Source organism: Poecile atricapillus, chromosome Z, assembly GCF_030490865.1.
Source record: "Poecile atricapillus isolate bPoeAtr1 chromosome Z, bPoeAtr1.hap1, whole genome shotgun sequence".
NCBI lineage: Eukaryota > Metazoa > Chordata > Aves > Passeriformes > Paridae > Poecile > Poecile atricapillus.
In genome coordinates, this window is record NC_081289.1 from 45,649,506 (window position 1) to 45,721,594 (window position 72,089).

Here is a 72,089-nt window from a genome sequence, read left to right on the forward strand (position 1 = left end):
GGCCTGTTGTTTTCATTTCAGTGAAAAGCTCATTTAATTTAGTTAAATACTCATTTCACTCCAGAACAGAGACACCACAGCAAAACCTACTCAGGAAGGAGATGGTATTAGGGTTTTTTCCATAATCAGGCTTCATTTTCTGAAGTCTTCACCTCTTAATAGATGTAAAATTAATTAGATCACTTTATTAACCTTCACAGAAAGAGCTGGCTACTCTTTCCATGAAGAAACCATATGTTCATGGTTCTAAAACCCCTTTAGAAGTTATAGGTCCCACATCAAAATAGAAGCAACTATTAGACAAATCTCTGTGGAAAATGGCATGGGAAAAGGCAATAAACACATACATACAGTTTTTCCATTTACCTGATGCTATTTAGAATGTCTGGTGTTATCCATCTCTGTTCCTGAAACATTTAATCTGTGAAATTAAAACAGTCATAGAACCCACCTTCATAAATATTTTGCATAAACATTAATAAATGACCTGAGCAACATCCTGTGATAACTGCTGTTCAACTAACAGTCTAAAGGAACAAATGCAGAGCAATATAAATCCCACCATGTTTAAGAAAAATTGAAAGATCAATTCTTTTCACATCCTTTCATCTAAAAATGGTGGAAGAGATCCAAAACTACACTGAATGGTCCCAAGATGTCTGGCACAAATCACTATACAGAGCACTTTGTCCTCTAAATGCCCACGAGCAAGTTTGTCACAAAAACAATTCCTTTGCAGCACTTTATTTATGACTGGACTGTGAAGAGTTGAGACCATTTCTCCAGTCAAGGGTGTTCAAGTTTTTCACTTCATCTTTTGACACCCTTTCTCCCTTCCCCAGGAGCAGTCATCCGTGAGAGTGTCTTTACCTTGAAAAAATATCTGTTGCCCATGGGGAGGGTGGGTCCTTCTGCCTGAGTTGAACCTTGCAGGGCTCCAAAGGGTCTTTCCTAGCTTTGCATAGGTCCTCTGAAGGTTGGCTGGAGAACTATCCCACCTATAAGAAAAGGACTTAAAAAATGAAAACATACAACCTACAGCAATTATTTCACCACCAGAAATTATCTATCAGTCACTCAGTCATACATGGGTTTTTACTACTGGTAAAAAGGGGGTTTTATGTTTTAAGTACTCCTGCAGCATATAAATATTATTGTGATTCAAGTGTATTAGAGAAACAATTAGAGCACACAGCATACTTATCAGCTTGGAATGAGTGTACTGGTCCCAGATAAAATACAAACTCATTAAAAGCATAACTGTGCGTCCACAGAAGTCCAACAAAGTTTCAAATCAGATTTCAGAGTTCAGAAGAACATGAGGCTGTATTTAACCATAACGGATAGCTTACTATAAAGCATCACCATGCCTTAAACTTGATATATCACTGTTAAGTTAAAAAGTATCAAGTTCTTTCAACAAAGGAATTCTTGAAGCTTTTAATCTTACGGATTTTGCAGTGCTGCATTTCCCCTTGCTGTGGTAGCTCCAGCAACCACAACTTCTCGCTATCCACACCCTGCAATCCCACCCTGGTTCCCAGCTGTGCTGTGCTGAGTTGCTGAGCAGCATTCACCAGGTGTCTGGCCAGCAACAGGCCAAACAGAGCAGGCAATTTGCAGGTTTTCTCCCAGGGATGGTTTCCTTACTTACCAGCAATAGGAACTATATTTAAGTAACCTAATAACAAAAGGTCTGCTTATCTGAGAAAACGTTATTAACATTGAAGAGTAGAGTAAACCTTTGTTCTCATGGAACAGAGATACCCAGGCAGAATGATTGAATAGCCTTTATTGCCTTGGAAAACCTGCAGAAAGATTCTGTGTTAATGAAACCCACATAAGGAATTCACCACCTTATGTGAATTACCTATATAATAGGCAATACCTATGTATTCACCACCTTACACTTTCAAAGAGAAGCCTAGCAGCAGGGGTTTTTTCCTGAGCTCTTTTTGTCCATTTGTAGATGAATGGGAAAATAAGAAAAATCACAAATAAAAAACAAGGCTGCTATTCCATACAACAGCTGACTGTGCTGCCAATCCCACATGCCAGATGCTAAGCTGCCATGACCAAATCTGGTGCTGACATAAATACTGTCCATACTTGTAAATTAAAATTATTTTTGGATGCAAGACACATGCACTTTTTCTTTTAATCTAGAACGATTAGGCATACAAGTTTAAATACATACATTACTGTTAATCAAAATATTGTTCTAGATTTTCAAACATTCTTAATTATTTTGTGTAACAGGGATAAGGACAAAATTTGCTTTTTCTCTATTTTTTTTTCTTTCCTTTTTGCAATGCTCTTAAAAAATCTTACCGAACTTTCTGTACTATGTGATGTGCTTAGGTGGATGTCAGGATAAATTGTAAAGTTTATTTCCCTGAGAACCTTGAGTTCTGCCAAGTTAAATCTTCAGGCTGAGTGGGGTGTCCATCAGGAGCAGGTGGTGGCTCATATAGAGACAGGCTTAGCTGAATAAAAGCTTAGTTTCCAGTAAGATTCCCATTAGATTAGAAACAGGTAAACCGGAGGAAAGGACAGAAGACAGAGGAAAAAGTAAATTTCTGGATGCAGCAAAAGTGAGGGAAATACAGCAGAGATCTCTGTAACTCCAGACAGATGCTGCAGGCTACCTGTACGCCTCATTTTATACAAGTCTCATAGAAAATCACTGTCAAAAAGCTGCCATCCACTGCCAATATTTACACTGAAATCAACAATTTTACCCAATGTTACTAGGCAGCGTTGAGTGGTTCAGAGGTTTTCCTCTCAGGAGACAGCTTGTCAGTTATGTCTGCCTGAGAAAGAGGCTCAGAGTTTCCTCACCATGGACAAGCTGAAGTGGACACGGGAAAGGGTTGCTCAGAGAGGCTGGAACTAGGTAAGACCCTGAGAAACCTGATCTGACTTCACAGTTGAATCCACTTTTACCAAATGGTCTCCAACAGTCCCTTCCCATCTAAAACTCTTCTATGATTACCTGATTTTTTGATAAAACTTGGGGTTTATTGGAGTTTCTGATTGATATTAGTTGATCACACAGTGTCAACCAGAAATAAGCTTGCCTGTGTTTACCTTCGTTCATAACTTTTCTCTGTGCAGTGAACTCATTGACTACTATTTTTTCCATTACCATTTTTCTCTCATACTCACCTCTTCCCTACTGTCACAGAAGGATCTCCCTTCCCCCAGATATTCTGTCCTTGAGATGAAGCCTTAGGAAAACAAAACAAAACGAAACAAAACAAAAAAAAAAAAAAAAGAGCTAGACTCCCAGTTTAGATGTCAGGTTCAAGACCAAAGGACAGTTTTTTCCCCTTGCTCCATCCTAGACTATGTAATTTCCAGTGCCATATACTTAAAGGTATATAGTGTATTAATGTGCAAAACATAATTATTCAAAGATTTACAAACTGACTACTTCCTCACAAATTCCTGCAAAATGAGGTGCTAGGGGAAAATTCTTCATGAATGTTAACACAGGCAGTACTGGTTGTTAATTTTTCCTTTTATCCCTAGACATACATCAGAACATTTCAGAAATATCTGAATGCCTGACACCTGCTAATCAAGCACCAACTGAGGCAGAGAGCTAGTGTGGGATATTCTTGCTCCAACTGTGAAATATTTACAAGGCTATAAGCAACCAAAACCTGAAACCTACAATGGGAATTGTAGTTATCAGGTTATCAGTTATCAGGTTATCAATTATCTCAACAAAATAAGGCTTTACCAGCCCTTCCAAAATTAATCCCTTGGTCATTACTTTAAAATTGACATTACAAACTAACAAACTAGAGCATAAACTTACATGACAATCTGCCCTCTAACTTCAAGTATCTATTAGCCATGTACTATCAGTCCAAATTAAACCTAAAATCAAGTCTGGCTGAAATAAAATTTTGTTATATCTTCATCTAAATAAAAGCTCTGAATAGAAATGGCATGTCTCAAAAGCAGTGGCTTGGCTCAAGTGATGTTAGCTGTTACATGAATTTTGCCAAATATACCAAACTTTTTTTTTTTTGTCTAACATATGAACTTCTATTTACTTCAAAAACAACTGAACTATTTCTCCACAGTTATTGCAGGGCTCAGAAATATGTGAGAGAAGAAGATGACTGCTGGATCTCACCACCAGAGGTGAATAGGCAAGGTTGGAAAACAGGATGAGTACTGGCTACATGCTTCCAGTTTCCCAGCCAAAAGATCTGTAGTAATACAAAGATTAAATGATCCTGCAGCTACTAAGGGTACTAATTAAAAAAAGGAATAAAGAGCATAGATGACCTGATACCTCAGTAAAACTATTCATGCATACTGTTTGAGAACACGCTTTGATGTTTGGCTGGGTATAAGCCATGAGTAACATCACAAAACCCATAAACAACAAAAAATAAAAGAAACTGTGTGGGTACAAACTGTTCAAGTTGAAATAGGTAGCAATGGCCAAAGATGAAGAAAACAAAATTGCTCTAATATAAAAAACCCTGACTCTCAAAATTTAATTCTACGAGTTAAGAAAATTAACCTTTGCACTTCAACAGCCAAAAAAACAAACAAAAAAACCCAAAACAAACAAAAAACAAACAAACAAACAAAACAACAGAAAAGGAACTAGTATTTAAAACAGATTCAGATTCTTACTTGGATCTTAATCTTACCATTGTCTCCACTCACACTGACCTTTGCAAGATCCTACTGGACACTAGCATGAATACAGAAATAAGTTCTAGGAAATCCAGAGAGAATGGATTTATGTGAGGCCAAGAATAACCACAGAAGGTGCACAAATTATTCTTTCCTTGCAGCTTCTTCCAATGTGTATGATCATTATTATTGTATTGATGTCAAAAAACAGGGAGCTATATTTAAACTCCAAAAAAGGTACTTGGAGTTCAAAATGCTAATCATATTTACATAGAAAGGGAAGAAAACCTCATAATAACATACATATTAATTTTATTGACTTATTTGTGTTCATTAAAAGCAGATGTTCTCTGTAGCCAAAAAAAACCTTACCAGAAGAGAAAAGCAGACACGGTTAAAGCATGGCAGTTATTTTGCCCCACCATGTGTTGTTTTTCAAGCTTCTAGCAGTCAGATGGCTGATGGAAAATAAGCAATCATTTGTGAGGGCACAGGGAGTTATCAAATAATAAAGGCTTTGTCTGATAAAAACTGATTGGTTCTTGTGGCAAAAGAGCAAAATTCCTTCCAAAGGTTAGAATGGAATTTTTTTCCACTGCTTGGCATGTAGGCTTCCCATTTAAAATATTTTATTTACTAATGCAAACAAAACTTTGGGCTTTTTTATATATCCTTGAACACAGTAGTTCATATGATAATAAACTTACAGAAAATCAGCTGAAGGCAGATTTGACATTCTGACATCTGCTTTATAAATCTCTTCCTTCTGGTTACTTGCTGACAAAAATGATAGAGATGAGTATGCCCTGGGGAAAAAAAAAAAAAAAATGTAATTTGGATGCCATGATCTTAGCCTCAGATTTTGTATTTTAAATTTCTGCTAGATCTGAAAAGTCTTATTAACAAAATATATAGCCCAAGAGAGGAAAAAGTAAGATCAGTTCAGGGAACTGATAAGGGGATGAATTTACCTGTATAAATAATAAATGGAGGGATGTCCTTTCTCTCCTACATATTTAAAGCTTTGTGAACTGAGCAGGTCAGAAGACTCTAAAGTGTCATTTACCAGAATTACCCAATTTTAACTTCTGCAGTACCTACCAACATGACTGTTCAGTCTCTTATCAATTAAGTCAGCTCTAAATGAGGCTATAAGTGGTTATTAAGTGAAGGTACCTGCTGAAATCCATTATACCATAGGTACATGAGCATTAACAAAGCTGACTGCAGTCCTCCACTCTTAAAGGCAATATTGGCAAAGCCAATGTACAGTATTCCCACTTTTCCTTCTTCAGGGACTGGGCACGGTAATCCCATCTCGGCTGTTTTCTTTCTAACATGGTTTCTCAAGGAAATGAGGCTTGTGCAGACAGACTGTCTGTCGCTGTAGCTGTCTGTCTCCCCAGGGACTTCAAGTTTCAGCCAAACTTACAGAGGAACAGAAGTCTCAGACATAACGTTAGACCAACAAGCTTCATAAAAAAAATCACTGGGTAAAGGAGAAGTAACAAGCAAATGCTCTGATTGTGGGAAGAACCAAGCAAGTGAATGTGAGCTTTTACCTTTACTGGAGATTCCTTCTGGACAGGATACCCAGCAGATGCTCTATTCATATGGAAATCTTCAATAGCACTTTGTAATCAAGTGCAAATGCAAAGATTAAAAAAAAAAGTTTTCTTGTTTCAGGATTTGAAATAAATAATTGCTTTTTCAGAACACTGAAATGTAAACAGGGAGACAGAGAGGGTAAGTCTTTACCATATGCTCTCTCATGCTCCCAAACATTTCTGCTTTACTTAATGTTACTGGAGGTGGTGACTGAAGCAATGGATTGTGGAAGCTTCTTATTCCAGCATAATAGTTTTTTTCTACCAATAAGAAGATTCTTCTCTCCTTTGTTTGTTGGGTAATCATTTTTCAAAATACTTTTTTCCTCCACTTTAAAATCAGTCTCAAGTTCTAGACCTGTCAATTTTTTTCAGATACATTTGAAGTTCAAAGTATAAGCTGTCTTGAAATATTTTCTGATTATTCTGAATATATTACTTTTTATCAGTTCTCCATTTTTCAAAACCCAGATACTCAGATGCTATCAGCCACCACCCAGGTGTTTTGGAAATGAATCCCTATTAGAAAAAACTACAACCTCCACTGAGTACATGGACAAGAATACATAGTATGTTCCTGAATTTACTATTAATGTATTCATTTATATACAGGCATTAACTGCTATTTTGAAACTGGTATATGATCAAAGCCATAATTAGGTCTCATAGCTTTTGTCAGATCATATGCCTCAAAAGAGCCAAATTAAAAAAAAAACAAAAAAACATGTTTTTTTAAATTAGTTTCCCTTCTTACAAATATCAGGGTTTAAAGAGGACTCTCAGGCATCCCTTACTATGAACTCAGCCTAAAAGAGATACTGATTCTGACTTCTACCTCTGCACAAGACTGAAACAGCAGGACAGGGAATTCCAATTTCTGAAAACACAAGTTTGCTTCAGAGCAAACTGCTTTGAACAACACTGCAATCCTTTCTGTCCTGAAACTGAAAAAAAAGCAAGGTTTTCTGCAAAATCTGAAGTGGATCAGAAGCATGCTCCAATGAGGGGTCACCCCAGCATTCCCAAAGTCACTGCAAACAAGAAGGCACTACACGGTCATTATGGAGATAATTATGCAGTTGCTGCAGTGGACTGTGTTGGTTTATGGTTGTAACAAAAAGAATAAGTAGCATAATAAACATGAGTCTGCATACAAACAAAATTCTACCCTTGTAGTCACCTTTGCTGCTTTCAAGATGCATGGTTATGAATAATGGGCAATGTGTCCTTTTATTTCCAGATGATATATTGCCTAAAGAAACAAGCACAGAAGCTGCCTTCATATCCAGGATCTTAGTGACAGTTCTGAGCAGATTTTTCCTTATATCCTTTTTTTCACAAAAGTAACAAATATTAATGGATGGTTGTGCTCATCCCTGTTATTATTGAAGCAAAGTCAGAGCAGTTTTAGCTTGGATTACTATGGATCATAACAGCCTTTTCAAAGTAAGCACTGTTCACCAAAGTAATATACAATTTTATTTCTTTCCTACTTAGCTCGCCTATGTTATTTGTCAGCCACTTGCTAAAAGCTGGTGGTAAAATCTCTGAATTAAATCGGACACAGGCTGGGCAAAAGGCATCATAATTGTTAGGAGATTTGGTTTCTTATTTTATAAAATGTAAAAATAAAAGATTGGTTCTGCATCTAAAAAGTATTTGTGTTGACTTGCAGCAATAACTCATTGTCATAAAGAGTTACAGATCTGAAACTCCCTTTTGAAGGGATTTGTGTCAGAAACTTGCCTGTCCTTTTCAGACATGTAGCTACACCCCCACACACCCCCTGAGCAAATTCACAGCTGCACTAGATGTGGTGTCTTGGTGTCAGCCTGGAGAATCCTGTGGTACTGTGAGCTGAGGTTCCACACTTTGATCTCAGAATGGAGGCCAACAGCTCACACCTCGGGGAGAAGGAGATGCAGAGGAAGGCTGCACTGATCTTCTAGATGGGCTTTTTAATTGCTTTTGTTTTGTCTTCTTTTTTTTCTATGCAATGCACCACCTCCTGTGCTTTCTCCTACTCTGTAAGCTCAGGCACACACACCTGACAGATCATGTCTAACAGTGACCATTCATGACCATATTCAGCATGTGGGGTCTTGGAATGAGACAGAAAATGTGCAGAAAAGCACCATGAAAAGTATGAGGGGGAGCAGGACGTAGGAGCCAATTAAATGAGTCACACACTCAATATAAGATACTTCAAGAACCTTCTCAATCTCCTACCAGTGCTGCATATCCACAAAATGGATTTGAACTCTAACTCCTGATACATACAGCCACTCTAGTGCTGTATCCATGAACAATTAAAGCCGAGAGTGAGATTGTCCATCTACCTTTACCTCATGACTATAAATATTGCAAATACTTTATATATTGCTGTGGGGTAGTATCCATGTTTCATTAGAAAATCCACTTGCATATTCTCTCTTTAGATAATATTTTACAGTTACTGTAGAACGTCACTACACTCCATTATAATGCAAAATGAAGCTGGTGTTCTGAAAAGATTTCCTGCTTTATTTTGGATATGTGAGAGAGACATAGTGTTCCAAGAAATAAGTAATGCCTGAGGGCATGCAAAATCACCTTTTAAAGTCCATTACCCAGGCTTATTTGCATGAAGAACTGCATTTTAAAGGTTAAGTTACCTGTTATCATAGAAAAGCTACTATACTGCTTTAAAATAGACTGCTCAAGGCCATGACAAATTATTTTCCCAAATGTCCTTACTTTTAAAGGCTCAATTCAGTGAACCAATAACTTACTGTTAATTTGTAACATTTTCTCAAGTTCTGCCTACGGAATAGAAAATTAAAATAAATTATCCTCCAGTGCTTAACAATGCCTTCCTTGCATATAAATATGTTCTGAAGATTTGAATACTGCTTAAAAAGGTCTTTGGGTGTTTTTGAGGTCTGCAAATTCAAAGACTCACAGACCCCAAAAATCCATAAGGCACACAAAGCCACTGACACCTCCATTTTTCCAAGCTTTGATTTCAAGAGCAGATTTTTCTCAAAATGAGAAGTCATCTCAGAATGTTCATTTATTTTTCATTCAATGTATGAAACACACTTTTGAATGGAGAACATCTCAGTTTAGGCTCTTTCAGTGTTTTAGAAATTATCCAGGACATAAATTGCATGTTCAGTCAGTAAGTTGATGGTGCCAACACAGAGCAAGTAAAATAAATCAGTTTGATAAACAGAGATATTTAAGATGTATCTGATGATATTTTCCCTGTCTTTGGTCTTATGAAACCCTTGAGAAAACAAAGACATCAGGGAAGACTGCAATTAACAGCAAACCTGCCAAACTGAGGGACTGATATTTTGAGTACTAAAGAGGCATTTGAACGTAGAAAGGGCCAGAAGTCAGGGGTATATTAACAAATAAAAGTAGTATAAAGAATTTATTCTGAAATATACACACTCTTAATGAGAAGCTCAAGTTAACAGTAACCATTCTTACTCCCTTTTCAACAGTACTTACCAGCTGATGGCATTTTTGAGGATAGAATGAGAAAAGATGGCAGTGGTGGATAGGTGATGTCTTCAAACATCCCCTCTAGATCTGCAGAGCTATGAAAGGGAAAACAGGGAGTAACAGAATATGCGTGAGTGACAGGAAGAAAAGTCAGTTCTGAATACCTAAGTATGGAAAACAAGGAACCACCTGTCCAGGTATGGAGTGAGTACAATCTTCTCACATCACCACACTGGGTGTGGGTCTAAAGACCCATTTTCTTTGTCCTCAGTCTAATAAATAGCATTCATTCCATGTGGGAGTAAAAAAGGAGGGGAAGGGAAGGGAAGGGAAGGGAAGGGAAGGGAAGGGAAGGGAAGGGAAGGGAAGGGAAGGGAAGGGAAGGGAAGGGAAGGGAAGGGAAGGGAAGGGAAGGGAAGGGAAGGGAAGGGAAGGGAAGGGAAGGGAAGGGAAGGGAAGGGAAGGGAAGGGAAGGGAAGGGAAGGGAAGGGAAGGGAAGGGAAGGGAAGGGAAGGGAAGGGAAGGGAAGGGGAGAAAAGAAGTCTGATTCCTTGGAGACTGAGCAGTCTGGTGAGTTGTGTCCTGGTAGAAGAGTTGTTCTCAGGGTGCAGCTTCAAACTGGTTGGAAAGCAGAGCCAAAAGGAATCATGGAATGATTAAGCTTGGAAAAGACCTCAAAAATCATTGAGTCCAAGCTTTGACCCAACACCACCATAACAATGAAGTTATAGCACTGAGTGCCATCTTCAGTTGTTTCTTGAACACTTCTAATGCTGGTGACTCCACTACCTTCCTGGCTGATGTTTAATCACCCTTTCAGAGAAGAAATTATTCCTTATGTCCAACCTGAACCTCCCCTGGTGCAACCTGAGGCCATGTTCTCTCATCCTGTCACTAGCTGCCTGGTAGAAGAGATGGGCCCCCACCTGGCTACAATCTCCTTCCAGGTGGTTATAGAGAGTGATAAGGTCTGCCCTGAGCCTCCTTTCTCCCATGCTAAACAAACCAGTTCCCTCAGCCACTGTCATAGAGTTTACTCTCTAGACCCTTCACCAGCCTCATTGCCCTTCTCTGGACTCACTCCAGCACCTCAGTGTCTTTCTTGAAGTCTTCTTCTAAAACTGGACACAGGATTTGAGGTGTGGCCTCACCAACACCAAGTTTAGAGGTGCAATCATTGCCCTGGTCCTGCTGGCCACATTATTTCTGTTGCAAGCCAGGATGCTGTTGGCCTTCTTGGCCACCTGGGCGCACACTGGCTCATGTTCAGCCACTGTCACCAGCACCCCCAGGTCCTTTTTCACTGGGCCACTTTCCAGTCACTCCGCCCCAGGATGTAGCATTACAGGGGGTTGTGACCCAAGTCAGGAAATCTTCCTCCAAACACTCCAGGAATTCCCTAGACTGCCTCCTCTCCACTGTGTTGAGTTTCCACCAGACATAAGGCAGGTTAGTCTCCCAGAAGAACAAGGGCTAATGATTGTGAAGTGTCAGCCAGCTGCTTAGAAAATAATTAATTCACCTCATCCTGCATGGTCTATGACAGACACCAGGATGTTTTCCTTCTTAGCCCACCCCCTGATCCTTACCCATAGGAACTCAACCTTATCATTTTTGGTGGCTTCACCTTGGCTGGATGCCAGGTACCCACCACGCCACTCTAGCACTCCCCCTTCCCAACTAACAGGGTGAGAAAATAAGATGGAAAATTATTCATAGGCTGATGAAAGGCAATTTACTAAAACAAAAGCGAAAGTTTGCATGCACATGAACAAATAGAAAAAACAGTAATTTTATTCTTTACTTCCCACCAGCAAGTGATGTCAGGCCACTGCCCAGGAAGCAGGGTTGCAGCACATGTACTAATTGCTCAGGAAAGCAAACACTGTAAATAATGAAAGTCCCCCACTTCCTCCTCCTTCTATTAGCTTTTACATCTGAGCTGACACCATATGGTATGGAATATCCCTTCAGTTGAGTCAGCTGGCCTAGTTGTGTCCCCTCTCTGGATCCTACCCCCCCCCCCAGCCTACTCATGGGGGGAAATGCTGAGAGACAGGGCTGATGCTGTGTTGTGTTACCAACACCTTTCTAGCTACCAAAGCAAAGACCATCACTGTGAGGGCTGCTGTGAGAGAAATGAACTCCATCTCAGCCAGGCCTGTCTGCCACAGCTATCCCCACCAGACCTGCTTTTTGTTCTCTTCATCTCCTGAGGCATTGCAGGATTCCCAGAGTCACACAGACAGGGCAGAGGACATGTTCTGCTTCAGGGCATGCCAAAAGTTTTAGAGCCTTGACAGGACCAAGCATGTGTGCTTGTGTCTCACAGTGAAGTCCAGAGAGGATCCAAGGCCCACATGTTCACCACTAAGCTAGGCCCACTAGCTGTTGTCAAACTGGTGTAGACTTTACTGAAGATATTTGTGCCAGCTGGGAGAAGAGGACTCCCCTCAGGTACTCATAAATCTGCTTTTAAGTCCTTGTGCAACTTGCTCCCTGTCTTCTTCTGGGGACTCAGAGTTCATGCAGAGTGACTGCAGGTCACATCTTAACCCTAACCCTAACCCTAACCCCCAGACTGGACTTGCACTGAAAGAGAATTAATTCAGGATGGAGAGAGGGGAATCACAAAAAATGGAATATGACTCTCTGACCCTTATTACTGTGTGATATATAATGGCTATAATGTATGTAACCAGGACTTAAACTGAAGGCTGGAAATTCTTATTCCTGCATGAGCACTATGGCAGAAAAATCATGTCCTTGCCAGATGCAGAGTGTAAGAGGACAGGAGGAGGATGAGAATATCCCTTTCTTCCAGTACTCTGCCTCCTAGTTAATCTCTAGCACAGTAGTTACATTGCTTGTTCGTGAAGGTATTGTAAACTCCCTGTAGCCAAATGGCTTTTGGAAAAGTATTTTAGTGACCAATTTCATTATATAACTGTAATAAATTTGTGGTTTTAATTAAAAAAAACTCAATATTGAAGATACTAGAGGCATTTCTGTACTTGTGGGGCTTTCAAGATCACATAGTAAATATTGTTATTAAAAGACCTTATCAACCCCATCAGTCTGTCTGGCACTGCAGAGGATGTGAAAACAAGCACTGAAAAGCTTCCACTCTAATAGATAGTTTGGTGCAGGGGCAGGGAAACACAGGCAGGATCCTGATGGTTTCAGAAGGAGCAGACAGCTACCAGCAATTTGCTGCAATAAGAATCTCTGTTGGTGATGCCAGAAACCTTACATTTGTACAGATTATCAAAGGAGAGGTATTGCATCCTAATTAATATACTGTCAGCTTCACACAGCTTGTGTCCATGTACGACCAACAAAGATTTTGGAGAGATACTGTTTTCACATAAGTGCTGTTTGGGAAAGATAAATACTAATTGTTCTCATCCAAATTAGATTTTAAAAAGTAATCTTCCTTCTAATTTAGTATGCAACAAGTGACAAAAGCACCTTTATGTTGTGAAATAGCACAAAGAATTAGATTGCATCATGCCACGTTCAAATTTGTCAGCATTCAGTGGGAACAAAGAATTGCTAGGCTTTCAACCAGCTGTTTCGAGACTTACAAGAATCCTGTGGTTCTGAACTCCTTTCAGACTGTTCGATACATCCCTTGATCATGATTTCTCTGCAAAGTCTGCTTATTGGCAGATGGCCTCTCTCTGTAAGCTAAGCAACTCATGAAAGTTTTTTTTTTTTATGAGTTTTTTCATGCCCATCAATTTTTTGAGCTTCTGGGCCCTGAGATCTCCAATATAAAAAGCAGATCCCAGTCAGCATTAGCAAGAAAAATAAAACTGGAAATCAAAATTCTAATTGCATTAAGTATTGGACTTCACTTTCATCTGGATCCTGCCTTCCCCAAAGCAATTATTACTATGTCCAGATCTCATGGCTGGAATCTAAATAACAGCTACAAGCAGTACTTTCACCTTGCTCTTACTTATCCTCCACACTTACTGAGGTCTAAACAAGCTGCAATAAAAACCCTTAGCATTTTAAAACCAGTTTACTTTAATAAAAGTGTGCACAAAATTCATGAATGGACAGCTACTGCATATGCTAACAGAGAAGGAATTTTAATTCCATAACTTAAGTCTTTAGGAAGAATTCAGGCTCAACATTTTCAGTATTGAAAGCAGGGGAAAGACTATAAAAGTGATTACACTTTTCCTCAGACTGTATTGGTAATGTGATCAACTTATATTTCACCCAGTATTTTGTAGTATTAAGGTCATCAGGAAAGTTTAATGGTTTAGTCTAAATGAAGACAACAAGCTTCTTTAAACAAATGAATATTCCAATGCAGAGTCTGAAACAAATCAGTGTTCAATCGATAACCTCAAGATTAAAATTACTTCAGTGCTGTATAGCCTAACTGCATAGAAATTCAGCACAAAATAAGAATGATGAATAAAAAGCTGGATTTTTATGATAAGGTAGCTAAAAAAATCTTTTAAGTCAATAGCAGTAACACCTATATCTCACCTTTGGTATATATTGGATTAGATCTTTAACATATACCTAGTATCATACTAAAGAAGTTTAGTTTTCCTGTAGGGTGAGTTCTACAATAAGGAGCCTTTTAGCATTATATGTAGCCACGAACCCTAACATTAAAAACTGCTTTGCTATGTGCCCTTAAAAGAAAAGTGTGATTTGCAGCAGCTTTAATATACAAGCCCATTTGCTGAGAACTGTTCTATAAACTGTATGTCTGGACGACAATAAATCCATGATGTCTGTTATTTGCTAAAGTAGCCTGTGTTCAATTTCAGTCTCTAAATGTAGGATACTCTAAATTATGATGAAAATGTCGTGAGAAACTTGGCCGGGGGAGGTTAAAATAAGTGTGAATAAGAAGTAAATGTGTACTTTGGCTTTCAGCTGCAGCTTTGCCTCTTCATGATCTGGTCACACTTCTCAATTTGATTTGTAGCAGTTCTCCCACAGATTCCATGGTCAAGAGAATCCCTGTGCACGGCAATTAATTTTAGATAACGCCTTTTATCATTTGATAGACTGCCCTGCTCTGAGTAAAGCCTAGTTCACCACGGATCTTCCGTGGGGTTTGACCATTTAATTAACCAGAGGACAATTTCTAGAACTAACACAATGCCTTTTACATTTATCCGCGCCTCACGAACACCCCGCGGTTCCATCTCCGCACACGGGGAGTTTTGATGCATCTTTAACGAGGAGCCGGCTGCGCCCTCCTCCCACAAAAGGGGCTTCCCCGGGCTCTGTGCCCCCCTCCCCGGGCGTCGAGGAGGTGCATGCGGGCTGGGTTGGGCGCAGGGCAGGGCAGAGCCCGCCCGCCCTGCCGGCGGAGCGCTCCCGCTGCCGGCGGGGCTGAGGCGGGCGCGCTGCGGGGCCCGAGCGGGCGGGGCGGTGGCGGCCCCCGGCGGCGAGGGGCGGAGCGGGGGCAGCGGCCGCGCTCCTCCCCCGGGACACCGACGGCTCCGTCCCGCTGCCGCGGATGCGCCCGGGAGGGCATCGGGGCAGGCGGCGTGGGGACGGGTCGGGTCGGGTGTTGCGGGGCGGCGGAGACTGGGAGGGCGTAGGCAGGAGGGGATAAAAACCCCACTGTGTCGATACTGTGACTGGAGTCTCCTGCCTTCCCTGCTCACCCGGCGCCGGTGCCGAGCTCCGGGCCTCAGCCCCGTTCCCGGGAGCAGCGGGTCAGCGCTGCCTGCGTCCGCGGGGGAGCGCAGCGGAGCCGCTGCCGTCCCGCAACTTCCCCCGGAGCCGAACGGAGCGCAGCATGCGGGGCAGGGGCTGGAGGCGGCGGCGGGGCCGGCATCGCGCTCCCCGGACATGAAGCGGCCATCGGAAGCTCCAGGTAACGCTGCCCGGAGGGGTGGCGGAGCAGACTCCCTCCGGTAGCCGGGGTAGGACGGGGGGTAGCGTCCGGAGGGGCGGGAGTCAGGGCTGAGGGGCCGCCGGAGGCGAGCGCAGCCCGGCAGCGGGCCGAGGAGACCTGGTCCCGGCCTCAGCCGCGGAACGGCGGCAGTGGCCGCGCCTGCCCGGGAAAGTCGGTCAGAGACCCTCTCGGAATGCTTGTGGGTGCCCCCGGCCCGATGCCGGGTTAGCCTGCTCGGTCTCCGGGCTCTAGGAAACTTTGCCCTCCGCCGACTCCCAGTAGGAGTCTGGAGCTGCAGCAGGCAGTCCCCGCCGTGAGACTAGCGGGAGACCCCCCCCAAATCGTATGCACGGGGGTTTCTGTGAAGTTTAGCCCTCAGATAAATTCTTGGAGGCGGTGAGGATCTTCGCTGGGCAACTAAACTTTGGTAAGATCTGACATTGCTTGGGGACTGATTACTGATGCTGTAATAGGCGCTGCCACTTAACATTGCATTTTTTCTTAATTATTTGCTGATCTCCTTAGCAACTGAAGTAATTTGCAAGGTTGAAGCTTGGTTGCAGCTTGATTTACAAAGTAACGTGGCAAAAGGGATGAATTTGTTGTTTCACTGATGCATATTTCCCTTTTACTCTCTCAGAGGGATAAGAGCTGCAGAGATGTTGACTTCATGTAGCTGGTACTGCTATAAAGAGACTGTTGATTAGTCCGACTGAGGCTCTGCTGTACGTCACCCAGTTGCTCTACTGTGTTTCGGTTTTCTTTAAGACAAGCGAGTTACCGTATTTTAAGAAAAAATCTCTCTTCAAGGAAATTCAATGTTTAGTGAGGGATTAGCGAGAGATGATAGTTTTATCTGGCTAAGGTTACTAGGACAAATTAATCTCTAATTCAGCATGATTGAGGTCTGGCCAGATGCTGGCTAGAGAGAACACTCCATTTGCCTTGCTGATCTCAGGATCAGCTTGCTGCAAATATGATGTAAAGCCATTTTTTCATCACTGTTAGGTCCTGCACCAAGCACAGTTTAGCCCAGTTCAGGGATTAGGCTAGTGTATCAAGACATCTCCCAGATGTAGCTCACCAACGTTGCTGTTCAATCCATCATGTCACTAAATCTCATGGATTACGATGTTTGGGTAATCTGTGTCTGTTGAGTCAGAGATGCTGAGCACAGCTGTCAGGAAGATTTGATGCAGAGTGCCTTTTCCACTCAGGAGTGATAAAAGCAGAGTAGAGTCTGGAGACTGAGGCGAGGTGGCTGCTGTGTGAATATTTTCTCTGACAGTATCACACACACACACAAGGAATGCACATTTATGCAGACCTTCCTTAAAAATGTAACTTTTAAAAATACTAATTGCATAGGATGCCATTAGTCTATATGTAATTAATGGGTGTATCATGTCCTTGAACAGGATTCATAAAGTTGGGACTAAAAGCATGAATAATTATACTTGTATAATATTGTTGCTATAATTTAATAAAACCCCATTCTAAAAATCACTTTTGCTTCTGAGTTCATGAGGAACCTTTGTCAAAGGTCATTACAGAAAACAAAACAGGGCTGTGAGAAAACAGAACACCTGAGCCGTCACTTTATTATTTCATGTATTGTTATATTGGACTAGTACAGCCCTAATTCATCTGGTATGTAGACTGGTGTAAGGCGAGAGAACCTGTGTGGACATTGAAGACAATGAGAGGTGCAGAGATGTATTAGTGTCTTGTGGGCTGCTGAGACTGGGGTGAGACTCAAGAGAAGGCTGTGACTACAGGAGATGTGATGCAAGGGAAGGAGGTAAGGGATGTAGAAATGGTGTGAACCTTCTGCATGATGAACAGAGGTCTTGAATGTTTTCCAATGCTTGATCTCTCCAGGGGCTCAACACTATTCCTGCAGTAGTACAGCAGGCAGCAGGGTTGTGTGCAAATACTTGCATTTTTACTGTGCAGAAAGTACCAGCTAAATGTGGGAGTATTTGTATCACCAACATACACGAAAATACTTTACAGTAGGAATAACATCTAGTAATCCAATTTTATTAACAGTGAAAAGACTAATAGTAGTGTTTGCAAAATCATTCAGGTGAATTGTGATCTCCAGTCCAGTTTTTTGGTTAAATTAAGAGATGTGCTACACAAAGATTTTTTAGCAAAGTCTCAAATGAGCTGGGAGAGGTAGTTTGGTGTACAGGTTCTGTTGGAGAAACAGCAGTAAGCCTGAAGGTACTTAGAGATGATGAGAAAACTAGTGTAGATATTATTAATGTCACATCAGTAGGAGAGAGAACCCAGAGAAAGAAGAAAGGCATGTTTAGGACATTAGTTGATCTTCATGTGATAACTGATGGTGAGACTGTATGTTGCTTGGCAGTCCACTTTTCCATCAGCAGGTCTAGGTGCTTGTTGCTTTTAAAAACAAAACATCAAACAAAGAACCCCCTCAGAAATAAACAAAAAAGCACCACACACATACACATAAAAAAGTTCAAAACCATGAACAAAATTATAAGCTTCTCTAGAATGTGACTGATTGTTGTCAATTTTGCTGTTTCTGACCACAGAGGATTTTCCCTGTAATCATAGGATATGTCCCGCCTTTCTTCTTGAACAGTTAAGAAGCATGTGTACCATTACTGTTCAGATGAATCATCTCAGGGAGTAATGTGTTTTTGGCACTGAACTTAAAGTATTGCAGTTCAACATCACAAAGAAATTATTTCTTTGAACAGAATTCAAGAACAAAACTCCCAACCATGCCCTTCACTTTACTATAAATAAGAAAAGGTATCTACCCAGCTCATTAAGAAATAATGGTGAAGTACTTGGCCAAAGTTGGTTGGCACATGTTAGCTGATAGTATTCAATAACAATATCTCTCTTGAGAAAATATGCAATATTGAAATTTGTGAAATCAAGAAAAGACCTGAAGTAGTGTCACTGGGATGAAACAAAATGCTGAGTTTTTAAATATAGGGCTAATTGTAGGTTTTGTTCTTCTTGCCACTTAACACGTTACAGCCCAGAAATGTTTATGCAGACATTTTGAGTAAGTTCAAATGATCATATACCCTATAAATATTTATGTTGAACGTGCTTGGCTTTGCAGAACATCCTGGGTAATTTGTGCAGAAGATATGGGGAACACAGGTTGAAGAGCAAGTTGCAGCTCAACAGTCCTACTCTCCAAAAGAGCAAAGAACCTGTTGGGAATGTAGGCACTACACTGTGAGTCGGGTGTGGAAAGGAAGGCTTCTGCTCATCAGAGTACTCTCTGAATACTCTTGTATGTCCTGTGGTATGTTTAGGATGTTTATAATTTGGATTTTCCCTGCCAGACAAGGCAAGTTATCTGAAACAGTTTTCATTTTGCAGCTCCAGTCAGCTTTGAAAATGGACAATCCAGTTTTCAGCCCATGTGAACTGTTTTTGCTGCTTAGAACTAAAGGGTATTATGCTGATCTAAACCATTGACTAATTTGTGTCTGCCCATGGTATTTGATTGCAGACTAGCTTGGAGTTTCTGATGAGATAATTGTAGGCACGGAAAGAAGCAAACATGCAAGGTTATCTAGTATTAATTTTGGTAACTCTTACAAGCCTGAGCATTGATCTAGTATGTCCCATTTGGAGTATCTCCAGGATAACAGTTACATTCAACGTGGGAGATGAGTTCTTTAAGTGCCCTTCACTTGTTACAAGTGCAATTATATTAAAAATTAGGCTGCATAGCTTGCAGAATCAGGCATTCACATGTTAGTGGGAAAGGCAACCTTTGCAGCAACTGTTCATCTCCTGTTTTGTGGATGCTTTATAATCCAGTCTTCAGGCGTGTGGTTTTATGGTAATGTGGTTTTCAGATGCCTTGCTTCATGCAGTAGACTAACTAAATGAGCAATTGCTAAATACCTTTTTCATCTGCCAGTGTTTTTTCATTGTGCCTTATGTCTGTATGCCATACAAATTCACACTGTGGTACAGATTGATTTTTGGTGGTAGTTTCTCTAATGCTTCATAGGTTTCACCCTCTAGAAGAACTTCTATCTATTAATTGTTGCTATAGACTACCTAACTAGCAAAAACAACTAAGTAAGGAGCTTAGGACTGGTTAAAAAAATACTCCTCTGGATTCCTAGCTTTTCATTGAAAACCCCATGCGGTTAGAGGCTTCAGGAGACTTTAAAAGCCTGGAAGAATTTATGAATCCTGATTTAAACTTTAATTCAAACCAATCCATTTATTTTTACAATATTTCTATAGCTAAAATCATGTTAGTATATCCCTTGTATAAACAAGGGATCCCTGTGAAATCATAACTGTCATGGATGGAGTCATGGCATTTTGACTCTCATCTCAGTACTTCCTTAGATCAGTCCGTCCCAAATTTAACATGCAGAGGTTCCTTATTTTAAAAGTGCCAAGCTGGTGACTGTAATATGTTCATTATTTTTTAATAGTCACCAGTTCAAATAATTTGCCTGATCTCACAGGAATTTTGTGACAAAGGCAAGGACAGCTGCAGTTCTCAGGGATAAGGATTTATCAAGCTCTTGATGTAATCACCCATTCTTTTCCCTGTTCTTCCTCAGAACCTGTGCACAGTGTCAAGAAAGGTTTTGGGGGGTAAATTTAGAAATCATGTAACCAAGGACTGTATATAAAATCTAAAATGGAAATAAAAATGTAATTCTGACACTTTGCTTTTGAGCATTTGACTTGGCAGTCTTGCAATTCTCTTAATGTTTTTATATTTTTTTAGTGAAAACAAGGACGATATATATAAGTTCTTTTGAAAGGTGAAATGTCCTATTTTCCCTTTCTGCCTTCATATTTTTTCTTCTAATGGATCATTAGAAGGTTCAGCTCTTCAGTTTTATAGCACATCTTCTACCACTTGACTTAAGAGTAGATTTGTCAGCAGAAGACAGCAGCCTGTCAGATTGGCAGAAGGCTACAGAAGCGGGGAAATAAAGACCTGAGGAGGAGTGAAAATTTCTGGTTTTGGCATATATTAATTAATTGCATCAGTAATCTTAGGTCCTTAAGTAGCAGATGTAAATTCTCTGGAGAGGAGTGCTCCAAAGTTTACCTCCTGAAGCTCTTGTCTTCTGCATAGTCCTTTCCTTTACACCATCCTCATCTGCTTTTCCAGTCTTGTGTGCCTTAACTGACTTCTGCATCCTCAGACTACCTCCTGCTCAGTTTCTTCAGTAACAGTGATGATACTCCATTAGCATCCACCTCCCCTGATTTTTCACTTCCTTCCCTACATGTCTCTTACCTTTCTCTCTCTTTCCTTCTTTCACTATCCCTCTGCCCTGCTGCCCTCCACCATGTAGGTCTTGATTTTAAGTTTTTTGCCCTCAAGTCTCATCTTTTCTTCATCCATCTTGCATCATCAGAGAATACAATTTCTTCTTTTATTCTTCTCCTTTCTGTCTGAGGCTACTTCTTTCTCCTCATCCCACTGTCCAAAGGCTCCTGGCCATAGCCACTATCAGCAGCATGGAGCAGACATTGCAGGGTTTGTCCTGCTCAGATACTGCTCCAACAGGTGGCTGAAATTGGAGAAATGAGTTTGAGGATAATAATGTGGGGGCTGAATACCACATCTGAACTCTGAAGGGGTCATGCAGATGAACTCACCTGTGAATTTACTGACAAACTCTAAATAGGTACCAGGGAGAGCAAGAATGAACAGAAATGTTTATTCCTCTGCAACGTATGCGTACATTTTCCCATAAGATGATAAAAAGTGTATCCCTTAGCACAGAGTCCCCACTGTGCCAAATCTTACGTCCCTGTTTCAAACAGTACTGACTCTAAAATAGTCTCAGAAAATAGTATGGTTGGGGTTTTTCTGTCTACATAGGAACAAAATATTTTTTTTCTTTACTAAGTTTTGAGAAACAGCTGACTCATCCTTACTGAATGTTCCCGAAACTTATGCCTGAGGTAAGCAATAGGCATAAATTTATTCCTCATTACTTATATTGGCAAAGGTGGAAGAAGCAGAATACAAAATATTGTTATTGAACAACCTTAATAACTTTCAAAATAGGCTTTTGCTACTTGAACCATAAGTTACTGAATTAAAAAAAAAAAAAGAAATTGGTATGACATTTAAAGCTAGGCAGGCTGAGAAAATTCTTTGCTTGAAAACGTGTGACATTTTCTGATTGTAAAGAAAAGCATGTTGTAACTGCTTCCCACTAGACAAGAAACAACATTTTAGAATGAGGCTTTTTCTTTCTTCTACTGGGAATTCTATCTGTGTTGGTTTGGAAACAGGTAGGGGATGCCATTGCCAAGTCATACTCCACGGAGGAACATTTCTAATTTTTTTTTAATGATCAGAAATTGCATTAGTTTGTCCAAGACTCAAGAATAGTTGCATTATTTTTAAAGATAAAAAATACTGTATCTACAGTATATATATTGACACATGAATGCAGAATTTCATGTTTACATAAAATCAATGTTAAGTTTACCTCACCTTAGGACTAGATTTTACCATTAATTGAATGAAACCGTAAGGATTAATTCCCTGTTTTTCAAAAGGCATAGGATATGATGCAGAGTACAAATGGTAAATGTTAACGTGCTGTACCTCTGTATCCCTCTTTTGACAGCAACGAGTGCAAAGGTAACTGCACAAGTAATCTGTGGCAAGGAGCACTGGGAGACAGCTGAAAGACAGTGACAATGTCTTTAAACTGGTGGACACTTCTTACTCGACTTGGAGTTTTTAAAGTGAACTGCAAAGGACTCGCATGCCTCTTGGTCTTCACCGTGAGTGTTTGTGGCAGTGCCCCGGGGATGTGTCCAGCAGCCTGCATCTGTGCCAGTGATATCGTGAGCTGCACAAATAAGAACCTCACTCGAGTGCCAGGAAATCTTTATAAATCTATGAAAAGGCTGGATCTGAGTTATAACAGAATCGGGATTTTGGAGCCTGAATGGGTCCCAGTGCTGTCTGAGAAACTGAACACTTTAATAGTCAATCATAATAGCATTAGCAGCATTAGTGCTGGAAGCTTTTCCACAACTCCAAATCTGATGTATCTAGACTTGTCATCCAACAGCCTGAAAACATTGAGCAGCCCTGTGTTTCAGGAGCTAAAGGCACTGGAGGTTCTCCTGCTGTACAACAATCAAATAAACCAGATCGAGTCTTTAGCCTTTGGAGGATTGTACAAATTACAGAAACTGTACCTAAGCTACAACTTGGTCTCGCATTTCCCACTGGACTTATATGTTGGAAAACATAAACTGACAGACCTTGTGTTGCTGGACATTTCCTTTAATCACATCCAGACAATGCCTGTTCAGCGCCTGAGTTCAGTGCCAGCCAGACAACTGAGTGGAATTTATCTTCATGGCAACCCATTCTATTGTGACTGTGTCCTGTACTCCATGCTAATCTTCTGGTATCAAAGGCATTTCAGCTCAGTGGTGGACTTCAAAAATGAGTACAGCTGTTTGTTGCAGTCAGACCCAAGAGGTCATAATCAACTGCCTTTGCTGCATGACAACATTATGAATTGCTCTGAAAGTACTGTCAACAGCTCTTTCCAAGCCTTTGGGTTTATTCACGATGCCCAGGTTGGTGACAGGCTGATTGTACACTGTGACAGCAGAATCGGCGATATGGGCACACAGTTTGTTTGGGTTAGTCCAGACAATAGATTGCTGGAGCCAGACAGGGAGACTGATAACTTCAAGGTGTTCCCTAATGGCAGCCTGGAGATAACAGATGCCCAGCTAGAGAACTCAGGGCTGTATTCCTGCATTGCAATAAATAAGAAAAGACTATTAAATGAAACCATAGAGGTCAGAATAAACGTTAGCAATTTCACAGTGAACAGGTCCCACGCTCATGAAGCATTTAATACAGCTTTTACCACCCTTGCTGCCTGTGTGGCCAGTATTATTTTAGTGCTGCTGTATCTCTATCTGACCCCCTGCCCATGTCAATGTAAGGCAAAAAAGAAGAAGAGGAAGCTGAACCAAAGTAGTGCCCACCCATCCATACTGAATTCCACACTGCCGCAAGAGCTGCCAGCTGATGAGAAGAAAGCTAGCACTGGTAAACGGGTGGTTTTCCTGGAACCCGTGCACGAACCAAAACAGAGTCAGAATGGGAAAGTAAAACTGTTTCCTAATGACAGTGTCAATACAGAGAGTATCTTAAAAACTACTCGAACAAAATCCGACTCTGACTCTGTCAACTCTGTGTTCTCAGATACACCTTTCATGCCGCCAGCTTAGTTTGCTGCCTGTGTTTGTATCGTGCAGTTCCATTTCTTAATACCTCCTTTGCCTGTAGCAATCCATCAGGACAAACAAATAAAAGAGATAAAATGTTTTAAAAAAAGGTATGTTTTGTCAGTCCTTGATCTGCGTCTCCTCTCTGTAGAGGCCGTGCAACAGTAATACCTCATTTGGGAAAAGCGAACGGCTTGTCATTATTGTGAATAAATTTAATGCAAGCTTGGTTTTACTCTGGCCCATACACAGCAATTTATTGTGCTTGTTTAGAGACACTTTCAGTCCATAGAGCTGACTCTGCAGAGGCAGGGCTGACCCCTATGCAACACTCAGTCATGCTGATAACTCAGCTTTTCTGAAGTGTGCACAAAAACAACTTATAGCTAAGGAGAAAAATGTCCAGACTTTCTGCAATTCCTTTCACAGGCTCATCCAGTCTTTACATAAAATCACAATGGGAAAAAAGTCATGATTTTTCTTGGACTGCTTGGCACAAAAGGGTTAAATTTGCCACCAAAATGCCTAGCAGCACTGGCTAAATTTTTGTGGCCTTCAACTGATAATGTATTTGCTTGAAAACATTAAATGAGGGGCATTGTAATGATTTTATTCAAAATATAGTCACAAGATTGCATGTTTAAATATGGTTGCATTTGTTCATAAATGTTTCATGTAATGAAACAGGTAAAAGTTAACATGCTACTTTTGCTGTTGCCTCAGTCAAAAAATGGAAGTTGTCAGATATATGAGGACTTACACAAGTCAGCAGTAACTAATTAAGCTGATAACTGGATTGGTTATAACCATTTGTCTTTACCTCCCCTGCTCACTGTATGCTTGGCATCATGTGTGGTAAACAAATATGCCACCACCACCAGGGCTCCTTCTTAATTTTAGGGGTGAGAGACTTCTCTTCAAAGATAATTGTGAAATTGGGAAAATATTTTAATTTTTTTTTTCAGTGGCACGTGGTTTCTGTAGCCTTAGTAAATTTGCTTCCTAAATCTTTTTTCCTAAAAGAGGAAATGCAGTATTTGGACAAACTCATGAGAATATAAAAGATTTTAGACACTATAAATTCAGAAAACACAGATTTTACCTAGACTTGGCCCTTGTCATGTATGTACTGCTTTCTTTCTTGAATGTATCATAAAGTTTATGGGTGGTAAAACTGATCTGGACTGGTTATGCAATATAGGTTGCATGAAGTGTGTGTTGTAACGAGCATTCTGTTCTATTAGCTTTTTCGTTTTCTGTTAAATGTGCCTTCTTTTTCTTTTTTATGCTTGCTTACCTTGGGCCTGGGCTGGACTTTTCCAGTCTTCCTCACATTGATAAGTAGCAACTTCAAAGGAGTTTCTCAAGTAATTACAACTTACCAAATACAAGTAAATGGAGCATGTCTGTCTCATTCTATTTTGGGGGAATGTACTGAAAGGATAAAGGATAAACTCAATCAGAATCAAAGGGCTACATGGTATGGCAACTTTATTTTCGAGAAGCTTACGGTAACAGCCACTTGCCATTTTTTGTGATTTATTTTGAGAGGCGTGTCAACATGCTAAAGCTGTTGATTCTGGCTGAGCCAGAGCTATTGATTTGCTATGGAGAAATCCTGATGTAGCTAATTGTTTGAAGACAAGCTATCTGACAAACAGATTAACTCAGAAAGCAGTGTATCTGTATTGTGTACAAAGTATGTGGAATTATAAAAAAGCTGGAGATATTAACTCAGATATTCAGGAAAGTGGAAATTATTTTTCTAGGGAGAGGGTAATAAATACTGAGGAGAGGAATATGACCAGAATTTTGGGTCTATTATTTGTACATTTATCTGTGTAAATTTAAAAATAGCTTCAACTGTCAAGCAGGTTAGTGTCCTTTCATAAAGCTGTTTCCCTCTTTTATCTGTGTATACACAGTAACTCAAAATCTATATTTTTACATAAAAATTATGATGGAAAAACAGTGATTGTCTTTGCTAGAATCAGGTTGAGTCATCTGCCATTGTGGCAAAGGTTTGACATTGTCTCCTTCTCAAAGGTTTTTAATTTTTTTAAAGATTTTAGTAAGTTGCATGATCTCCTGCTATTTCACAGGTATGGTTGGTGATTGAGTGGATGATGTCCTCTGTGTTGTGCAAGAAGATGACAGGTGACCCAGGGCCAAAGGGCTGAAATGGTGGTGAGGCAGAGCGGGAAGCAGAGTGACAAATATTCTGCAGACAGTTGTACAGATCAGTTACAGCTGTGGGCAGATGTTACTCTCTGTTGTCATACATCAGGTTGATTGACCCAGTTTTCAGTGTTTACACAAGAGCGCGGATGGGCAGTTCCAAATTGGGCAGAAAAAGAAAACAGGCGGCTGTCAGTGTGTGTGGGAGGCATACACACTTCTCCTTATCAGCTACAGCTGAGCAGGTGCACGCCACTGCTCCTTCCAGCACAGGGCAGTGGGAGTATGGCATATCGAACTCACTGAGCGTCTAGAACCTGTATGGTAGTCCGAAACAAAAAAAGGGAGAGAGCCCTCCTTCCTTTCCCCCGCAGGGCTGCTGCCCTGCAGCAAAAGCATGGGGATTTGTGGGATCAGAGTAATCCTGACAGATGACTGGAGAAGCTGAGCATTGATCTAAACAGCAGATACTCACTGTGACTGTTAACTGGCTGTATTTTACTGATTCCTTCCAAGTGCTCACAGTTGAAACCATGAGTATGAGCAAGGTGGTAAAAACAAAGCTTTTGAAAGATTTGCCTTTTTTGCTGCTTCTTTACATTATCATAGCCTCATGCATTCAGTAGGTTTAATGAAGTATGATGAAGATTTTTTTTAATAATTAATGAATATTTATCTATAGCACCAACACCATAATCCACAGCCCCAGTCCTCTCTTGTCTTGGAAGGCTGTGGAAAGCCACTGCAGCTATCATTTCCTCTCCTTCCACAGCAATGTGAGCCCCGTCGGGGCTGTGGGCAGGGAGCCGGTGCTGCCATCCAGCTCCATGGCCTTGCAGCACCCTGGTTGTCCATGGGCAGAAGGGGCTGCTCAGATGCCACCCTTGCAGCTCTGCTGTGCTCTACTCTCCTAGAAAGGTATTGTTGACAGTCCTGTCATACAACCATGTCTTCCCCATTAGTCTGTCTTGGATTTCCCATTGATGTTTCCAGCAACTACAAAGAAGCTGAATGATATTTTTAATGCAGAGAGAGTGCAGCTCTGTGAGGTGTTGAATGCTCTGGCACCAGTCCAGGCACACTCTTAAAATGGGTTTTCAGTGAGGCAGAGGTACCAAGCTACTGGCAAGAAGCCTGTGACTGGGCCATGGTGTCACTTGCTGCCTCTACAAGACGCCTGGAGTGAGATATTCCCCACCATGCTCTCCTGACCTCAAGGTGCTTTTTGTCTTTCCAGTGCCTGATACCATGCCACACAAGGTCATAGGCAGAGCTCTAAGCTTTAGTTTAACACTGTCTTTTTTCGTGGGGGCTCCTTTGAATATATGTCCTCCACCCCTTTATTTGTGGTAAGCAGCTTTTCTCCTACTTGAGGGTCTATCAAATTCGTGCCAGCTGTCTCATGGATCAAAAATAAGGGTAAGGTCTGAAGGCAGCTTTGGGAAATTATGTCCCTGCCTCTGTCTGTTTCCAGTACCACACATGCCTGCAGGCATCAGCTTCTGTGGAGTGTGTTGGAAACAAGTCATGTAAAACCAGCATGAAACCTCTCAGGTCAGTCTGGAGTGCAACAACAGCAGCTGCACAACCACTTTGTCCCCATGTTCTTTATCTGTAGTGGCAGGAGACAGGTAAAGCTGCTAGCTGGTCATCTCTTCTGACCTTGGTAAGATTCAGTGTCTGACTCAGATCACCTGACTAACAATGAACACGAAAAATATCTGACTACTACTACTACCACCTCTCAAATACACAGAGCAGCTGCCATCCATGCTGGAAGCTGAGGGTGCTTTCCTGACAGCAGCCTTTAATCTGCAGTTAGTTATGTTAGAAATGCAGTGTGCTTTTAGCTCAGTAATATACCTCCTGCTTGCTAGGCAAGTGGTGCTCCAGGTTAGTAATGTGTCTGTCTCCTTAGCATTACTGCTTCAAAAAGTCAGATTTCTAAGGACTGCTAGTTATTGAGTGTCAAAGAACTATCAGATTATATAGCTCATTCTTCTGAACAGCCAAAACCCTAGGGCAAAATTGTGATTAAACCAAAAACTTTAATTTAGGATCACAAAAGATGACTTCTTCCCTCTTGAGTAAATCCTTTGGAGTGCTTTTATACCTTGTCCACAGCTTGTTCCTATGCACCTCTCGTGTCTCTGAACTGAATGAAAATAAAGCAGCCTTTATGGGCCAAATCACACTGTTGTGATCATCTCTAAAGTAATGCAGCAGTGACACTCCCCTGTGGACTGCAGCTGCTGGCCATCACCCCCAGTGCACACCCCTCTCTTCAAGGCTGAATCGTCACCATTTGGCTGTGGCAGGTACAAGAACCTTTTCTAGCCTCTTCCTTCATGGTTTTCAGCTTAAGGACTGACTTCCTGAAGATGCTTTCTGGATGAACTGCAAAGTTGCTGTAAGGGATTATTTGAATTGATAAATTAAAACAACTACTTCCAAGTGGATTCTAAAGCATGAGAGCTGACATTGGTAAGTAGTGGCTTAGGATACACATTCAATTTACAGATATAGCAATTTAGATTTTTCTTTATGTTTGCTCTTTCTGGTAAACAGGACTTGAATCATTAAAGATACAGAAAAAAGAAAACACATATTTAAGGATTTTTTTCCTCTGTTACTCTTTTTCCATTTGTCCAGTAGGGCTCAGATATGAATAAAAGGAGAAATTTGAGGTTGAAGGGGATAAGGGCAAGAAATAATCTGAACCAAAGTTAACTTGATATTTTAAAAGAAGGCTAATATCTTATCTCTTATCTTCAGTGTGTACACGTTAAAAATAATAATAATAAAAAAAATACAACAACAAAAAAAACCCCAAAACCCAAGAATTTATTACCTAAATTCAGATTTCATGGGTATTTTGAAGGTTCTGTATGTTAACAGAGTTCTGACAGTAATAAAGCTATGAAAATTATCCATACAAAAATTAAAGCATAACAGTATTATTAATAGTAGTTTCTGAACAAGGGCTATCCCAAATTTGCTGAACAGAAATCATGTCATAAGTAAAAGGACCATACTTTTCTTCCTTTCTTAAAAGAAATTTCTAACATTAAAGGACTGAACAGTTGCAATGGAGAAAGTATTTTTCTTGTGAATTACTGGTTTATGTTCTGATTTTGTTAGGAGGATTCTTTTCTTTGTATGAATCTATTTTCCTTTCCTTTACAGAGTAACGTAATTAACTGGAATAATATTTTCTCATTTAGTTCTCCTAATGAAGTCTGCATTTAGTAGGGAGGGCAAGGAGGGTCAAGAATTATATAATCCGCTTGATATCATCGAGATGCCAGGAGAAGTTAGTTGTGGATTTAAGTATTCTTTGATCAAACGTGAGATTATTCAAGCATAAACCTGTGGGTTGTTTTCATTTAACTGATATTTTCTGTCTCATTTGAATAATTCAAAATGGCATATTTTAGTTTTTTTTTTAAACAAGAAAGACTATTCCTGAAACTTCTTGCATCAACTTAACTAAATTGATATAGAAACCATCAGTGATGTGAAACAACTCTGTTAGCATAAAGTGACTCTGGTAGATAAGGAGGCTGTCCAGTCTATATGATTACATTTCATGAAAACCAGGGGTCAACTATTTCCTAGGCAAGCTAGAGCCAAATTGTATTATACAGACCTTTCCTAGACAATTGGGAAGATGTTTTCTTCAATGAGATTAGCTTAACAAATTCAATTGCAATCCTCATTTAGGTTTACTACAGATCCCATTTTGAACTCAGTGCTTTTATTTGTACTTTTGAACTATGCACGGAGCATAATAGGCTGCTATAGCATATATTCCTGATAGGAACATCAGGAGAGGGAAAGAGCAGTTGAGGGGGAGTGAACATGTTTGATTAAGCGCTGCAGAATATGGTATACTGCCAATTTCTCCACTCAAGGGTTAATGGTCCTAAATTCAAAGTGCTCATCAAATCCAAACAAATTTTAGACACCCTCTTCTGAAGGGGTAGAGGCTCCAATATGTGAGAGCCTCAGCAAGTGCTGCCTTTGCATAAGACAAAATGTCCTTTCACAGAAACAAAAGGATTTCTAGCGCTTTCCCTGGTAGCTGAGGTGATGTCGGCAATAATAGACCACAAAATAAATTAGCTCTGATAAGAGCTGCTGTTGCCTGGAGCAGCTCATTTACCCTTTTGCCTTTGGAGCAGAAGTGTTTATAGTACTAGAAAGAGCCTCAGACCAGGCTACATCTGACTTCTGTCCTCTTTGCTCTTTTTACCTGACACCAGAATCAGAGAGCCACTAGATTTGTTTGATTTATTTATTTATTTATTTATGTTTTTTGTTTTTTTTTCTTTTTACGTGAGAACTCAGAAAAACAAAATCTTGAGCTTCTTTCCAGGCAGTCCACCGCTGCCTATAAAAACACTGGTGGAAGGGAAACAAAGCTTTTCACCACTCACATGTAAGTCAAAGCTGGATCTCAGTAAAGGAGGTGTTTTGCAAAAGAGCAGAGGGTATACTTGCTTCTCTGACCTTGTTTTGATAAGCAAAAGTTAATATATTTGAGCTATTGCCTGAAATCACTTCAAGTCTTATTTTTTAAACTACTTTCACGAATGCAAGTGAATGACATATTTTGTTGGAACTCTATCAGTTGATTTGGAATTTGAGGATGAAAGAATTATGTTTTCTCCCTTCTCCTTCTCTTTTTGTCAAAAAAAAGATAATGCAACTATTTTTCAATGTATGTGTATCCCCTCCCCTTTTTATTTTCAAGCATGGATAATCAGCCCATATAATTAAACAAAATTATCATGTTGCAGTGAATGGTCTCTCTGATCCATATTTTCTGTAGAGATAAGCTGATTTGTTGATTATGCTGTCATGTATGTCATTTCACATTTTAAAAATATATTTACACATGCTGTTATTATTGTTGCTACATTTGTGGCATATAATTTTTTTTTTAATTTCCTTCCCATTACAGATTAAAAAAAAATACAGTAGAATGTCAGAAATCACTGCATTTACTGAAAACAGTAATTTTTGTCCTTTAACGCTGTAACGTTTTGTCTTTTAGCAGTCCCACCTAGTAATTCACACCGAATGCAGAGTCAGAAGGCTTTCAACAGCACCTGCTTCATATCAGTTGTGAAAACAGGCTTCTTCCCTTCACATAGCAAGGAAAACATTTATATTGTAAGAGTGTAGAAGATACGTTCTCATCACTTATTCACCAAGAATTTTATTATAGGGTTGTCAGTGTGGCTCTTGGCATTATAATTTCATATTAAAGAAAACTAATTCTCATTGGTGCTTCATGTGGAAAATTGCTGTTGCAAAGTACTGCTTGCTGGACTGCTTGTGATGAATTCCCAACTCAGTCATGTGCCTGTCAGTCACCTCATCTAAGTGCCTGGGAGTGATAAGAATTCACATGGCCAGCTCTCCAGCACAGCCAGACCCTGCTCCTTTTATATTCATCAGGGAGAAATTGTTGGAAAGCATGCCAGAAGAATCAATGTGCTGTGTACTTGGCACGTTCATGGTGATTTATAATTGCTTCATAATAAAAGTGATAGAAGGAAGTTTTTTAATTCTTATCATTATGGTGCATAAAAATGTTATAAAGCTATTTTTTCATTTTCACACTCTTCGAAAATACCCGTAAATCTCTCCCTATCCAGTAGATACAATTTAGGCCTGTACAAGATACTATGGGCTCTGGTAATAACTCAAGAGTTTTTGGGACATTTCCTGAAGCTGTCCTACAGATTCTGCTCAGTAAGGCATAACTTGCAAAATTTATGCTCATCTACTAAAGGGAATTGAGAACTACACTAGCTTTCATTATCTGTGTGGATATGTCACTTGCTCTATTATGCAGGGTGCATTTCACAGTGGTGACGTGTGAGAGGACCCCTTTTTCTTATCAGAACTGTTCAAAGACAGAGTGAAGACTAGGCCTCAGGTGCTGTTTTCTTGCTGTCCAGCGGCAATGAGCTTCTTTTGTGGAGAGCACAGGCTGCAATTTGTTAAAAATAGAAATGTTACAGTGGGAAAATTTTGCCAGAAGAAGAATACTACCCTTTGAGTAAAAGTGGGAAAATAATGTGCAGAAGTCAAAAGTGAAAAACAAAAGCAGCACCTGAACCTTCATAGGGGCTCAGGCTTTTGAAAATATATTAAATTTTCGTACTGCCTTACTAATTTCCTCCCACATGGGGAACTATTGTCTCAATAACGCAGGTGCAGATCAGTCATCCCAGAAATAACAAGGCCTTACACATGGACAGAGAAGTACTTTCTGGTTATCTTTAATTTTCATCACACATTCAGGCCACATTGCTCCCAGTAGGTAGACCATGTTAATATTAATCCATCATTTCCCTAAGAGGCAGTGGATAACTGGACTGATTTCTAAGAGTTGCAGAGGACTAGTGACCTGGAAACTTCTGTTAAGTTTTTCTGGTTTTGAGTAGTTCTCTGTCTAGGGTTAGGGTTACTCCAGCAATTGGGTTCAGAAAACCATAAAGCCCAGAGCTCCAGGCGCAGTGCAGCTGTGAAAGGCATGCCAAGGAGAACACAGAACTGCCACAACATGGATCCCTGCACACCTTTCTACTTGGTAGCAGTGTCACACCCATGCAGTTTTAAGTGCTCAGCCTGGGGTTGGGGTTACACCTAGGGTTGGGGTATAGAAAACTAGTAAGCCCAGATATCCAGGCACACTACATCTGCAAAAGGGATTCCAACTGGAACACAGAACTACCATAACTTTGCTCCCTCCACACTTTTCTGCATGGAGCCTGCCTCATCCTCCAAGCCATCACTTGTAATATACTGAAATAGTGTCACTGAAGTAGAAGTGTTCAGGATTTTTTTTTTTTTCCCCTGAAGAAAATGAAGTTACTAACTTAATTTGCTTTATAGAGAAAATGTAACATTTTCTTCTTCAGAGATGTATTTGCAACAGGGTATGTTTATTGCTGTCAGCTGTGCCAATTAATATTTCACCCTTTTAGTGGGAGGAGAAGAACTGACACAGTAAGAGGGGAAAATGCATGTGTATCTCTGGAGACTAAATACAAAAGATGATGGTTGCTCTGTATGGTTTTCTGAACAGCCAGTATGGGAGATTCTCTGCTCATGGAAGGCAGAAGAAACACTGTTCTTCTAGACCAACTGCATGCTGTCAACAGAATGTACAGGTACCGCATTTCAGGTATTCCAATACACTCATATAGATCAAAGTAGGATTAGCCTTATCTTTCTGATAAGGATTGCTTCTTTTTCCTAGAGCACATGAAAGGAGTTTGACCAGGCTTGTAGGACTTCAAAAAGGAGCTTAATGTACGTCCAGGAAGCTGTAAGCTACTATTCCTGATTACTGATAACCACTGTGGAATACTGTGTGAATGATGTTTCGGTAATGTCTACTTTAAAATCTGACTCTGAGCATCTTTGTGGAGTAGTTCATTAGTACTAGCAAAGCATTTTGATTTCTGGGGACAGGAAGCATTATAGTAGTGTGTAGCATATTAAGATCTTTCCACACCTTGGATTATTTTTGAGTGTTTTCATGAAGAACAGTAAGCATGCATTGTACTTTGAGGAGAAAATATGTTTACAGGTAGGTATTTATTAATATACAGTGCCTGTGTTTTCAAAGAGATCATGACATTCTTGCTACGACTATTGCATTTTAATACAATAACTCCCATACTGTAGCTTCCTGCCATCTGCTTTGCTTGAGGAGAGATCTTTTCCTCCAGAAGACAGTTTAAAGCTTCAGAAAGCCTTTCTCTCTGCACTTGACCACACGGGAAAATAAATGGAAGACTAATGTCCTTTAGCATACATTAGCCTGCAGGAATTTTGCCATAATGGACCATTTGAGTCTAGCTCTGAATCCTTTCAAAGGCCCATTTTTGTAGTTGTGACAAATACTTTTCTGTGATATTCATTCTGAAAGGCTCTCCAAAATCTCACATACTAAGCCAGTCCTTGAAGCTGAGCTGGGTGCTGTAGTAGCCAGAAAGGAGCCTTACTGATCAGTGAAGATTGGATGCCAGCTGACATTTCTAGGCTGACAGAGAGATGCTGATTTTGGCTGTATGGATTTGAAGCCTCTTACTGCTTCTTATTGAGAAAAAGTTGTCACCACTGACCACTCCATGGAGTGACACTGGCATATTCCTGACATTAATCTGCTGACACAACTAGAGTTTAGGCTTTGCCTTCTGTCAGCTGTACTTCCTTCTTTGAAAAATAGCAACATCTGGAAGGTTTTTTTGAGGTTTCTTTAAATTTTGCTTTTATTTAGTTTCTACATGAATTCACGAATATAAGCCAGACTTAACTACACTGTCCCTATGCAACCTCTTTTTTCTTTATTTCCCTCTATCCCTACCTCATGGGCCTTGCTCATGACCATGATGAGGATGTGATGTGTACATGTCAAGAGGTCCAAGGAGGCCTTTTATCCCTGAGGACTTCCTGCAAAGGTGTCCATATCCAGCTATGATCTGACAACATAAGACACATTATTCAATATATGACAATTTAAGACTGACTTTTGATATTCAAAGCAGAGTTTCTTAAACGTTTCAAAAATCCTCTGAGATTGTCAGTAATCTTTACATGAACAATATATATAAATATACTGTGTCTGTGAGCAATTTTAAGTTTCGCAACTGAAGCACAATGGCACTTCAGTTTTCTATCATTGTTTCCAATTTAAGAATCTCAGTAACAAAACCCTCTAATTTAGTCACCCACAAACCAGCAATCACTGCATCAGTGAGGTTGTTAAAGCTAGAAGTGAGCTAAATTTTAGAAGAAAGCACGGTGAGAGAAGCCTAGAGATCAGTAAAAAGAAGTGCTACTTGACCTTCTGAAATACACAATCTGAGAGATAAAGCACATCAGGAATGGAAGGAGCTACATCAAACGTACAGTGATGAACTTATAGGAGTTAACTTAAAATACTAGGAGCAAAGTGCATTACAACTGCATCAAGATCTTCCTAAGAACCTAAAATCAAAAGGAGTCACACAAATACATAATTATATGAGTTGAATAGGAATGGAGAAAGTTCAGAGGATAAGGTGTTAACATTATTTTGGAACTTAAAGATAGCAAAATTATGCAAGGTAAAAGAAGTACATGAGAAGCAAAAGAAGGGCAAAGTTAAGGTTCATAACCTAACAGGCAATTTTCAGAGTCCTGAAGTGTTCGCTCTCTTCACATAAAAAGATTAATTTCCGATCAGATACTTAACTAAATTAAATTTAATGTGAAAGTAGGAGATGACCAGAATAGTGATAAATTAAGTTAAAAAGTCTGGATAAGTTAAGTGTAATTGAACCCATCAAGTCCTGATGATATTCAACTTCACTCCTTTAAAAAAATATTAAAAAATCTCTGAAATGTGCTATTATCTTTGCAAACACACAGAAGATGGGCAGATCCCATGCAAGAAAAGCAAATACAATACCTACCTTGAAAAAAAAAATCCAACCACAAGCAGGGAATTATAGACTATTCAGTGCAATACCAGTTCCTGGAATTATTCTGGAATAGGTGGTTAGGTAACCAATGTATAAGTGCCTAGAGCATATTTAAACGGTGAAAACTGCTGACAGATTCGACAAGAACAAATTGTATTGACCCTGCTCACTGCTGACAAGTTAACTGGCCTTGGCTGAAGAATAAGGACAGCCTTTTGGCCAAAGGACAATGAAACAATGGGGGAGACTATTGACTGATGCTGCTGCAGCTTTTTCTTTTCTTTTGTTAGAGGATTTTTAAAAACAAGTAAGGCACACAACTTCTTTGAAAGTTATAGGCATCTTTGGTCTTTTTTCAGTGTAGGGTATTGTACTAGAAGAGCTGCAAGATCATTTCCAGGCCTGTAGTATTCCATAGGCGGTGTTTGTTTAGGTCCCCTTTGCCCCATGATTTGCAGTACATGTTTTCTGCCCTGAATGCAGGCTGCTGAAGATTGTCTGGAATTACATATAAACTCTTTTATTCACGTTGATCTAAAATTGAACTTCAATTCAACTGAAATTGAAATTCATGTGTGCTTCACTATCCTTTGGAAACTTTAGCAGAAAGCAAGCAGTAATTTTCCCCAGAAGTTTATTTTGATTTTGCTCCTTAAGTTTATACAAATGGTACTTCTGAAATCTGCTCTTTCTCAACAGTACCTCTGAAATAAGTGTCATACACAGGATGACTGATTAATTTGTTGGAGGGAAAACTGGCCACTCCTTTGCAGAAGTAATTTTTTCCTGAAACTGCCTTGCACTAAACATGAACATGCTGTGAAAATCTTGTACCATGCTACTGCTTTCAAAGCAGCTCCACAGTGTCATTTGGGTACACTTCTCAAATATTTCCAGGTCACTGGACCACAGTATTGCCTTAGCTGTAAATGCTCATCATTCAAGATGAGTCTTTCTCTGTTTCACAGTTTCTATCAGTGCAGGCAGGTTTAACTTAGCCTTGGAGTACAGAGATACATTCTTAGGGGCTTGTAGGCTAAGGTTTGCTTTGCAGTAAACGCATTCCAACATGAAGAGAGACATGGTCAGTGGGATTGCAGGCAGGATTTTCTATGACTTTGGAAGAGGAAACTGTACAGCATGGGTTGGATGTTGGAAAATGAGAGAGGTTTCCCCACTCCAGCTGTGGGCCTGACACTGCAGAGTGCCCCAGAATGGAAATAAATAACTACTCCCCACTCCCCTGAATTTGTGAGAGTGTAACAAGTTTTGAAAGACAATGTCCTTTCAAAGGAAAGGTTGCCTTCACTGTGTATTGCAGAGTCACTCCACCAGAGCATCTCCTTACTACTTTTGCTGCCTGGTCTTTTTTATGACACAACCTCTTTAGGAAAAAAAAATCATTTGTGTAAGACTGATTGAAAGTATATTTTTCTGATTATATCTTAACAAAACCAGAATCAGAGTCTGAACAAGCTTGTGATGTTAAACACATCTTAAAAAAATGTTTTATTAAAACAATGAGATTTTATTAAAAACTAATTGGCACATTTCTTTTTGAAGTGGGAACTCTTAAAGAATACAAGGTGTATGTTAGCCTAATACAGATTTAGGCTTCATTGTGCTCGTTCAGATGGTTGCATCAGAGCATCAGAATAAACTATTAAACTTAAAAATTACAATGAACTAGATTAAGAGCAGAATTAATGTCCTTAATATAGTCAATAACCTCTGGACATACTAACAGCAAAGTAACAGCAAGATAGAACTTTGCACAACTAGTAACACCCTTCTTAATTTTTAGCCAAAGTATGAAATCTGATTGAGAAATTTTGGATTTCCCACATAATTTTTTTTTCTGTTAAACTGCAGTATTCTGGACACATTCAGCCATTAGATGCATGAGAGTCGACTCCTAAATAATTTAACTGATGTACTTTATGGAATAGAAATAAATAGATAAATAAATAAACATTAACAGTGTTGAGCTGAACAATTTCTTTTTATGTAACATGATGTTTCCCATCCTTTAGGTTATGGACACTTGGTACTTGTGAGACTCTCAGATACCTTTGCTGTGTGGGATAACTGTAGGTGATAAAGTCAATTCCGGAGAGCACAAAATGGTGCCAAGTGAACAGTACTTTGGTCTAGGCTTTTCTTTTGACTCATACTGTAACTCTGTATTTTAAGCAAGGCATTAGCCTTTATACTGACAGAATCCTATATCTTGACCTTATCTGTGTGTCTTCAGGCAAAGTTACTGAGTTAATCTATGCCTTGATATTTCATAGATAAAATGGGACTCTGCCTCAGTGTTTTCTCTGTGTGGCCCCCTGATGTATATCTTCTTACCCCAAGAGTTAAAAAAGAGATCTGGAATTGCTGCTTCCTGGTGTCAAGTAGATGTCTGGGAGGTTTGGCTCTAGATAAACTTTCAATTTTCTTTACAAAATTTCATTATTTTTTTTTTTAAATCATCAGTTTTAACAATTTATTTTGAGAATATAATGCTATTGAAGAAAAGGGCAACAGTTTCCTCAGGTTAAACATAGTGCCAGCCTTGGATCACGTTTGCATTAGTAAGATCAAATCAATTCATTTCAGATCATGCAGATTTAACTGAGATAAGACTCAGCCCTTCATAAGTAATCCTAATTGTGGCCTTCCAGTACCCAAAGGGAGCCTGTGAGAAGGATGGCAAGAGACCTTTCACAAGAGCATGGAGTGACAGGACAAGGGGGAATGGCTTCAAACTGAGAGTAGGTTTGGATTAGATATTAGGGAGAAATCCTTTACTCTGGGGGTGGTTAGACACTTGAACAGGTTGTCCAGAAAAGCTGTGGGTGCCCCATCCCTGGAAGTGTTCAAGGCCAGGCTGGGTGGGGCTCTGAACTACCTGGTCTAGTAAAAGGTGTTACTGCCTATGATAGGGGGATTGGAACTAAATAATTTAAGGCCCCTTCTAACTCAGGCCATTCAAATATTTTATGATTATATGACAATCCATATTCCTGAGGCTGAAAGTCACCTACATTTATGCATATTGGATGCATCTTTCTGACAGAGAACTGGTACTGTGAGAGATGTTTGGCATCACTGAGCAGCATTTCACAAAATATTCCAACACCCTCTTGTATTTCACAGATGCAATTTCCATTCTATTATCTTTCCTCCTACACATTATTGTAAAAGAGTTACAGAAGGAGAGAAATCTCATCACAACAAAAAAACTGCTTGTGATCAATATAATGTCTGCACTGATTAAGTTCCCTGTGGAGTCCTCAACTCCATGTCGTTTCTCTGAACACTAGATTTTGTCTGTATATCTCTGATGTAGCCAAGCTGTGTAAAAATTAATGTAAGCTGACAACATGTTATTAGTTACACATCTGAAGAGTCTCAAGTGGATAGGCTCTTCCTCCCCAAGTCAATTGTGACTGAGGCTTGCTAATTGACTCAAATCTTCCTGGTGTGTGTACTAGCATACTGGGGGGGGAATGGTGGCTAGAGCTAGGGCTTTTGAGTCATATCATGCCAAAACAATTTCCATTATAGCCACTTGCTATCATTATATTTCCTCAAGCCCAAATCCTTATATAATAAGAAACGTATTTCAGAGCCAGTCCCAACTCTCTGCTCTGTGCAGAGGCTGACAGAGCTTTTGCTGTGAGCTGGAGGATGTGATTGCTGGCTCCCTGTGCAAGAAACTGGGCAGCCCACAGCTCTTCCATGCCCAGAAGGAGACGGGGCACACCACTCTCCCACCAGCTATCACACAGACACAGAGCAGGGGCTTGGAGGAGGGAGAGAGAAATAGGCTGGGGGAAAGAGGTAGGAAAGTGAAAAGGAATGAGAACAAAAAAGGTAATTATAGAGGGCATTGCTCAGGTGTGAGCTAAGCCATCTCCAGGGCACAGGAAACTCCAGGGATGTTCGCTGAGGTGCTTGAAAGCCTGCTGGAGCTTGGGTCTTGTTTCACTGCACCAGCTCCAAAAGGATCCAGTCTTGTGTTGTTTGGACGCACTGTGCAAGAATTTATATAGTTGTTATAATCTATTTTGATTTAAGATCACTTTACTGTGACAATTTGAAAATGTATAACAGTACATAGTAGGAAATACATATTTCATGCTACATTTAAGCATACAGCAAATTGAAATGAAAATAAATAAAACCAAAAATCTGTATTTCTGCATAGCCAGCATAAAGCATTTTGGTACACTCATGGCAGTTTTACTGTTGCAGTGTTTTCTTTTTGCAATTTATTTATGCTTTGATACATTCTTGGTAAAGATCTGTTCTTTGGAGTATTTCCAAAAGAAAATTATTCACTAGGAAAACCTTCAGTCACCTTTATTAAAGTTAGCCTCTGGTAATCACCATCAAACTACGATGGCTAAAATAAAACACATTCTCAGAGGAGTAAATCTGAAGCTGTGAGGGATATGGAATAAAATTAAATATTTAATGATGATGATTTCATCTCCAACTCCTCAGGGGAAAAAAAATCTGAGTAAAAGACCCAAGTGTGGGAAGAAGTGGAGGAAAGGTGAATAAATAAACCACAAGAAAAAAATATAGGGCAATTATTTTGTAGAAAGCAAGTCTTTTAATTACCATTTTGAATTATGTGAATATTTTTCTTTTTTATTATCAGAAGACTTTAGTAAATAAAATAAAAACAGGACATAAAAAGAAAAAATTCCCAGGAGTACTTGTATAGCATGGAACAGAAATGGGAGCAGGTGCCTGCAGTTTTTATGTACAACTTCAAGTGTAACACAGTTTAGTTTTAAGGACTAATGTTTGCCATATGTTTCCATGGGAATGCTTTAATCTGTGACACTGGAGTACTTCAGACCTCCTTAAAAATATATTGGGTTAAAATATTCCAATCTTTTCCTCTCACCATGGGCTAATGTTGTATTCTATTCCAGAAAACAAAAATACCAGGCAAGACCTGCTATTTTGAGCACAAGCAACAGCAATTGGAAAATAACTTCTGGCCTGGAGACAAAGAGCCACAGGATTACATCTGTCTGTATATAGGTGTTCCCCAACATAATCAATACATCCTTACAATGGCAACCCAGGATAAAGTACACCAAACCAGTCTCTGTATCCTCTCTTTAAAAGCACCTGACATTTTCCTAAGGTTCTGAGGACATCTGAGAAATGGAGCAATTTTTCTGTGTATCCTTTGTCTTATTTTCTCTCTTCCAGACAAACTTTCAGTAAATTATACACTCATTCCATGAGGATGCAGACTGACTGGGATTTCAGAATGGGCTGAGTTACAAGTGTGTAAACCTAGAGTGACAGCTGCACAGTCAGTAATGTTCCTTTAGATTCAGGCTGGTTCAGCTGAGATCATATTCCAACCAAACTGACATTTATGTACACAGAAAATGTAGGTCTCCTTCCAAAGACCTGCCACTGCACATATGAGGGATGTGTGAGCATGAGGCAGAATTCCTGCAGGATTCCTCTGCATCACAGATTGTCAGGCATTCAAACAGTTAATTTTGGACTTCTTTCTGTGGCTACACCGTGATTCCATAAGTAGAGAACATATGGTTTACAAAATACTGTCTCCTCTGAGCCACATCCCTGTGATTTAAGCTAAGGTCAAATTTTACAGATTAAATATTACCTTTCTACAAAGTGTCTGCCTTATGTGTCTTGAGATCTGGAATTTAAAAATAAATCAGCTTATTTTAGTCCCTCAAAACATTTATCCTTTCAAAGAACGTAGGCCATGTGCACAGGATGGAGAACCATGTTTTGGTATATGGTTATTTGGAAAGGATTTGAGGTTCATGGGAGAAAAACAATCATACTGAGGCATGAGTGACTGGGCATTGTCCAAAGCACTTACAGTTTCAAGTGGGAATCCCAAGTAGGAGCAGGGCAGTTTGTTTCTTTGAGCCAAGAGTGTCCACTTCTGGTGTCCACTTATTGAGAGGAGTGTTAAGAAATTCAGAATAATTCAATTGAGAATAACATAACAGACTATAGAAGACAGGGAAGGAATTTGGGGAAAAATAATTTAAGAAAACCTTTAAAGGTGGTTTCCATTGGCTTAGTGTGCTTAATTTAATGAAACCAAGGTTAGGAATGTCATGAGCACACCTCAGAGAAGAATTTATTCCACCTTATCGTAGTTGATCTAGTGTCACCTAGTGTAAGTCACCTCTTCCAGGCCTACTGTGTAACTGAAGGAAAGTGTCATCACCCCAGGATGCTTTTCCTCCAGCAGAAAACAAATGTCCCAAACAACCTGGATAAATCATTATCTGTCTCCATGGGCTGCGAGGGCAAAGTAAATGATTTATTCAGGCTAGACACCTGATACTGAGACAAGAGAATTAAAAGGAGATAAATCCTCACATACACTTCATGGGAGCAAAGCTATGCAGTAGCTTGCAGGGGCAGGCCAGGGTTTAATGAGATCTATCTGATAAAAGTTGAAGGTGGACTAAATCAAGCTATAAATCAAGCAAAAGCTTTTAAAACACTAGAAAATTTACTAGATTTACTATAAAATGCAGCAGATCCTTCACAACTGATCATTTTAAACACAAGATTTGCTGGCTTTTTCCACAAAATGCTTTAGCTCAAAAATTTAATTTCACAGAAGTCACACATTAGTTTAGTAGTGAGATTCAACTGCCCTAAGTTAGGGATCTAAACATATATCATTTTCAGCTCAAATTGGCACCTCAGGCTGAGGTGCTTTTCTTAAAAAAATAAGCACCTTTAGAGGGTACTGTGTTCAATCCTAAAAAACAGGGCAGAGAAATTGTTTACCAGAGGCACCTGCTTCTTTCCACTGTTTCTAAAGTGTGTGCTGGGCAATTCACATTGATATGAAATATTGACCTTCTGTCTAGGTGAGATGGTTTTCATACTGGTTGGTTTCTCCCTGGTAGGACAGCTCATGAAACTCTGACCAACGTGACAGGCAGTGCTTTCACGTCCAGTCATAGTTTGTACATATTTATTTTTGCTCTTGCAGATCTTGTCATAAAACACCACAGAATTCCCTCAATTTCCCCTATGCATATAGTTTTCTTTCAATCTTCTCATATTTATATGTTGACTATTAAAACACAATTCTGTTCAGTTACCATGTGGGAGCAGCAATATTTTATTTATTGATTTGATTCCAATGCCCATTCTAAGCCCAGGATTTCTATGGAAAAAATAAAAAATCTAAGCTATTCCCAGTTTTCTACTCTAGAAAGTCTAGTAAAGCAGGATAAGTGGGACATTTTTATTAATGCATTCTTAGCTGCAGGAGTTCATTTGAAGAATCATCAGGCTTCTGTCATAAGAACAAAATAATGATTATATATTCCCAGTCCACTATTAGAGAAGTATGTGTTCCAATTCTATCCTGAATAGTTTGAGAAGGACATGTGGAAAGAATGCTCTTCCTCTCCTAGGCCTTGTCCTCTAGTGTTCAGCCCTTTGTTTAGAGGGACTCTAAAATGCCACTGCACGGTTACATCTCACCTTCATGTATTCAGACAAAATTTCCCTCTCCATTCTCCATATATGTTTCACAGACATTTTTAGAGGCACAAAACAACCTCAAAATGTCATCTTGTACAAAAAAAAAAAAAAAAAAGACACTGGTAGCAGTTTCTTCTGATTCTTCACTGATAAGAGTATTAGTCTTTCTGAAGTCTCTCAATTGCCCTTCATCTTTATTAAATGCAAAAGTGGTTTCATAGTTCTCCTTGCAGGCTTTGAGTTCACACTTTGAATCAGTTGCAAAGGTGGTGGTGAAAAGCTGCATACTATCCCGCAGGATCAGCACCACTCTGTCTTTCCTCCAGAGATCCTCTGAGAGAAGGATTGTTTTGCAGAGAGAAGCAGCACAGTCTGTGCAGAAGAACCACATTTATCCCTCTGCTGAAGTGCTTTACGCATCTGCAGTGCTGGGACCAGATTTGCCTCTGCATGCCAATTTTTCAAAAGAAAAGCCTCGGCTTTTCCAGATTAGTGGTGGAATATGTTTCAGCAAATCAGCCAGACAAGCAGATCAGATACGCTTCCATATGTACCAAGCCTGAACGTAAACCTTAAAAAAAATTCCCTTCACAAAAACTTCTGCACAAATTCTAACAACTATGTGCCACTGAGACAAGAAACCCTAAATATGGGAAGAACGCAGTCAAATGTACCCTGAGAAAAAAGGTGATAAGCATCACAAATTTGTGAGCAGATCAACACACAAGTTGAGGTCACCATGTCTTTGGGGCCATAGGATGCCTGTGCTCTGTGGAGCAACTTGCAGCACCAAGGCCATGTAAATTGACTCTGCTGGCCCTATTTCCCAATGGGGGCACTGGCAGGTTACAAAATGCAGAGGCTGAGCAATAAAGAGAAGAAGCATATCTACAGTGAAATTCAGCAGAAAACCCCAGGTTTTCTTGGTCTCTTTAGCTGATGTCTACATCTGAACTGGTTATCTAGATTCCCTTGATAGCTGGTGAACAGAAGCATTTGTCCAATACAAGTTAACATGGCTCTTCTGGCTACGAAGCACATCCCTGTGACTAACTCAGGCATAGACTCCTGTGAAACCTATCCCAGAGAAATTGTCTGCCAGTGCAAAGCCACCAGGGCACAAAATTACCTGTGATAGAAGCATTAGGGCCATTTTCTATTCTGTGTGCACAATTGTGTCTGAAACACACTGTGGCTCTTCACGGTTAAAAGAGAAGGTTTAATCCTGCTCAACAGGTGCACCTCCCTGATTTGAGGCTTGTCCACAGGATCAGACTTTGGCAGAGACCTTTTATGGGGGTACATTCAGTCATAATCATACAGTGCTAGAGGGAAGTGCTTGCAATAAAAACCACAGATGTTCATCACAAAATATGGTTTCATCAACCACAACATATTACAAAAATACACAAGGTCTTTAAATTGCAGAAAAGCTTATGTATCTCAGAGCCACTGGAGGAAAGTTCTCATGGTAGAGAATATTCCAAACTGTATACCCTGTGTAGCCTCCACTGTTACCTAAACTTGACATTTCTGCTTGTTTTCTTTCTGTTCTTTTTGCACAAAGCAGGCAGCTGACAAAAATGTCAGTTCCTTCCAGTTGCTGTGAGAGTCTGGGGAAATACATGCAAGTGCAACTGGTTTACTGTGCTCTAAATTGCAACAATAACTTATTTCTATATGTGTGAAGAAAATTTAATCCATCAAGAGCTAGACCAGAAGGGGACAATCTTCTAAAAAGGACAAAATCCCAAGTTTGGGTTATCTCAAAGCTAAATGTATCTGAAACAATTCTCCAGAAGAAAAGAATCAAATGAGGAGGAATAAAGTATTATTGGCTCAAGAAGTCTTATTCATGCATAATATGAAACTTGTTCTTAAAGAAGTACTATAAAATTTGTGATGCCTTTCTTTCAAGGAAAGTAAAAAGTCCACCATTCTCAGTGGACCATAGTTGCACAGGAGGATAGAGGGCCCAGAAACCCTACTGAAAAAAAGCCAGTGCACCTTCCTTTTTGAGATAGCGCAGATCACTCTGATTTCAGGAGAAACACTCCTAGTTGCTGGGGGGATGTAGTCAGGCCTTCTTTCCTCATCTGTGTCTCTGGAGGAAACAGCGGATACATCTCCAGAACCCTCAAAGATTGGCAGAGGAGAATCTGGGAGAACATCTCATGGCATTCTGAGCTGCCCAGGAACTTCCTCTCATCCTCCAGGATCCTCCAGGAATCCTCCAGGACACTCTCTTAACAGTGTTTGGGGTTGCCATCTGGATGGACAAAAGTCTGGATTTTAGAATGGCCACAGGTTAACATTTAGAGGAAACACTGACTTCCACACTGTGTTTATTCTGGGGCTACAGTTTCTTTCTTTCCTAGTTATTTCTGCTTCTCACACTTTTCGTGGCCCCTGCAGCAATATTTTCTGGCTCTGCAATACTGTCAGTAGTCAGGGTCATCCCACTCATACTTGTGTTGTCATTTTTTTCTAGCAGAGATAGAAAGTCAGCAATGTCAGAGGATTTGCATACAGCTTGCCCTTCAAGCTTAGCCTTTAATAGAATTATAAAATGACTGACATGCAAGAACTGATTAGAGGGAACATGAAAATATAGCCAGCAAATGCATAGGTCCCTCACTGCAATTTGATAGAGGCCAAAAATCACAGTGCAGCACCAAGTTCATACAATTCACAGCTAATTCAGCCACCCCTTACACATAGAAAAGTTACAATCACACCACAAGAATTTCCTGCCATTTCTGTCTTTTCCTCACAGTAGTCTCCAATATCTGTTTAAAATTCCAGCTACACAACATTTAAATGGCTTTTAAATAGTCTCCCAATTCTCAATGCAAAAGCTTTCAGCCTTCCCATGCCTTAAACTAAAGTAATTGAATTGTCACCTTTCTCATCGTGTCAGCACATCCTGTTTGTCCAGCTACAAAGACAGCAAGGAACACCATGAGCTCATTAATTCTCTTTCCAACTCTCAACCAAAAGAAGAGTAACTGAGCAGAAGTAACCAGCAATGTGCCCTCTTGACGCACCGAGCCTATTGCTGATTTGGTGCTGGTTAGATGTTGTTTCCTAGGAGCTGAGCAACCCTGCTGGTACACCAGAATTTTCTGAGTTTCATTTTTTAGTAGCTCCCAAATAACTCCTATCACAAATATTCGCTCAATCAAATGATTAGATTTGGAAACAAAAATGTTAGTATTTTGTCTATGTAGTGCTGGAGTTAATGTTGAGAGAAGGTTTTTAAACAAGCATTTCAAATTTCATCACAGCGAGCAATGTCTACCACTGTTATGGCCACTAATACATTTTGACTACCATGCCTCATTTGAACCTTCAGTTCAGAACTGAAATACAAAGCAGGAAAACAGCAAATATTAGAATGACTTCTTGGCTCTACATCAGCATTTACGTATTTCCTCTAGTTGCTGCTAAATGGCTAATCCTCAGTTCCAAATGAAAGCTCCTGTCTTTTCATTGATGCTGACTGCTTCTTTTCACATTAAATGTGTTTCAGCTACAACTGTCAATTTAAACACCACGGGCAGGTCTATATACCCTAACCTCCATACATCTCAACCCAGTGTTCCCTGTATCCTCCTGACCTGAGAAGAAGGGCAAACAACCATCTCTGTGCAGAGGGACAGTATAGACTTTGTGAATGTGGGAGACTGTAAGCAGGTAAGTTAATGACACTCTTCGGGAATTATTTCTTCATTTAATATAATCTCAGTTATTCAACTGCTAGCCATGGCTGTTAATAACTTGCTGTTGCCTTATCTCATGATCTGCTTCACTACAGTACGAAGACAAAGATTTGCCTTATCTAATTTACATGTTCATCATGCAGCCTAAACTAATCATCTAGGATTTTCCATAACCAGTGAAGTATATCTGAAATACATATCTAAGGATCTTTGAAAAACTTGCTCTGTGAGACATTAAATGACTGTCTTTGATAGCCTAGTTCCCCTGTGTGTTCCTAATTTAGCTTTGACAGCCAGAGTTAGGCAAGACAGATTCCATATTAAATTGCCTTTTAGTCTTACATTCAGTGACCTATTATAATTAGCATATATAATATAAGTTCTTCCTGATTTCCTTCTAAAACTATTTATTTTAAGCTATGTGTTGCTTGGTTGATTCATACATCAGAATTCATCTTTCAGAGCTGTGCCATTTTACTGAAACAATGGAAATAAAGAACAATGTGCAAGGCAGATTCTGTGATTCTAAGACAGATAAAGCAAAAATGTGCATTAACCAACCTTGCACAGGAAGGCCAAGTGAAAATACAGGGTAAACACCTGTCCAGAATAATTATTCCAGAGGCGACCACCATGAGCCAAACTCCCCATTCTCCCTCATTCAGCTCCTCTCACCAATCACATGACTTCAGAATACAATTATGTAAGAAATGTTTTCACAGTATATTTATTTCCAGAGTCCCTTTATTACAAGGATTTGTTTTCTCTTATTTAGTGCTTCCAGTTTCATCACTGAGTAGAACACAGAGTATTTGTAGCTATACAGGTAGCAAGGATCCCTGCTAGATCCATCTTGTATTAACCAGTCAAGAATAAAGGGATGAAGGGCACCCCAAACCAGTCCAGCCCGAGTTTACCCAACTCCAGGCAGCTAAGGGGGGGAAGATCAACAGCAAGTCAAGCAAAACACAGAGATGAGCTGTGGACACAGCACATTTAACAGAAATTTTGCATTCCTCCATAATTCTATCCAGGACAACTTTATATCTAACTTGGCTCAAACTGGATGTGAATGCAATCGTTTCTGAAATATCATCATTGCATTACTTGAAGGGACATAGTAAGAACAGATTAAGACTATCCTGGATCCAGAGGATATGGGGTGATTAGGTCCTATGGTCTTTGTTCAAAACTTTACCCCACATTATAAATATACAATTCCTATTGCAAATAGCAAAGTTAAACACGTTCTTTGCAAACTCTGCAGCAGCTGGACCACGGAAAGGTCAACCATGTGTGCAGTGGGTCTTACTGAAAGGTCACAAGAGATGCAAATAACAATGACCTTTAGCGTGGCCTACACCATTTCTCCCTTTGGAAAAGGGGCCATCCTTCTGGCCCCATCCTCCCTGTGTGCAGCAAGAGTAGGAGAAGGGTCAATGCACTTCGCTAGTGGCCCTCAGCTAAGGACAGTGCTCCAAGAGGTGTCCCCTGCCAGTACAGGCAGAGAAGAGGCAGAGAGCCCAGCTGGGTCACACTGGCTCCACAGGTACATTATAGACATAGCCAGTCTATCTCTCTCAACACCTTTCTGTGTTTAAGTATTTCTGTTAGTTTTTTTTATTCAAAATGCGTATACTACCTACATTCACCAAGGCTCTGAAATACAAAAATTTTCATATGGAAAGATAGGGTGTTTCCACTCACTGTACATTACCTCATGCTCTGCACTTAATCATGCCTCAGACTAAACCCCTTAAAATCTAACACAAATTTAAGACAAGAAGTTACAAACTCACAAGTAACTACTTCAGGATTGAGATCAAACTCATTGATGGCCATTGATCATATTTTTTCAAACATGAGGAAATAACCATAGCATTGCACATTAACCTATAAATAAAAAAGTGATAAAATAAAAATTTTATAAATTTTTATTGTAATATATATCTATATAATATATATAAAATATTATAAAATAAAAATTAAAAATATTTTCCAGATAGTACTGTAATTGGTGGGTTCCAGGAAATTTCACTTTGTTGTTAAGGAAATATCATACCTTTAAGAGTCCAGTTCTGTACCTTTTGCAGAGTTCAGTTCTTAACTCCATGCATTTCTTAATCTATTTCTTTGCTCTAGAGAGGTCTGTCAAGCCAAGTCAAACCAGCCTTTAGAAATGCTGATGTTCACTGAAGCAGAGCAGAGAACACCCATGCAAACTCCCCTGCTAGTGGGAATGGGTTATGGGATAAATTCTATATGCATAATTGTGAACTGATTCCCATTTTAAGGTAGACCAAATTAAATAAAATATCTAGGTACATACAGTATAATAGTGCATATATAAAATAAGGTAGAATGGTTCCATTGAATCACAGGAAGTAATAGAAATAGACAAAAAATCAGGCTCACCTTCTTAATTAAAGAACATCACCAGTAAATAAAAGAAGGCAGAGAAAAACATTTGTATAAAACTTGTTTAAATGCCACCAAGCAACAGTCTACAATAGACAAATTTAGCATTTTGCTGATGAGAATATTTTCCAAATTAGCTGTTGAATTATTTCCTATGACATGGTGGTTGAGAGGTTGAAAGGAAAAGTCTTTTATTCTCTGAGGATTATTTCCAGTATCCTCCAAGCCCAGAGGCTGCTGAACTGGAGGTGCTCTTTAGCCCTCCCCTTTAGCTCTCAGGGTGCTGCCCCAGCACCTTCAGCTGTGTGCACAGGAGTAACAGTGAGCACCAGGTGTGGACCTCAGCTGTGGCTCTCACTGAAGTTCCACCCCACTGCCAGCGGGTGACAGAAGGGTCATTTGTCCTTATGGCCCACGCTCAGACAACAAACACACACCTACCACACGTGAACCAGCTGGACATGGATTTTAATTTCACTGCACTAGAGGGAAAGAAACCCATGCTCTTTGTATGAACTCTTCTCAGCAGCAGAGAGCCACCCCCCAAGCAATCACTGCTAGACATTTTTTTTTATCGAGTAAGCCTCTCAGAGATAAACAACTTTGCTATTAGTGCAGTGCAAAGAAAATAAAATCCATGGCAGATGGTTGCCAGTGAGTCTTGTTCAGACACTTCAGATAAAAAGGGAATGGCAGAGAGACACAAGTGTAAAACAGAAATTGGTGGAAATTAACAATATTATGAATTCACCACTGTCTTATAGACTCCTTTAACCATGGAAAACTCAAGATAATTGCAGATTTTTTCTTTTCTATTTCCTCCACTCTACTCATACATTTTAAGTCTATTTTACACACAAAATATACCTTTTACTTCAGTAAAATTTTGAATGTAGAAGTCGAGAAACATGAAATATAAATATAGCATAATGTGCCTCCTGCACAGGAAAGGAAATAGTAGAAAAACATTTTTTATTATTATTCTTAGAGCTTATTGTAGGGTTGTAGAGTTATTGTAAGAGATAATTATTGTCATCTTAAACACTAGGAATGAGTTTTAGTGTCATGTTTTTAGACATATATTTTAAGCAAGAAGCCTGAAATTGTAGAAAAATGGAAAAATAGCTATTTTTGCAAGCATCTCACACAAAGACAGACTAGTTTCATTGAAGAATGGTATCTTTTATTGATTTATTTTATATTTAATTGAAATCCACTTTCCTCTAAGGACTTCATGAAGACAAGAATATATGATTCAATATTCATGTGTGTCCCTACGCACATTTAAGGGCTGAGTTTATTTTGGTGTTTTACTATCAGCTGTCTCCATGTTTCCACAAGTAATGGTCATCCCAGCCAAAAGCTGCCTGTGATAGAAATTGTGAGGAGTCCCAGGCTAACAGCATACTGGGTATCAACACATTCTCTTTTATTAGCTTTAAAATGGATTTTTTTCAGTTTCGCAGTAAGTTGCCTTGTTCTTCTACTATGGAGATGAATAGAAGTGCTATTTTTCTACCACATGTTATGTAATTTTGTCAAATATCTTCATTAAACTAGATCAGTCCTACTCTTTTCAGAATCTACTACCTTCATTTTCAGTTTTAATTGCATCTGTCAAATAAATTTGTAAATATTGATTAAAGATCTCTTAGAGCATCTTTTCTTCCTGTAACTCCACCTTCCAACACTGAGGAAAGAAAATCATATGACATGATCTGGGAGTATTGCTCCTCCATTTCCTGCTTCATCACCCCCTCTAGCTTTGTGGTGGGGAAATCCCATCAAAATACCCTAGTTACTCCACTGACTAACATTTTTATGAGAACAAAAGATTTGGAGAGACCTTCCTTGCACCATGGCTGTTTGACATCTGTGCAGTTTCATCCCCTGTGGGGATGCTATCAGCCTTAGGTTGTGGCAGTGAACATCATAGCTCACTTCTAGCTCCAGACCCCTGCCCACAAGGGAAAGAGAGGTGGAAAGATGAGGATGTATGGCAAAAAAAATTATGGCAGAAATTTGTGACAAATGGTATGATCATAGTCAATAACAGAAAAGTGAATGATAAGACAAAAAAGTGAATGACAAAACAATGAAGGAATGAGAATGCAAGGCAGATAATTAGCTGTACAAAAAAAAGACAAGATCCATATTGTGAAAAGTGAAAAAAAAAATTACAGAAAACAGTTTATTTCTCCCAAAACTACAAACACTGCATTCTTACCATAATTATTTCATTAAAATTTATTCAGGAAATATAGATGCCCAGACCTACTTCAAACTACATACTATGCTATACAGCTACTTGTTTTGAGGACTCAAGCTGGAGAACATCAGAGCAAAGTCAATGCCACTGAAACAGGGTCTCTGCTGGCTGAGTATCTACTCCACTCAAATAAAGAGGAGTGCCTGCAAGTCCCCACTACACCAAAAGGTACAAGTTTAATTCCTAAAACCAGAATGATGCTCTGCATGGAAGAAAACTGATAGGGAAAAAATGTGTGTCTTTCAGGAAGAATTTTCATTCAATTTGTATTTTTTCCATAAAATTTGTGTGCAGTTTTCACTCCTAGTGCTATTCCAAATCCTGTAAATCTGGAAAAGATGACTGACTGTCCTTCCTCTATCAATATCTCAGTATCTTTTCACTTTCACTTTTTTCCCAAGCTATTTTTCCACATCTTTCCCTCCAAACATGCCCTGTAATTCTATTTCCATATTCTTATTCATATATGACCTTATTCTTTCAGACCTACTCCTTGCTGATCTCTTTTACCCTCTGGGTATTGAGGGAAACAGAGAGTAGATATGAATGCTTAATAAAAACATGGGCTTAATAATTTTATCAAAAAAAGCTAATTTAATTTGTTTTCTGACCTTCACCCAGCTCTGTTTTTTGTAAAACACTGATAAAGGAAATCAAAATTAAGCTGATGATAGTCCCAAATATGGCTTAATCAACTACTGCAAGAGAGGTGATCATGGTTTGAAAAGCCCATCATCAAGGATAGCAGCTTTCTGGGCATTTTTTGTTCTAGGATAAACATTTTTCTCCAATGTCTCATTTATCAAACTGCTGAAAAATTATATTATGCTCTTTTTCTCGAGTTATAAATGTATTACAATTGACATTCTGCCAGAGAGAACTTTAAACCCATACATCTTAAATATAGCTCAAACCCCTAGCTTTTCTCAAATAATTTTCACTCTGTTGAGCTATCAGGTCTATTTGTCTTTTGAATTTGTAGGTGATCTTGCCCCTATCTTGCCAGGGCTCACAACAACGTGTCAAAGCAGACAATAAGAAGTTCTACTTAAAACTTAGTCCTTCTACCAGAAGCTGGTACCATTTTTTTTTTTTGTGGGTACTGTCATACCCACAAAAAGCAAACTTTGCAAACTGCCTTAGGGGCCTTGTCAATTCCTAGAAAAAGCTTTGCCCAAAGAGGCTGTGAATAAAACTGTAGCCTCCACAGAAAGAACTTAGAAGGTGGTGTCAAAGACCCCAGCAAAGCATAATCAAGGACATCTGAAACAGATCTGTAAAAGCAAATATCTGTATTAGAGCATTTTCTTTTCTAATTCTACACCTTGTTACAACTCTGATATCTTATTAAAATCAATGGAGTTTGACAAAAGAATTAGAATACAACATTTTGAGTAAAATAGTTCATACTTCAGTAATATGTGGGAGAGATTGAAAGCATCAGTATATTTCTGAACATAAAAATGTGCACTCTACTTTTAGCAGGCTACACTTTGCATTTAAATTATTTTATTCACTTCACTACTTTGGTCCTGATTCCTCTTCTATCTGTTTTTATTCAGTGAGTTCACCTGAATAAAAATATAGATTAGGTGGCACTGAAAAGTATTGTGAATTTCTATTCATTTTTCAGAATTTTAATGTCAGAATATACTTTATATTATTTCTCAAGGTATTTTCAAAGTGAAATGAGTGAGAAAAAAATTCTGCATAAACTTTCAAAAGAGCAGACCATTTTTCCTTGTTATTCCCAATAGCAGCAACTTTTCTGTGATTTCAAAGTCTTACCGGTTTTCTTGGTTTACTGTTTGTAGCCCTATTATGTTTATAGAAGCTACAGATTTCATTAACTCGGCATACAAGACTTATCTCTTCCTATTTTTTAAATTGTCTCTGGGCAAATAGTGCAGTTCCTGGGGGAAGTTGAATTGTTTGTGTTGAATTTAGTGCATCTATAACTCCTTCAGCTTTGTAATGTAACAAATACAGAAGTAAAATCTTTCAAGGCCTTTACTGCCTGACTAGGCTAGGAGGAAAGGGCATGATGTGGAGTAATTTTCCCTCTACTTTCTTTGCTATTTTAACTTGTATTTATTCATTTGCTTTCTACTACTTTCTTCAGGCAGATCATGGTAGTTGAAGGCAAAGGTTTACCTGGTGCTCTGAGACAGCAAAGAAAATGCCTCAAGTGCTTGCTAGCGCTGTTTCTGCTCCCACCAGGGGAGTTTGGGGCACTACGGAGCTCTGTGAACTTGGCTCACCTCAGTGAACCTGTGGGTGAGAGCATTTCAGCTGTGCTGCAGGTGCTGAGGATGTCCCCAGGGAGGAGAGAGCTCTCCCGAGCTCCTGGAGCAGGAGGCAGCTCTCCCAGCACTCCCAGCTCAACTAAGGGAGGGAGACAAGCTCCTCCACACAGGAAGTTGTCCAAGAATCTCAGTTGTAAACCCGCAGTGAGCTGCTGTCCCAAAGCTCAGGCATGCCTGGCAGGGCAGGAAGCCCAGTGACACCAGGCACAGACACCCTGTGTCCATCTTCCCTCGCGGGGAACACTGCTTTCATTTAGGTACATATGGATTGGCCTAAACACTGCTTTTAGTCTTGAAAAAATGTCCCAAAGGCCTCTAGGTGCATATGCAGGATCATTTTCTTCAGTACATGCCGCACATCAACATCAGGGGCTGTTTACAAGGGTCAGCCTGAGAGCACCCGGAAATTTATTTGGTAGCACTTAAACTAGGCAGATAACCTAGTGTCATTCATTGGGTTCAAAGTGGCTTTTTTCTGTGTCTTTAGTGAGAAAGGGTGGACAGAATTGAACTGTTTGTTCAACCTGGAGAAAAAGAAGGCTGAGGAGGGAATGGCAGCAGTCTTGAAAACTTTGCTCAATGATCAGAGTAGCGAAAAGACATTAATGGGAATCTGGGGCCATCAGTTGCTGAAGTTCCACTTAGATATCGAGGAACTCTTTCTAATAGTAAGGATCAAAGGATCATTAATGACTGGAAATGTTGCCAGTAATGATTTAGGTACATTTAATTCTGCCTAGGGACAAAGAGGCAGACTACACAGCCTCTGAAGATTCTATTTTACTATTAATTCATTTAGGCTAGGCATTATGGCTTTTAATGTACAGGGCTTCAGTCTGGATATATGCCTTGTCCATTCTGGTCTTTGGCTCAGTTTCACAGTAGAAATGAAGAAATCTCTTTCTCAGTCTGTAAATCAACATAAAGCCTTTTTCAGAAGCTCATGCCTGCATATAAACTAAGTAGCACTGAGGCTGCTCAGCCATAGCCTGTCCTGGCTCTTGTCAAACTGCAGAAACAGTGGCAGAAGCACAGAGGAGCTGAGGTTTGAGATGGTCTAGTGCAACCCCCCTGCTCCAGTAGGGTCCTTCTGAGAAGGCTGTCCAGGATCATGTTCAGAGGAATTTGGAATATCACAGAATCAATTAGGCTGGAAGAGACCTGAGATCTGGGACACCTCTGAAGAAGAGGACAACCCCCAGCTGGCTACACCCTCCTTTCAGAGAGTTGTCGAGAGTGATAAGGTCACCCCTGAACCTCCTTTTCTCCAGGCTAATAAAGAACACATGCTCCACAACCTCTCTGTGCAACCTGTGCAAGGGTTCAATCACCCTCCCTGCAGAAAGGTGTTTTTCTGTATTCTGAGGGAGTCTCCTGTATTTCAGCTTATGCCCAATGCCTCTGTGCTGTCACTGGGAACCTCTGAGATTAGCCAGGATCCCTCTTCCTTACTCTTGTTCGTCAGATATTTATATGCATTGATGAGATCCCTCTGGAGCCATCTTATCTTCAGGTTTAACAATCTCTGCTCTCTCGGATGCTCCTCCTCTTTCAGATGCTCCCATTCCTTCATGGTCCTCTGCTTGACTTGATTTCTGTATGTCTGTTTGCCTTTTACTTGAGAACCCAGTCCTGGACCCAGTACTCCAGGTACTTCTCACCAGTTCTGGAGACAGTGACAATGGGAGAAATAATAAAAAGGAACATAAAGTGGGTCTGAAATTCAGGGAGAGAGTAATTTGCATGAGACTATCACAACTGTCCTGCAAACTGCATGGGTTCAATCAACCCAATTTAGCTGTGATGATATCATATTTCTAAAGTTACCTTTTGTCAGCAGAATATGTTATTATTCATTAGCCTGGAGGGTGAGATAAATTCTATTCCAGAAAATTTTCTTTTTTCTGAGAATGCTAGTCTTCTCTTTTTTTTTTTTTTTTAATTAAACGAACTTTCTATTTTTTCCTGAACTTCCCAGCAGCATTATTAAAAACAAAAACAACACAAAAGACAACCATTGTTTGAAAGGAATTCTTGCTCCTCATTCAGTATTGAATGAACCATACAATCAGACACTAAACTGAAGTATCTTGCTCAGAGATATTTTATACTGTGTACAATACCTCACTGCAACAACACCTTCCTGTTCCCCATCCAATTAACACACTAGATGTCCACAGAGCTTTTTTAAGCATCTTTAAACCACTTACAATTGAAATGACACAATACATGATGAGAGGTGATTGCAAAAGAACACAGAGCAGTTCCTAATGAGCAGGAAGAGGATCCTGACAGTATATAAAGCAAGTCCTTTAGAACAATCCCTTTTTTAAACTAGACAGGAATGTTTAATTTTCTTGCAAGGATAAAACATTCTTCATTCTGTCAATCCAACATATGAGCTATAAAAATAATATATATTCTGTCATCCTATCTGGCTGTGTCCCAAAACACAAAGATTTTAAGAAGAAAGGTACTTTGAACCAACACATGTTTGTTATGAACATTCCTCAAAATCCAAAATAAGCTTATGAAAGGAATTAAAATACTGTAAAGAATTTTATTATTCCATTTATGGCCTCTTAAATAAAATTAAAAATAAAATTTGAATTACTGCAAATTCAAACCACTCCTTTATAGAAAGCTGTATTATTTTAAGAATAGAACATTCACTCATCACACAAGTGAAACATCTGCAGTTGGAGGCCAAAAGTAGATTAACACACAGAGAGTGTGTTAATCTACACCCTGAAGAGTGATCTTTTAAAATACTTTAAATGATTTATCAGACCTCTCTTTCTCCATCCCTCCTCATGTCACCCTCCTCATGTGCCATGTCCCAAATAAGAGCACAAACATGCTCCTGGCTCCCAGAGGGATGCTGGCAGGTGGGATGGAGAAAGGACCCAACAGACAGCCCATGAAAGTGCTCAGACACAGAAGTGTGTCACCCTTGAGCCAAGGACCTTTGGTCAGGCTTTCCTCAACCAGCAGCTTGTCTACAGCTGCTCATGTAGCATCTCCAGAGTTCCAGGATGGGAAAAGGACATCCTTTGGAATAACTGAGCTCTACCTGGTCATTCCTGGGAGCTATGGTGTCTCTCAAGACCCTACATGTATTGAAAGCTGCCTCCAGGGTAAGCTTTTCTCTCCCCAAGTGCCACGCACACAGCACAGAGACTGGTAATTTAGCACAAACAAATGCAAGGTTCACATGATGATACTGATATTACAGGTGAAATTCATCTTGCCAGAAAGTAGATATATATAATATACAACCCATGAAGTCATCTAGACTTCTTTTGTAATTAAGGGAGATAAATGAATACTTCTCAGACATGACCTGCATAATATATTTTAGTCATCTACCTTTAGATTTAGTGAACAATTTTTCTGGAATTCACTGGTCCAGCAGACATACATTTGTCTCAAATGCTACTTCTTATGCAAATACTAATTCAGTTCTGGAAAGGCAAAATTATCTCTAAAGGAAAACACATACTTTATACCTCATTTGTATCCACTGTCAGCCCTCAAAAAAACAGGGCAGTGTTGGCAAAGTGCATTAAATGGATAACAGAGGTCACTCTGAACAGCTCTTTTTGGGATGGAAGGGACACTGATATGATGCAGGTCATTTAAAGCAAATTCCAGTAGAGCCAGCCCACACTGCACTATGTTTTCTTATATGCCACAGGCAAAGTATTTTAGGAAGGTTTCTGGCAATTTTAGTATTTTTTCCTCTCTAGATTGTGGAGTCAGTTGCTCTAGTATCATCCATCAAATCATAGGTGTTTCAGCAAGAGACATAAAATTTATGATGACATTTTTGTATTTCAGTGCCCAACATTTCAAAGTGTCCAGGACATAAATGAGTGAATTGTTGGTCCCAATGACATATTCTCTCTTCATAGAATCCAGCTTCAGTTTCAGTCATGAGAGAGATGCCAAATATTTAACATAATTTTACACATCTTTATCTAAATGTCTCAGATCAAGATCATGGCATGTGAAGTGGCAGGCTTATTTAATTAAAGGGAATGGGAAAAGTAAATGGGGAAAAAAAAAAGAAAGTAGGATTTTCTGGATTTATTTTTAAACTTTGCCTTTGTCCGAACACCTTCAAAAATCTGTTTATTACTCTGGACTGCAAGGAGACAGAGCACAAGGAAGTGCTCTTCTTCAGGATGACCAAAAAGCCCAGAAATGTTTTGCTCAGACACATCCACAAACACAGAGCAGAGCAGCATTGCTGCCCTCCACATTCAACTCTACAAGAAAAAAGAAATATTGTTCAAAAAGAACCTTTTCTTGTTTAATAAAGAATTCACCCTGTTTATAACTCACACTCAACAGCAGGTGCAACCCAGCTAGTTCACTCCTCCACAAACAAAAGACAAGCTATGGAAGGCTTGAGGGGAGGTTTGACAAACGGCAATCATCCTCAAAGGGGGCTGTACGAAATCAAAAGCCTCCTGTGCACTCTCAGAGAATCTCCTACATTTACGTCTGTCTCATAAAAAGGAAAAGACACAGTGGAAATCCAGCTGCTGCTAAGACACCACTTCCACCAAAATCCAGAAAGCCATGCAAGTCCTTAGTGGATAGAAGTCCCTGGCGATGCTATCCTTCAAGGTACCGTCTTTCCCAAACCTTTATTTTCTTGTGATTGTGTTCACCCTGCACATCCCATTGATAACAGCAAAATGAGAAAGCACAAGAGTTCTGGAGAACACGTTCACTGCTTTTCAAAAATGCCAAAGACAAATTTTTAAGGTGGACTTTGGGGCCCTCTAGTGGCTTTACGGAGACATTAGGGAAGAGGAATGACATCTTTCCAAAAATTAGCCCCACTACTTTCAAACCAAAATACAAACTGTAATTAGAGTTCCTCCACCACTTCCAGTAGAATTAAAAGTCTTCATTAGGCTATGTCTCTACTTTTCTTTTTCATTAACTTTTTCAGTGAAGTAGGACTAAAAGGGGTGTTGCTCTTTACCATCAACCTTATGAAGCCAAATGATGATTGTGGTCCCAAAAGACACCCTGAGCTCCTCTCATCAGCAGGAAAAACACTCCCAGTCTGTCACAGATATGGCAAGTCTGTAAGTTTTATGACCTCTCAATGCTCATGCAACAAGAATGGGACATAAAATTGGCTTTCATCTTATTCTGCTTAAGTGCAGTGACCTTTCTGCAGGGTATACAACCATAGCACAGCTTTTCTAGTTCTATCTTATTCTATAACTCCAAAACCTGGGAAACAGATCAGTGGGCACTTTGAACCTCTTGCTGCAATGTATGAAGATGGCCCAGCATGTGAATTAAGCTGTTAGACTGCTCTACAGCCACAGAAACTGCATTCTTCATTGCCTAAGCCCTGGACAGATGCTGCAGCAGGACAGCACTGTGTCCCCTCAGATGTCGCGTGACCTGAAGTCTGTCTCAGGCTTTGCAAAAAAGGCTTCAGCTGAAACACAGCACCATATTCAGCAGTAAAGTAAGGGATCATTCAAGTGTTTTCTCTTAAAAGTGCTTACAAGACAAGTCTTGCAAGACATGAATGGCTACAAAGAAGATGGAGACTCTCTGTTTGCAAGGAGTCACATGGAAAAGACAGGACCATGGATACAAGTTCATCCTGGGGAGATTCTGATTAGATACAAGAGAAATGTTTTTCAGAATGAGACAAATCAGTCATTGGGACAATTTCCCCAGGAAAGTGATGGATTCCCCAGTCCTGGGCTCTTAAGAGGGACATACTCTCTAGAACATTCTTTTGCCAAGAAAGGTTGGACAAAATGATCCCTGAGGCCTCCTTCCACATTATATTCTACAAAATCTAGACAGCTGACTCTTCATCCAAAAATTTTGGAAGCCAGATTAAAGATTTCTAAAACCTTTTTGAACACCTGGAACAGTTGTAAAACAGTAGGAGAAAGACTTGAAGGTACTCGGTGAGCCTGAAAGAGTTACCATAGAGGCAATTTCAGTGTTGCTAAACCAGAACGTTTGAAATTTATGGTAAATGACTTCCACTGTATAATCATAAGATTTTTATTAAAATCTTGACAGCGTAGGAAAGGTATTACGGGTTTCTTTTTGCCTAATTTCTGATCTTCAACCTCCTGTATAGAATTTTATGTACAAAACTTTCTTTAGATTCCTTTAGAAACCTATTTTTATGTTAAATTGGATATTTCTCTCTTAGAGCTCCAGGGAAAAGCAGCTTCTAGGGAGGACTCACAATAAAATCATACTTGGCAGCAGAACAATTTATTGCTCCTTACTTATATACATCTACTGCAGATGTTCTCAGGCCTACTTTTAATCAAGGAAAATGTCATGCAACATTTTTGTCCAGTTTCAGAAGAGATTTTAGAGCACATACAGGCTAAGAGGTAGAAGACAGATTATGTTTATGCTGCAGCTTAGTTCACAGGCTGCTTTCAGCAAGTGTGATAGGAGTCCCCAAAAGACTCCTACTCTGATCAGTACAAAGGGGGAGGGTTAGTTATGAACCAAATATCTTCAGCTGATCAGTTCTATGACTGTCAATAATCATTACAGACTTGAGACCCAAGATTTGGTAGACATGACCCTACTCAAAGCTGGTGCCCTCTCTCCTCTCATGGTTTAATGACTTGGCAATGCTGTAAAGAGGATGCAAGCTGCAGGTGAGAGCAGACAGTACATATGTACAGCACAACACCATGTCAAGCAAAGGTATCTCACCCTTGGAAGCAGTCTAGCTGCCTGAGCACAATGTTTTATTGTGCTGAGTCAAGAGGAGGCCAGTGCTGAGGTAGGACATCAATATCATCTCTGGTATTGATCTCTGGTAACACTTACCTGTGCAGGGCACGGCATCATGCTCACCCTCACACCTTAAATGTGAACCAGCAGCTCAGATCTCTCACAGAAAAAAAAAAAAGATAGCTGCTTCTTTAAATGTATCTCCTGTTCAAAACCTAGTTTCCTTTTTTGTCTTGCTGGTTGGGGAGTTTTTACTTTGCTGATTTCACACCAATTATTGCTTTTACTTAGATAATAAAGCATAAAGGCTTGTGCAGACTTGCAAGTTAAAGCAGATTTATGCAGAGTACGTATTTGCACTACCTCAATAGCTATTTCTGAATATTTTTCTGTATAAAGACCACTGCTGTAATAGGCTACAGACAGCAATCCCCATATCCCTCATGGGATTCATGAGAATCCTCCAAGATCACAGTTAAACCAACTCAGCCTACCTCTAGTGGGCAGTCAGGAAAGGACTTTCCAAGTGCCCCAGGTTCCTTTCATGAAAGAGAGGTGGCAGGGGGAAAAAGGGGTAGTGGTCAGATCACTGGGAATGGCTGAAACATTGGCTGGAGATCTCAGGGATGTGCCTCCCTAGTGCTTTCAGCACCAATAATGGCAGCTGTTCTCCACACTACTTTCCTGAGAAAAACCTGAACAAAGCAGATGTAACCTTACATACCTTATATTTGGTTTGCAACCTGAGTGCACTTTTCCTCCCACATGCTGTCATACTGAAATAACAGCTCATCTGTGAACCCATTTTCCTTTGTGTTCAGGTAGAACATTGTTTCTAAATGACCAAAATGGAATAAAATGTACCATAAGGAGCCCAAAAGAATCAAATTAGTGGAGAGCAGTTTAAATGTGCAACATTTTCAATTCTTCTAACACCCAAAGGTGAAGAAATGAACCAGTGGGATGTTAGGAAATGTTGCACTAATTGACACTTCTACCTGACTGTGGCATTTTCTTTAGAAATCATCCATTAAATCACAACGTGCCTGCTCAGTACATGTGGTAAAGTATTGTAACTGTCACATTGCTTTAAGTACTTCATCCAGAGTATGCTACAAGTAAAATTAGTCCACCTGCTTATGATCTTATTCTGTGTTGTTCCATAATTTCTTTTCTAAGACCCTAATTTCCTTAGTTTCACAAAAAGATGGTGCAGTAATTACTCTAATTGAAGACCTACAAATGCCACAGTTTTATTTTGCACTTCTCAAAGCCGATCATGGCATTTAAAACTAAACCTATTCAAGTGCTAAATTAAAGCAAGGGGAAAAGCTAGTAAGGAGGAGAAATTATTATTAGATATTTGGTATATTTTTTAATAATGTCCATCTGTAGTTGAATTTCTGGTTCAGAACCATTGAAGTAAATTAAAATTCTCCCTTTGACTTTCTGCTTATCTTTGTTAAGAATGTTGGTCCAAATTATCTAGTAATAGCCTTTGGCAGAGAGAGCATAACTAGTCAGTGTCTGTGTGTTTCTAAAGATTCCTCTGTTTTTAGAAGTTCAATAATTTGTATTCTGCTAAACTCACTACACAGCTTCCTCAGACATGGTTTTCTAGTAGTTTCCAAGCTTCAGCACATCTGCAGTGCTCTGCTGTAAACTGTAGCCCAAAGCCCAGTCACAATGGAAATACAAGAATGTTGAGGGAATGTGATGAAAAACAACTCTAAAATATATTTATATGGCACTACACATTCGTTGGACTAATGTATTTACAACACTGGGCCAGCATCTGTCAACTTCACCTCTGTAGGAAGTTACTGATTACACATGAAGTATGAAAAAGAACTTTAACAAGAATCAAAGATGAAAAAGACCTCTGCAGGAGAGTAATATATAGCAACTGTGAGAGCTTTCTCTAGGAAGAATTTAACAGAGGCATTAAAAATAAGCAGGAGACAGACAAAAATTGAACCAAACTTTCCTGTTTGCTCTTAATTATAATATAAAGACCTGGGGAAAGAATTCTAGCACAAAGCAGTAATAAATAAATAAACAAACAAATTTCTCTTTGTCCACTGTAAATTCTAGCACTCGACTGGAATTAATCAAAGAACCATAGCTGTCTTAGAAGTTTGAGGTGGGGTGGAGGGGAAAGGATTAACTAACAGTTCTGGTGGAGAACATATTTGTGAAAGATTATTAATAAAGCAACAGAAGGAATTATGTCTTAGGACATAAAACAACATTAATTTGTTGAAAAGAACTTCTACCTTAATGGGAAGATTTTTCTTTATTGCCTAGTGTCATGGTCCTTCCTGTAAAGGATGTGTCATGATCTGGCACCAGGGCCAGAGTTCTGGTGGGGATGGCTGCACTGGGATCTTCTAACAAGGATTCTTGATCCCCACACCATCAGGGACTGAGGTCCTCACACAAATGCAGGGTAAACCTGAGTGTATCTTCACATCACCTCTCTAAAATAAAGAGATGGGAATCTGAGGCATGAAGACTGAGTGACTTGCTCAAAACCATCAAAATACCTTCTGGAGGGTGCTGAAAGGCTGTTGTTTAGCTCAGATCCTCAGAGTCCAGCCATCAGATTTATGTGTGCATTGCACTGAAGAGAGGCAGTAGCTGCAGCTTATCTGAGTGCTAATGTGCTCCACAGAAGGCCTCAGACTGCCCTCGTCATCCAGACTGAGAACAGCTCTAACAATTCTTTGCCCTTGTATCCATTTTCCCTCTCTTTGCCCCCAGGTAAGCCCAGCAAGCATGTCTGCACTCAGGAACTGGGAAGCCCAGTCACATCCTTTGAGAAACAGGCTCTATCACTTGCAACATGGAGTTGTCTGCATATTTCAAGCACAGCTCAAACTGGATTTACACTGTGAATATGGAATACAGGGGACAAAGAGCTTCCAGCTTCCTTAAAGCAGTCCTGGAACAGGAATCTGTCCTGTCTTTCTCAACTGCTATGGTGATATCTCTGTTGCTGGAATATCTGTCTCTCACTGTTCCTTAAATAGGTAGTTGTTCTTAGCATGCAGATAGTTTCACCAAAATAAGCAAGGGGCAATGCAAACACTTATGAACTCTATATACAAGCTAAGTTTCCCCTGTGGTTACATTTTCTTCAGTCACTGAAAATACTTCTTTTTGTTCCCTCCATGTCTAGTTAAGTAATTGGGCCTCCTGTTCATATATTCTGCACTGCTTCCACAAACACAACCGAGAACCCCACGTGGGATGTTATTTTTCATCCTTTGGTTATCTGTCAATCACACTAAGACTTCAGCTTGTCCTTCAAATCCTGGTAAATAAGAACTCAGCATTATAAAGTGGAAATCCATGTTTAAAAGGTACTTTGCAATATAACTTGGCCCATGGTGAGTTTCTCTGTCCTCTAATTTCTCAACTTTTTGGTGTTTTCTTGATAGCTATCTAGAAACTATATGACTCACAACTCCAGAATAGAAACTTTAAGAAGATTTAAGAGAAACAAGAAATGTCTCATTGCAGACATGTATTTTAAACTGTTTCCCCAGAGTTAAGAAAAGAACTTAAAACACAGACACATGCAGACACAAACATAATTTAAAATTTTTGAATAACAAGCCTTATGTTTTATGCCAGGAATGTAGACTGGAGCAGAGGGATTACAAACTTGAATGTGTGACTGAAAATATACATACAGATGGGAGGGCATTAGAACCCATGTTGCTTATTTCAGAGCAGATGGAGACTATTTTGTATTACAACTATTATTTGGGGAAAGAACTAAGTTGTGCAATTCCCAAATTTCAGTGTAACTACAACAAAGTAGGCAGTACTTTTTGTGTCAGGAATCAGATGGTTTTAGAGGAAATACATTTTTAAAAAATGCAGCTGAATCATATAAATGGTTCTGTTGCTTTCTCACAGGTGCCTAAGCTTTGGCAAAACAAGAACCTTAATAACTAGTTCACTCCTTGTACTTAATAAGACATTCTAATCTACTCTTGCTTTTAAAAATCTCTTAAACCACTGTTCCCTGGCTCAGGGTTTTCTTATTAATATTGCGGGGTGATTTTAGTACACATATAAAGATGACATGATTACATTAAGATGCAAAAAACTCACAAATACTTAGTTGGAAAATGTCAGGGAAAACTTACTGGGAAAAATTAACTAATTTTTGATTATCAAATCATTTGTCAATGGAAGAAATGGGAACATCAGCTCTTGGGACTAGTTTGTCATGAGACTAAGTAAATTATACAGTAGGTTACTACTCCCTCTAATTCCAGTGATACACTAGTTACTGTGTAGTTTGAAACTGAACTTCAATACAGAGTTCTGTAGAAGTATTTGAACTCTAGAGATTTTACAATGATCTCTGAAAGATACCAAACTATAGCAGAATGAAGAACACAGATTTGTTTTGGCTTAAATCAATGAAGGAAAAGGTTGTAGGAGTTGTAGGGGAGTGGGTGTTGGTCTCTTCTTCCAAGTAGCAAGGATGAGATGAAATGAAATGAAATGAAATGAAATGAAATGAAATGAAATGAAATGAAATGGCCTCAAGTAGCTCATGGGGATTTGAGATTGGATATTGGGAAAGTTCTTCTCTGAAAAGGTTATCAAGCATTAGAACCAACTGCCCAGGGAAGTGACAGAGTCACTGACCTGGAGACATCTACAGGAGATGCAGATGTCACGCTTAGGAGTGTGGTCCAGTGGTGAACATAGTGGTGCTAGGTTAAGTCTTTGACTTGATGATCTTAAATTCTTTCCCATCCTAAACTATTCTATGATTCTATTGTCAGGACAGGAGGAATGGCCTTACTGCAAACTTAATAAACAGGACAGAAAGGACATTAAGACAGGTTTATTCAGGAGTTTGTCATTAATCTGACCCATTTTAAAAGCCAATAAATGTTGCCCTGTAGAGGATTTACTCTTGAGGCTTTCTGGTTTACAATTACTTTTATAGGTGAAATAAATATGCCTTGGTTATTTAATATATTGCCATTATTGGTATTATTAAAAAAAATAATTGTGCTTGAAAATAATGAACATACTTGGTTGGTGGCTTTTTCAATATGACTGTTCTTGAAGTGTATGTATTAATAAGTCAGCTTAATCATACACTGGAAATATCTTTAACGTTTAATAAACCTCACCCCAAAAAATAATCTAAAAATGTAAAAACATGAATTATATTTCTCAAAGGAAATATTTTCTTTTTATTGTAATTTCCATACAACTGTTTTTATCAGGTGAAATACAACACAAACAGAATTTACAAAGGCCAGACTTGTTGCTTTTCAATTTTCATCTGCCATGACTGTCTTATGATTTTCAAATATCAGAAGCATTTTACAAACAGTACAGTACGCCATTATTAACAGTGCAATGCAAAAATTAAATATGATTCCTCAAATTTCTAAGGAAACCTCTGATTCCTCCTCTCCACTGGCTTTAAATTAAAACAAATCCAAGACAGAATGATGAAGCCAATCCACGCAGAAGGACTGTTCACACATTTTCTGAGTTTGATAAGGGGACACCCAGTCACATATTATCAGCCCACTGCTGTATCTAAGCTCAGGTAAATATCCTGCCAAGTGAAGTTTTCAGAGAAGAGGTGGAAGGACAAATTGCCACATCCCAGTTCCAACACTGAGCCATACACAACTGCACATCTCTGAAGGAAACAAAAAGAAGAATATTGTTGTCCCATACTCATTTTAATAAGGGACTCAACGACTTCCTCAAATATTATCACATGTACGTTTCTATATATTTACTGTACAAGGATGTCAATATATTGATTATTGAGTGAGATATTTATGCAGTAACGAGAGCTGCATTTTCTACCACTTCCTGCTCTCACCAATTCTTCTATCTGTGCCTTGTCAGGATCTTACTGGAGGGTTCTATCTTTGATTTTAACTCAGCTAACTCTCTTATGAGCACTGTCTTTTGTAAGTTAAGATACTTCTTCAGTGTCAAAAGAAAAGAATGTATTTTCCATCCATAACCATGTTACTTCTATAACTTTCAGGAAGAAGTCATGCCTGTGTCAGAACTTTTTTATTTTCTTCCCTATACAATGTTTTATGCAGTGTACTTGCTCTGGCTTGTTTTCTCCACAGGGAATTCCCAGTATGCAAGAAATTATTTGGACTTCAAAACTACCAAAGGGAGCTTGTCACACCTACTTTTCTGTTACTGCAAGGTCTCCAAGACAGTGCTATCAGCTCTGCAATTAAATGTGCTACAGACAGCCAAAATTGTATCTACTGTGACCATATCATTATTAAAAAAAATTAACTTTCAGCAATATTTCTGAAATATTATTGCCCCTTTCAAAAGCACACTAAAACTACTGAGACAACCAGTTTCACATCAAAACATGCACAGTAAATGAACTGCCCATATGAACTGAGTTTGCCATAGAACTGAAATTTTTCCCATCTTGTTACAGTGTCTCTTTGCCAAAATGGCTCTTCCAGCTTGTGTCTTTTCCATCCTGCTCCTTGGCAAGTATGTGACAGAAGTAGTAATATAAAACAGTTCACAGGTATTTAGCATCTCTTTGCATTCACAGACTCAGTTGTACTACTTTGGAAGGCAGTCTTCTGTTCCAGCTACTATTGCAGACAGAGTCAGAAAATTAAGTTCTGCAGCTGATGTAAATGGTTGTTTGCTCTTTTGAGTAGAAAGAAATAAAATAAGTGTTTCTCCCCAGTTTTCCTTTCCTTGCAGAGTTTCACATCTGAGACTTTTTTCAAAGACAAATTTTCTGTAAGTGAGGGTTTTTTTACTTTCTTGTCATCAGCTCCTTCTTTATTTAAATCAGAAATTAACGGCTTATCAAAATTGCTTGAAGTCCTTAGGGGCCTATGTGGCTGAACATGCTGCCAGACAAGCTACTGAAACTCTGAGGAGGTTAAATTAACTGATGACAAAGATTTCAGACTATGACTGTCTGACTACACTGGCACTCTGATCTCCGTGCAACCATAGCTCATCTCTTCCCAAAAACCAGTAACTAGTACCCAAGTGATTACTAACATAGTAATAGTCTGTGCACCTATCAAATATAAAGGAATAAAGGACATGGGAGTTATTATAGAAGGAAAAAAATTTCTTAGCTGTACTCTTAGAGTAGAAGGAAACAAAACCTAGGCATGCTGTGAGAGTGTCTCCTATGCCTTGATGTTTTCATCACTTTCTCAAATCCTGTAGCTGCTGGCTGGGTATGCCAGACTTCCTCCCTGGATATTTTAACCTTTTTCAGAATGGCCAGTTGAATCCCTTGGCTGGGATGAGGTTCACATCCCACAGCAGCCCAGTGAGGAAGCAGTGAGCTTTCCCTCAGCAACACAGATTTTGCAGGGAAGTGGTATTTTTCCTTTACAATGCTGCCTCCAGCAGTCTGGATCAGTGTATTAAAGGACAACAGCCATGACCCTGGCAGCACACCTGTGCTGCACAAAGAGGTTTGTGAAACCATGAAAACCAGAAAGTTTTGCAGAACAGAATGAACAAACATCTTTTGGGAACTCTTGAGGTTGCACTGATCCTCTCTTGACATGGGTGGTCATTGAAGACCCACTGTCATACAGACAATGCTCTCTCAAGTGCCATTCACATTCCACTTTTTGAGATTCCCTGATACTTGTATAAAAATACAGTCAAAAAGACAAGGATAACATTGAAAACAATAAAGCCTAAGGTATTAAACAGCAACTGGATCTATACAGTCATTCTTCTGTGGAGAAAAAAACCAACCTTTAGCCAGCCTCCGCTCCTGAGGGACAAAGTGCAAGGTCTAGGAATTAAAGATCATGGGTATGGACTGTTTTCTGTGAATAGATTGCTAAAATCATCTTGTGTTTGTGTTCTGAGGGCATCTTTCTGCTGAAATGATGAAATGGGATGTATTTGGCTTTATGCTATACCACTAGATGGCAAACTGGCAGTGTGATACTCCAGACTGCCTATCACAGACATCTCTAATTAGGCACATTGCAAAAAATGCAGGCCATCTCTATGCAAATTAGCAGACGCTTGATGATACAGAACGAAGAATACCTCAACTTCCATTTTATTCATGATGTTTTAAGTCTGGAAAACATGGATCTTATTGGAATCATTAAAGATTTCTAGGGCAAAGGGTTCACATGGCCTTTCCCTTTTTATCTCCTAAAGCTGGGACTAAGCACAGCTGAGTGTCAGACAACACTGTAGTGGCTTCTTCTGGAAATAAGCCTGGAAAAAGACAAAACCCTAGGAGAGGGGCTGTTCCACTAGACTGAGACCTGTGGAAGTGCTTTGGGACTGCAGTCAGACTCTTTCCAGTATATATATTTTGTAGAGGCACTAAGATCTTCTAGAAGTCAGCACAATTAGAGTAAAATTTCATTATTCATATAGTATTATGAATGTACAAACATTTATTTCAAATCTAACAGACCCAGGAGTGGTGGCAAGGAAAGAAACATTATTTAACATTTCATTTCCTCTTCACCATACACTAGCCAGCACTTGTGATCAAAGCTGCTGGAGAATCATATAAATTGGCCTTTTGATCCCTTCAAAGAATTTTTTACAATAAACCCAGGAAGATGTCTTCTCTGTACCTCTGGCCATGGAACTGAACTTTCCCCATTTGCCTTTGGGATCAGGAACAGCTATAGGAAAAATCATTACATGGTTTGAAGGTTTCTGCCATTGAAATTGCTGCTGCTGCTCTGTCTGCCTTCCCGTGGAGGCCCCTGAAGGGCCAGAGCAAATTTAGAAAAGAGAGGAGAAAGGCTCCAAAAAGTCTCCCAAGAGCTTCCAGTCTTTTCCCCAATGCTAAAATGAAGTCACCTAAGGATGTAATTGCTAACAGTTGGTTTTCCAGCTCATAAAATCTCTTAAGTTACAGAATAAACACTGAAAATACAAAATGCTCTGTAAGGCTACTAGGACGTATGGAAAGTTAGTAAGAGAGAATGTGCCCAAAATGCAACCACGTAATGACTCAAGGACCAAACAGAAGTATATGGTGGAAGAGATGCAAATCACTTGACTTGCTTGGACATATTAGTCCCGTGCATTTGCTTTATATAAGATGATTATGGAATCAGGTATTTCCTTGAACACAAGTGAGAATCTGCAAACTGTATGGACAAAGAAGTTCTGCTTTCCTGTGCACCAGAGAGTCAAAACCCAGAAAGCACTTCTCTTGTCATAGCTCCCAGCCTGTTTTTTCCATAACCATCAGACCCAAACACTTCCTGAGCTCTTTCAGGGCCATGGCTATGAACAAATCCTTTTTGGGTTCTTGCCTGATGTCAGTTGACAGAAACAGCAGTTAATCCCCAATTTTTATTCTAATTACAAACTCCTGCACTAACCCCAGTGCCCATGTGCCTCAGCATCTGCCCAGGCTTTTGTACAGTGTTTTTAGGGACTAATTTCCTTCATTTTAGCTGTCATCAAACAGACAGGGAATAAAGATCTCCTTTTGCAGGGCAGGGTTTGAGCAGGATTTGTCTCAGGCAAGAATCCTACCCCCAGGATTTGCAAGTTGCCCTATGGCTCTTTTCATAACAGCAAATTAAAATAAATTTAGTTTTGGAAATGCTATTTTTATTTTATTCACATCTGGGAGATCCAGGGAAAAGCAGTAGATATGTACACAAGTTTTTGGGTACATAACTATATTTTTTGATCTATAACAGTATTTGGAGTGCAAGAAAACTGCTCAGAAGTCACAGCACTTGCTTGTAATGCATTTTTTATGCTTAGCCTGTGTATTTAGGTCTTAAATCATTGAGACTGAGTCTCACACTGTAGAATAAATGTTTTTATCATGTCCTCCACTGTGTAGAATAATTATCTAAAGTGTTGAATTCACTAGGTGTTGAAGGCTGTTCTGGGAAGCTCTCACTGTCTATTTTACCTAAGCTTGAGCTCTGGAAGGGTGAGGCTGTGAGGACTGGGGGGGGCACATGGGATATGGCACATAGGACAATGGTCAGAATTTGGAGAAACAACACCACAGTTCACCTCCAGGCAACAGAAGCAGTAATCTTTGCCCTCTCCACTTTGGACCTGTCCTCAGTCCTCCGCTTTGCTCTGGTCCTTTCTTTTCTGTAACAGAAGCACCCTAGGCTCTGCCAGGCTCCTGTTCATCACCTCTGAGGCAATAAAATCACTGTTGAATGCATCTTTGAGAGAGTACTGGAGCTGACTCAAGTTGTCACATACACACAAATAGCAGACTGCATTAACTGAGCTTCAGCTGCAGTTCTGAAAGCAATGTGATTATAACAGCTTTAAAAGACAGGACAGTCTGTAATTAGCAGAGGGCTTTTCCTGGTAATTACATTAACCTTTAGTTGAATGTTACTCAACCCATCACAGTTATTTTTATGGTCCCTTACCAAAGTATGCCTCTGTAGGACTGTGAACCTGTCTCAGTCAATGGAAAATTCCACATCTTTGCATATATCCTACAAGGGCCTTGCTCAGTCGAGTGCCACCCTGCGCTGTGCCTGTAACTACAAACAACGACCTCTCTGGCTGGAGGGAATCCAGTCCTCATAGTAGCATTGTCAGCCATTCTTTCCCTTGTGCAATGAATGAAGAATGAAAAATACAGCTATTCACGGAAGCAGCTTTGTCTGATAGTAATGACCTGGGTACTAATGAAACACTTTGTCACACGATATGTTCTGTATATTGTTATTTCCCATAGTGTTTGTTTGCCTCTGTGTTTTCCAAGTACAGAACGGCATAAAGTATTCAATAGAACCCTAGACATCCAGAGAAAACAGGGGCCATGTCTATAACAGAAAACAACTAAGCTGGATAAATATGCAAACATTCCTCATAAAAATCCAATTAAGAGATTAGCTGCACAAATATACAAAAGTTCATGAGAGGTGGTCTGGCACTACAGATTCTTCCTTTGCTCATTTCATCTGATTAAGTTAATTCCACGTAACTGTAGTCTACAGTGCAGTAAAATACCACTGTAACTTAGCTTAGTCCAGGTACAAGTTAAAATTTCATGAGTGCACTTATGAAAACAGAATACTACTATCTCAGAACAAGCTGAATGATCACAGTATGAGGAAAAGTTATTTTTATTTAAAATAAAATTAGAAGAGATAAAAATTTGTAGAATTTGGCTGCTTTTCTTTCAGAATTAGTAAAATTATAATCCTGATGCAGATCTCTGAGTAAGAGAAAGGAATATCAGCAGAAATAGTCCTGTAAGCTGTTGAGAGTAGAAGCAGTCCTTGGGGATTCAGATCACCAAGCTTTGGTGTCATTCTCTAATTTATCTAGGCCTCAATTGCCTACCAGATAAATGGGCATATGTCTTCCTTTCCCCCAGCCTACTTTGTGTTCAGACCAAAATATTCTTGGGGCACCAAGTTAATTAGCTGTAGACCTCTGGGTTGGGTTCTTTGCAAAACTTCCATGTGCCAGCTGTGATAACCCTGTGATAGATGTG

The 72,089-nt window shown here is 39.6% G+C and overlaps 1 protein-coding gene and 2 long non-coding RNA genes across 3 annotated transcripts; 2 read left to right on the plus strand and 1 right to left on the minus strand.

Annotated features, from left to right (window-relative positions):
- Positions 1–876: 876 nt before the first annotated feature.
- LOC131573744 (uncharacterized) lies at positions 877–6,310 on the minus strand. Its single transcript, XR_009276236.1, has 3 exons — positions 6,228–6,310; positions 5,373–5,471; positions 877–998 (listed from the first exon to the last, which is right to left on the minus strand). It is a non-coding gene; the product is annotated as an uncharacterized LOC131573744 (long non-coding RNA).
- Positions 6,311–15,297: 8,987 nt separating this feature from the next.
- Positions 15,298–24,024, plus strand: LOC131573743 (amphoterin-induced protein 2-like). Its single transcript, XM_058827969.1, has 2 exons — positions 15,298–15,627; positions 22,284–24,024. Exon 2 carries the CDS (start codon positions 22,357–22,359, stop codon positions 23,920–23,922), a length of 1,566 nt encoding a protein of 521 aa, XP_058683952.1. The 5' UTR covers positions 15,298–15,627; positions 22,284–22,356; the 3' UTR covers positions 23,923–24,024.
- Positions 24,025–28,400: 4,376 nt separating this feature from the next.
- On the plus strand, positions 28,401–40,616 carry LOC131573895 (uncharacterized). Its single transcript, XR_009276289.1, has 3 exons — positions 28,401–28,581; positions 33,203–33,287; positions 40,529–40,616. It is a non-coding gene; the product is annotated as an uncharacterized LOC131573895 (long non-coding RNA).
- Positions 40,617–72,089: the final 31,473 nt, after the last annotated feature.

Coding starts and splice junctions, on each gene's coding strand:
- LOC131573743 (XM_058827969.1), top strand. CDS start 22,357: ATGTCTTTAAACTGGTGGACACTTCTTACTCGACTTGGAGTTTTTAAA.